This window comes from Thalia democratica, chromosome 4, assembly GCF_965202585.1.
Source record: "Thalia democratica chromosome 4, ktThaDemo2.hap1.1, whole genome shotgun sequence".
Lineage (NCBI taxonomy): Eukaryota > Metazoa > Chordata > Thaliacea > Salpida > Salpidae > Thalia > Thalia democratica.
The window spans coordinates 16,443,447-16,515,535 of NC_139168.1; the positions used below are offsets into that span (position 1 = coordinate 16,443,447).

Sequence of the window (72,089 nt, forward strand, 5' to 3'; positions counted from 1 at the left end):
TTAATATAACAAGGTTTTCTAAAGGTGTTTTATTACCAAAATAGTAGAAAAAATTCTTATGATATACTGATAAGCTAGCAAAAGTTTATACATATATTGCTTGAGCACTATTTACAATTGCATAATTGATCAAAGCTTGGTAAAACAACAATAAGTTTTTAATATTTATATAAATAAAAGTTTTAAAATTGTTACAATAGAATATAAAGATACAAAACAGGTTAATAAAAACATAATAATAATATTTTGTGAATTAAACTAGTAGATTATTTTACAATCACAATTACAAAATAAAGTACATTTATATAATTCAAACTCAAAAGAAATATTTTTTTTCTTTTTTTGTTAAGCTTATAACTTCTAAGATAAGATGTTTAAAAAAGTTGAACTTTTAATCACAATTGTTAAAGGTTGTTGTTACAAACTGTAAAAATAGACTTAAATATTTAAACAGCCAAAAATCAAAACTTTTATTGACTATAGTTGAAAAAGTGCAACTAGCTTCTTTTGCAAAGGAGATAAGTAGAACATTTTATGTTAACTACCTTAACTTAAGCACATGTTAATACTTTATATATACCTAGAAAACACAGATTTTTTACTTAGTAAACCGACTAAACATTATTTTTGCTTGTCTAAAAAAGTTTATTTTATTAAAATGAAGGAAAAGTTAATAATTTTTTTTTTCATTAGTATTCTATTTTCTCTATGTTTAAGTAAAAAACAATTTGTATAATGTTATTTATTGTTAAAATAACCTAAAGTAAACAGTATTTTGACTTATAATAACTTTCATAAACATTTAATTACAAACCATTTAAATCATAACATTAGCTAATTATAATGTTTGTAAATTTTATAAAACTTCAAACAAATAATATTTCAACATATTTTAAATGAAAGTTAGTTTAATCAAACAAATCCAAAGATAGCTGTTTTTAAATTTTCATTTATGACTACTTTTTCAACTATTTTCTAAGCATTAGCTCCAAAATAAAAATTTTTCAAACAACTTTAAAATCCCAAAACACTTACATAGAACAAACAAGCCACAAACTTTTACAAACACATTCCTGATTAATGAATGTTTAAATTTGGGTTGGGAACACAAACATACCTACTTTTAACTACACATGACTGCTGTTTTTCCATCAAAATACATGCAACAACCAGTTAAATGTCAGCACAGTTTTGGTTAAATATTCGTTTCAACAGCAAAAACGGTTTTGTCATGGTTGCCACTATTACATTTCTAATGCATCTACGTGCAATGAATAAACGTATTGTTTCAGTTGCTCCAAAAATACATGATGCGTTTAAAAAAAGGCCATACTATGGTCACATTGGGATAGAGTGATTGATAGAATTTCCAGTTTTTAATTTTCACACTGTCATAAAAGTTAGCTTGGGATTTAGAAAAATTAAACAAAATATTCAACAAGGCTTAGTTTATAAAAAAAAGTTCAAACTAGCCTGAGTTGTCTTGAGTTTTTTAAAAACTTGAAACTAGCTTATCATTAGTTAGTTATCATGACTAGCCTAAACAGGTGGCAAGGCAACCTTGTTTTTTTTAAGTAAGTTTAAGTTAAAGTATGTACTCTAACTCTAGGTTTAATAACCACCTTGAACTATAAAACCATATATAACATAAATAATAGTTGTTATATGATAAGTTGCATTATTGTTATTTTTTATTTTATGTAATACGCAGAACCTTTTTTAATAAAAGTAAAAAAAAGTATTTTTTTAGTGTTTATATATAGTACAATAAAAACCAAATAAGAAAAAAAAATATAATGCAGATTAATAAAGATTTGTTGTTGCATTTGCCACTTTATATTTTCAATTTAAATAGTTAATTAAATTATTTTCTATAGATGTTAAGTATTTTACCAAAATATGAAATAATAAAAGCAAGTGCATATGGTCATACTAAAAAAAAAATTAATACATACTTTATTTATTTTTTATCGACTAAAACGTTTTTTGTTTAACTCAATTAAATATTTAAGAGTTTTTAATTCAATAAAAAACTATTTTAAATTCAGATCTAATGTGTTTACAGACAATGTTAAGGTTGAACATCAATAAACTATAAAAATAATAACATACTTCCAAGCAAAGGACTCATCTTTTAATATCAGCTTAATATATATTTATTATTAAAAGTTGCCATTTGGGTACAATTAATAAGTTTAAAGAAAAATTGTATTCTTGTTTGTGTTTATCTAAACTAAAAACATTACAAGATTAAGAAACAACCTGATGCAAGAAATGATTGTTTATAGAGTTTAAATAAAAAGCCATAATTTCCAGCCTCTGCCTTGTCACAGGACTCATTTATGAACACTGTTTAGAATAAAGCGTACGATTCAAGTTTTTTTTTACGGTTTTTGAAAACTTAAACAGTACAAATAAGTCATCAATACAGCAGCAACATCAAGTTTCCTACCCACAACTTAAACCATTTAAGTATTTAAAAAGCAGTACTTTTAAATAATGTATGACAAATATAACTTAAATTTTAGTTTATTAATAAGCAGTGCTAAAAAATAATCAATGTTTTTTTCATAGTATCTGCTCTAAAATTTCCAAATAGAAACTACTGGATATATTAGCCCTGTTAATACAACAATCAAAAAAAGTTCTAAATGCTTTTATTTTTTCAACAAAAAAAAATGTCAAGAGTTTGTTCAAAAAACATCACAAATGTGAGTAGTGCATAGCTTGTAATTTATAATAAACAATAGTGTCACATGGGAAGTTAATTATTAAAATTTGTGTATTTTTAAAGATTCTTTGTTTTTTACAAAAATCATTCTAAAATAGAGGGAAATTTGAGTAATCTTTTTGACTGAAAATATTCAAAACAAAATAGTTTCTTTGTTCTTTGGTTTTAAAGTTTATTTTGTACAGAATTTAATAGCTAAATGATAGAGCTAAAACAAGACATGTTTTTTATTGGATTTAGGTTTATTGGGTTTGTGCTAGAGTCCATATAAAAAGTTGGACAATTTAGATTTTTTTTAAATCTCGAATCATATCTTGAAATACATATTTTTTTTAATTAACTGTTTTTAATATTCTTAAACAAATAAATGCTCTTGTTCAGATAATATTCTAAGATTTTTCATTTAAAAAATGAAACTTTTGTTCAAAATTAGCCAATCAAAAGTATTTTTTAAAAACTATTTTTAAATAATATAACAACTCAAAGGGTTTAATTTTTTAAATAAAAATGTTTTGACCAGAATAGATATTGTTTTTAATTTTGAAACATTAGAAAAACCGCAGCTTTACAGTTTTTTTATTAGGTTGTAAAATAATTTTTACGTCTACTATTAGTTTGTTTTTAATTTACAATTTATTTTTAGCTAGATTATCTTGACTGGAACTGTTTAATTAAATAACTTATTTGTGTATCATTTATTATGTTTTTCAATCATGAAGGTAAGTTTATTACTTATTTTTATTAGTAATTTGTTTTTAGTTTCTTGAATATAAAAGTTATTGTTTTACATGTAACAAAATTCTCACATTTTCAATAATAACAGGACTTAGGTTTGTATTTAAATGATTTCACTTTATAAAGTACTGGATTGCATATTGAAATTTTTCATAGTTTTACTGGTATTTTCAAAATTTTTAAAGTTTAAACCTTTTTTGTAACTAAAAAATTTAAATGTTTATGTTTTTAGTTTCTTGAATATAAAAGTTATTGTTTTACATGTAACAAAATTCTCACATTTTCAATAATAACAGGACTTAGGTATGTATTTAAATGATTTCACATTATAAAGTACTGGATTGCATATTGAAATTTTCATAGTTTTACTGGTATTTTCAAAATTTTTAAAGTTTAAACCTTTTTTGTAACTAAAAAATTTAAATATTTATGTAATTTTCCGAAGTGTGTTATTAAATGGTACTACAGAATATGTTCAAGTATATTATATTTTAAAATGTCTTGTTAAACTTGAAATTGATCTACTTTGTACCAGGGGCGTGTCTAGACATTTTTCAAAGGGGGTTCACAATTATTTTTTGTTCTTAATTTGCCGCTTAAGTACGCATTTCTCAGGTATCAACTGTCAGTTAAGTACGCATTGTGCGTACTACGCAAAATTTAGCCGAAAAACTCTGTGTTTGAAATGCTTTTTTCAGATTAGAATTAAAAAAATAATAAGTAGTAATATAAAAAGGTTATATTTTTTATTTGTTATACTGCATTAAATTTAGATAAACTAAAACTTAAAGAACCAGAAAAAAATGATAAACTTACAAATTGTATATCAAAATTTATTATTTTATTTCTTCAACTGTTAAAGACATAACTAACTTAATCTATGAAAAATTAACCTTTTTATCACGAAACAGTGTTATAAAATAAGTATACTAGAAAAATTTTTTATAAAGAGAATTAAAATTTTGATTTGAATGTTAGTATAAATGGAGTTCTTACAAATTTTTCTTTTAAAATTTAGAATTTTTACATTTATATATGTATTTATAACAAAAATTTTTTTTAAGTAATTTAATCTCTAAAATTTTAAACTTCACTATATATACAATAACATATACAAAAATAAAACAACCTAAATAAAAATTGAAACTTAACTTAAAAAAAACGTTTAGACTTATACAATTAAATTAAAATATATTTAGATTATAATCAAATGTTTGCCTGGTGGTGCAGGGATTCTAATTATGGTTTTGAAATCTCTCTGAGTTGAAAATTTCAAAAAATCAAGAATCAACTTGATGACCAACAGATATACAAAAATAAAATAACTTAAATAAACATGTTAAAACAAAATAAAATAAACTTAAATAAATTGCCAGGTGGTGTAAAGGCTAAAGAAGATTTTTAAAACTCTCTGAATTGAACTTTTCAAGGTTTAATAGCTTCATACAACATTGTTATATACAACCAAATAAGTAAAATAAAACTTTAGTAATTATATTGGACATTTTTTAAGTAAAATTGTACTTACAAGTTGAAAAAACAATACTTAATCAAAAGTTTTACAGAAAAAAATGCTACTTTATAACTTTTACCTATTATTACGTCAAATTTAAAATTTTATTTGAAATATATTTCAGCTGGGCAAAAACGAGCATTTCTTGTTAAGGAAACTTATAATCTTTCAGTGTTATAAATTCAACATTCATTATTTAAGGTTTATCAAATAACCAAAACAAAGTCAATAAACAACATTTTTAGTGATATTCTAAGAATATTTTTTTTCAGGGGGTTCACAGGAAACAGGAAACCAGTCAAACACGCCCCTGTTTTGTACACTCAGAAATATAAAAACATGTAAGTGTAGAAAAACAATTTTTTTTGTTTTTGTTTCTACTTAAACTAGCAAAACATACAGTTTGATGAAGTATTCAAGGTTAAATGTGCGTACTAATGTTTTCATAATAAAGTGCTTCAGCTCCTGGTCGAAAACCACTGAAGTATAAAAAGCTTCACAAATTTCTACGCGATCAAAAAATCACCTTTAATGACGTATAACCTGTTTTTGATAGCAACTCAACTATGACAGTACCTTATATCGATCATGTTAGGCATTGACGACCATCTATTGTACAAATGCATCAACAGTGTTTGTGAAGTTCTTCCTATTTCGTCCACCTGCAACTAAAGTTCCTTCAAAAACTGACAAGCTGCGCCTCATCTCGATCATTGTTGATATTTCCTTCCGACTTTCAGAATTTTCCACGTTTTCTCCTTTTTTCATAGTTATTTTTCACCCGACTAACAGCAGCATTTAACCCTTCTAGTTCTCATTCAATTCGTTATTCAGAACTAGAAATAAAATTTTTAACAAGAGTAAAATCTAGCTTTAAAAAGTTATTAGTGTCGCAAAGTGATGTGAAAAAGCGTTTAATATGTTTAAAAGTTTTCACACAAGTAGTTTTTGAATTGAAATGGTTTGCTACTCTATGAAATGTAGCCACCTTTTGACAAATAACTTTGTTTTTGAGTGTATTCAGAATATCAACACCGGAATCATCATATACGAAATCATATAGGCTTTTTATCATGAAGTCTTTTTTATCTTTTTTTTCTTCCTTTGGTTGTTTATAGATACAATAACTAAAAAGTATCAACTTTTAGTTCAAGGAATCATACAGATTTGACTAAAACAATTTTATTTTATTTTGAGAAATACGTTATTAACAAAATGGTAACATAGCTTACTTTAAATAAAAATTAAAATTTCAGAAACTGAAACTATATATTTTTTCATTTAAAGCTATAAAAAATGTCCAACCTATATATACAAAAAAGGACAAAATCCCTTACATTCACACTTAATTTATATTAATGTATTTACGATAAGATACAGTTTAGATGACTTTAAATTTTAATTGTTTCTATCAAACGAGAAAGTAAAAATAGAAGTATTTTTCAAAAAAAAAAAAGACTATCAACTAGAAATATTTAACGGTTGTAAACTTTACATACATTGATATCTACGACTGAAGCTACATCAACTCATTCGTTGGCTAAAAAAACTAAAATAATTTTTTCGAAATTTATATACATATGCACTTTGCTGTACTATGTAATATAAAACATAAGCAACTTATAAAGTTCTTGTTATTTTATATATGACAAGTTAAATAAAAAAAACAATAAACTTTGTTTAAATTTGTTTGTTTTATTATTGTAAAAATAAGAATCTGTTTCGTAATGGTACTTTAAATTTTGTTAAAGATTTAAGTTAAAGTTAAAAAAACAAACCTTGAAAATTGAGGAGGAGAGAGACTTTTCGATAATTTTTATTCTACCAACATAAAACTGAACATAAGGATTTTAATGAACTCTTTAAATTTAATTGGTTGTTTCGCAAAAATTTTTTTTTCAATGTGATAAAAAAGGTAATAAATTTAAAATTCCAAACTTACACTAGTCATTCTGGAGTTTGTATGGAACAGCATAAAAGTTTCAGCCGCAATTTACGGGAGCACAAGATGTTTTGGGATTTCTGATAGGTTGGGGCGATTTTTTTTATAAAAAAAAGGGCGGTTTGTGAAAATGAGTTTGGGAAGCCCTGGTTTAAAAAGTAACATTTTCAGTTAAGCTTTTACTTTAAAACACGGTGAAATGAAAAAAAAAAGAGTATTTTTGTAATAAATTTCAGTAAAATTATTTGTTTTTCTATTTGACTTTACTTTTGAGCTTATAATAAAAAAATTAATTTACAAGCATTCTTCAGCAAAATACTATTAATCGTTAGTTGCTCTTTCAGTAAAAAGTTTTAAAACTTATAGGAATTTATTTATTGCATAAAGTTACTGTTACTTTTGATAAATCAATCTGAAATTTTAGGTTTTAACTAGTTTTTGTTGCAATTATATATCAATAAGTTTGTATGATTCGGAAAACTTTAAAGCCATTTTATTCTAGTAGAAATATTAATTGAAGGAATTTAGTAAAGTTTAAAATTTAGTTCTACAGTAAAATCCATATTTGGGCGTGTAAGAGTATTAGACAGCGTTTTTAAAATAATTAAGGAATACCTACCAAAGTTGAAAATAAAAGTAAAAAATGTTGAGCATATTTTTTTCAAGTTCAGATGAAAAAAAAGTGAGATTAAGTCAACTGCTTTAATTTTACTAAGCTATTGCGTTAAGGAATTGTTTGTTTCATAATAAACTTGTATGACATAAATCATTGGCGACCAAAAGTTTGAAGTGTTTTGGTGTTATCTGAATAATCATTTTAAACATTTTTGTTGCTTTAATATTCCAGTTGATGATTGTACGTAAACTTTGATAAGTAAAAAAAAAGTTTTATTACCAAAAAAATTCAACTGCTGTGGTTAGTGATATATATAGAACTAATAATTTGTTTCGGGACTTAAATGAGAACCAACCATTTTTTTGTAAAGATGCATGATGAAATAATCAAACAATTTTGCATAACTAGGTTTGTGAAACTTATTTATTTGCTTTATAACAAAACAAATCACGAAGAGGTAGTAAACCAATAGAGCACTGTGATTGGAAAACTGTGCTTGGAAAACTTTCAATTTAATTTAATTTCAATAACATATACAAAAATAAAACAACTTAAATAAAAATTGAAACTTAACTTAATAAAAAACGTTTAGACTTATACAATTAAACTAAAATAACTTTTAATTATAATCAAATGTTTGCCTGATGGTGCAGGGATTCTAATTATGGTTCTGAAATTTCTCTGTATTAAAAATTTCAAAAAATCAAGAATCAACTTGATGACCAACAGATATACAAAAATAAAATAACTTAAATAAAAATGTTAAAATACCATTAAATGATACAAGAATGAATTGCCAGGTGGTGTAGTGGTCTAAAGATGATTTTTAAAATTCTCTGAATTGAACTTTTCAAGGTTTAATAGCTTCACACAACATTGTTATATACAATCAAATAAGTTATATAAAACTTTAGTTATTATGTTGGTCATTTTTTAAGTAAAATTGTACTTAAAAATTGAAAAACAATACTTTAAAAATACAAAAAGTTTTAAAACTTATAGAAGTTTATTTGTGGCTTAAATTACTGTTATTTTTAATAAATCAATCTGAAATTTTAGGTTTTAACTAGTTTTTGTTGCAATTATGTATCAATAAGTTTGTATGATTCGGAAAACTTTAAGAGTAGAGCTATTTGATTCTAGTAGAAATATTAATTAAAGGAATTTAGTATAGTTTAAAATTTAATTCTACTATGAAATCAATATTTGTGGTGTGTAAGAGTATTAGAAAGCGTTTTGAAAATAATTAAGGAATACCTACCAAAGTTGAAAAAACAGTAAAAAATGTTGAGCATGTTTTTTTTAAGTTCAGATGAAAAAAAAAAGAGATTAAGTCAACTGCTTTAGTTTTACTAAGCTATTGCATTAAGGAATTGTTTATTTCATAATAAACTTGTACGCCATAAATTATTGGCGACCAAAAGTTTGAAGTGTTTTGGTGTTATCTGAATAATCCGCATAAAACATTTTTGTTGCTCTAATATTCCAGTTGATGATTGTACGTAAACTTAGATAAAAAAAAAAGTTTTATTACCAAAAAAATTCAACTGCTGTGGTTAGTCATATATATAGAAATTTTTATTTGTTCCGGAACTTAAATAAGAACCAACCATTTTTTAAATAAATATGCATTATAAAATGGCCTATCAATTTTGCACAACTAGGTTTGTGAAACTTATTTATTTGTTTAATAACAAAACAAATCACGAACAGGTAGTAAACCAATAGAGCACTGTGATTGGAAAACTGTAATCATAGGTTTATTTTTAAAAACTTCAAGTCAATATCATCGTGTAAGAAGATTTAAATAACTCAATACTGTGAAATTAAAAAATAAAGATTTTAATCAGTATTTATCTGCAAAACAACACATAAATTTTACAAAAAACATACGAAAACTTTATTTAAAAAATACTATAAAAAACCTAGAATTTTTTTAAATTTTCAATCGCCTTTATTATTTTAAATACTGTCCTTAATTTTCAAATTAAGAGTCAAAATAGAAAATAACAGTTTTAAAGATAGTAAAAACTTACATGAAAAAAATTCAAATGCACTCAATTTAATTTTATTTCACGATAAACCTTATGAGATGTCAAATCATAATATTTATTAAACGTAATATAAAAGTCGTAACATGGAGTTTTTTGAGGATACCCGGTATGAGGCGTAAATTAGAATAGCAATTAAAGTTCTACTATTAAGAACAAAGCTCGATTTTGTTTTCCACCGATTTTTCATAGAAACGCCTCACATCGTCTGCGTGCTTGCACTTTCTGAACCGTTCCGCCTGCGGTTTCCAGTGGCAACCGAAGTGCTTCTCACACGCCGCCTGGCTCCTCTCCATTCTGCACGAAGACACGCCATGGAAGAACAACTTGTTGCCGGAAGTTGCCACGATGTGGGTGGGGTTTGACCCCGAAGGCACCGTCTTGAGGTTGTCCACTTGGCAGCTCGAGTTCTTCCTGCACCCCCTCAACGGAAGCTCCACCTCCTCGTGCGCCACGCCCTTCAGCTCGTCCGTCACGACGTAAATTCGCAAAATGCTGCCCTTGCTGCTGCCCACCATCACCTCCGCGCCGTTCGTTTTGCTGTAAGCGGCGATCGAAGTGAAGGTTTCGCCCTCGCTCGCCTGATAAAGCGGCTTGCTGGTCTTCAAGCTGCCGTACATGTTTCGCGCTTGGGGGTTGCCCTCGAAGAAGCGGTTCACTTCCGACGCAAACTTTCTTTTTTCTATCGCGCTTGCGAACTCCTGGCAGTTTCCAGGCCTGTTCGCTTTCAAATTCAAGGGCTCTAAATTGAACTTTTTACTTTCCCACCCGTGAGTTACGTGGTAGTTCTTCTTACTGCCTACAAAATCTTGCTTCATAAAATCACCGTTATCGAAATAATCTTCGACGTCCGAAAGTTTTATCATGGTGACGACGGACCCGGTCCTGTTCAGATAATTGTACGTGACTGCCATGGTGGCGAAAACCACGTCTTCCAGAGCGTCGCTGTCGGGACTCGTTTTTACTTTGACGGCATCCGAAACCGAAACGAGCTTTTTGAAGCGGATCTCGTTTTCTCCTTCCCCGATGCTACAGTGCAGCGGAAGAGCGAGGTAGCTGCGAAAAATGTCGCTTTTGCAAACTTGGGCCACTTTCGCGGTCGTCGTCGGCACCGACTCCCCCGTGGCATGGTCGAACTCGCTCAGCTCGTTGAAGAACAGCAAAACTTTTCCGCTTCCCGCCCGGTCCACGATCTTCTTGAAGTCCGTTTTGCTCCTCTTCTCAAACGTCTTCTTCTGGGTGTCCGTGTACCGGCGCTCGAGGTCGTTGGTGGCGTCGGGGTCCGAGGTGAAGCGGAGCGTCTCCTGGTGGCTCAGCTTCCTGGGAGCGCTGCGCTTTGCGACCTCGTCCATTTGGAACAAGTACACGCGGTCGTAGGTGGCAGCCAGCACCATGTCCCATCTGTCCAGAATATATAACGGACTCTTGTCCCACCTTGCCAACCATTTTATCTGGGTAATCTTAGTTCTGGTGGGAGTAATGAAAAATTTGGTTTGCTTATGTTTGCCTGATTTCGATTTGCACTGATTGTAGACTTTTCCCCTTGAGCAAGATACAAAAGCCAACAAAAAAAGCAATCTTAGTAGTAAAGTCTTTAACATGATAAAGTTGTTTTTAGTATCTAAATATCTGTATCATGATTGAAATATTTTAAATTTTTTCAATTAACTTTTTTTAATTAGTTTAGCAGTAGAAAACCATCAAAGAACACAAACTAATTTTTTTAAGTTTTTAGCTGATAACACAATTAATGTTTAAAAATTTCGCTATTTTAATTGAGAGTATATATTAATACGTCTATTTTTAACAAGGTTTAAGAGGCGGCCCTGTTTTGCACGAACTCACTTTCGCACAGAGTAATTTTTGCACGTAAGGCCGATTTAGCGCTAGTGACAGTTTGCACGAGTTATTAGGGTTAGGATCAGAGTTAGGGTCTTAGTTATTGATCGGTTTAGGGTGAATAAGTGCAAATAGACGCCGTACAAAACTGACGACGTGCAAAATAGTCAATCCGTGCTAAAGTGACGCCGTTGCAAAAGTGACCCTTCCTGCAAAAGTGACTCCGACCCAAACTAAGAAATTTTATTTTGAGAAAAATGTTTTTAAGTTTTTAAATCCATACCATATGCATTTTGTTTCTCTCCTTTAATGAATTATTACTAACTGTACAGTTTATTCAAAATTCTATGAAATTAAAAGAAAAATGCATACACATAACAAACCTGAATAATCTTTTGCTTCTGAATTTTTTCGTTACAAATTTTTTGTATAAAACTTGTTATAAAGTCTAAAGTACCTTAAAACGAACTTTCTAACGTATAAAATCAAGTTAACTCGTATCGGGGATCAAAATTCTAGTTATCAATTATTTCAGATATATAATTAAAAAGTCCTTTTAATCATTAAGTGTGTCAATAAATGATGAAAGCTTTATTATATTTAATTAGATTTATTTTTAGATTATACAAAATTTTTTGCCAAATTAGTATTAATTGAAAATAAAAACAATAACTAAATAAACCATGTGATTTACTTGAAAATTTATTTTAAGAAAATTTAATCAATAATTTCTTCACAATTTTCCAACACAAACTACCATGCAAATGTTAAAAACATGCTACCGGCTGGATTCGATCTTGGTTCACCTGAGTGTTAATTTTCGTTTTAACCACTCGACCATCAACGTTGTTTTGATCTGATCTTGTAACGTTTATATACTTAATTTTTATCATCATGTTATGAATATTTGTTGCTTTACTATCACATAACAAACAAAAAAAATCAGTATTTATCTGCAAAACAACACAAGAAATTGTACAAAAAACATACGAAAACTTTATTTAAAAAATACTATAAGAAACCTAGAATTTTTTTAAATTTTCAATCGCCTTAATTATTTTAAATACTGTCCTTAATTTTCAAATTAAGAGTCAAAATAGAAAATAACTTTTCGTTTGAAGTTGCCACGATGTGGGTGGGGTTCGACCCCGAAGGCACCGTCTTGAGGTTGTCCACTTGGCAGCTCGAGTTCTTCCTGCACCCCCTCAACGGAAGCTCCACCTCCTCGTGCGCCACGCCCTTCAGCTCGTCCGTCACGACGTAAATTCGCAAAATGTTGCCCTTGCTGCTGCCCACCATCACCTCCGCGCCGTTCGTTTTGCTGTAAGCGGCGATCGAAGTGAAGGTTTCGCCCTCGCTCGCTTAATAAAGCGGCTTGCTGGTCTTCAAGCTGCCGTACATGTTTCGCGCTTGGGGGTTGCCCTCAAAGAAGCGGTTCACTTCCGACGCAAACTTTCTTTTTTCTATCGCGCTTGCGAACTCCTGGCAGTTTCCAGGCCTGTTCGCTTTCAAATTCAAGGTCTTTAAGTTGAACTTTTTACTTTCCCAGCCGTGAGTTACGTGGTAGTTTTTCTTACTACCTACAAAGTCTTGCTTCATAAAATCCCCGTTGTCGAAATAATCTTCGACGTCCGAAAGTTTTATCATGGTGACGACGGACCCGGTCCTGTTCAGATAATTGTACGTGACTGCCATGGTGGCGAAAACCACGTCTTCCAGAGCGTCGCTGTCGGGACTCGTTTTTACTTTGACGGCATCCGAAACCGAAACGAGCTTATTGAAGCGGATCTCGTTTTCTCCTTCCCCGACGCTGCAGTGCAGCGGAAGAGCGAGGTAGCTGAGAAAATTGTCGCTGTCGTCGTTTTTGCAAACTTGGGCCACTTTCGCGGTCGTCGTCGGCACCGACTCCCCCGTGGCGTGGTCGAACTCGCTCAGCTCGTTGAAGAACAGCAAAACTTTTCCGCTTCCCGCCCGGTCCACGATCTTCTTGAAGTCCGTTTTGCTCCTCTTCTCAAACGTCTTCTTCTGGGTGTCCGTGTACCGGCGCTAGCACAAAAGCGCGCTCTGCGCGCGGTGTGCGATACTTTTAGCTACTTATTACAAACTATTTTCTTACTTATGTAGTTCTTTTTGTTTTATAGTTAAGTGAATAGATATATATATTTTTTCTTTTTACATTATCTGTTTCAAACTAACTTGTTCTAATCCATAGTTTAAACATAACTTTTCTAAAATTTTAAGAGTTTTTGATAGTATTTCAAAATTATCAAAAATTTGAAAAATTTCTAACTAATAATTTTAATTTACTTATTTTATTATTTATCTCCCTTATTCGGCTAGCACAAAAGCACGCTTTGCGCGCGGTGTGCGATGCTCTTGGCCATTTATTAAAATCTGTTTTCAATTTAAAGTACCTCTTAATTGTTTTATTGTTTACTTCATAGATATATTTAACCTGAAAACCACTCTAAGAAAGTAATTTACAGTAATCCATATATATTATAAAACTTATTTTTTTATTGTTTAAGTTAAACGACGCTGTTGCGTTCTGGCAAGGTTTTTATAACTTTAAAATTATTTACCAACTTTATTTGCATACTTTTTAAATAAAATCATACAAAACAGATTTTTTACCAAACATTATCCAAACACTGTCTTTAAACGAAACTTGATAAATTTACTTGCAAATGTCAAATAATTTGTAGTTAAATAAAAAAAATGTTTAGTGAATTGTTAGTAAATTGATATAAATTTGTCTTTATAAACTTTAACTATTTATATTTTTTCATCGTAACTAAATAACTCATAATGGTTTTTTTTTTCTTTTTAAGTAGAAAACAGTTCTAATTTAGTTCAATGAAACTATAAAATTCCTATTTAAGTTTTAAATACTACCATCTGACATGGGCAGTTTCTAGTAACATGTAAAGTTATAATAAAAATGCAAGTTTATTTTAATATCATTATGAACTAATCTTTGTTTGTCAATAAATTAAAAACAAATTAATTAGTAAAGTTGTCATATTGAAATATGTTTTACGATCAAAGTAACCACTTGATTTTTAAATCTTTTACTGGTAGTAAAGTGTTTTGTGTTGTAAAACTGCAAGTGTTTCGCAACAATTTCGAACAAGGAGAGCTTGCGAGAGTCTTTGAAGTTGGATTTTTTGAGTATGTCGAGAGCGGTGGTATAAGGACACTCGGATTGACGGAGCCAGTATTATAATTTTATTTACTTTATTATTAATTATTATTTATTAGTATTTGCTTTATTTGGCTAGCACAAAAGCGCGCTCTGCGCGCGGTGTGCGATACTTTTAGCTACTTATTACAAACTATTTTCTTACTTATGTAGTTCTTTTTGTTTTATAGTTAAGTGAATAGATATATATATATTTTCTTTATAAATTTCAAAAAAAGGGAGATTAAGCCAACTGTTTTAATTTTACTAAGCTATTGCGTTTAAGAATTGTTTGTTTCATAATAAACTTGTATGTCATAAATCATTGGCATAAAAGTTTGAAGTGTTTTGGTGTTATCTGAATAATCCGCATAAAACATTTTTGTTGCTCTAATATTCCAGTTGATGATTGTACGTAAACTTAGATAAGTAAAAAAAAAAGTTTTATTACCCAAAAAATCAACTGCTGTGGTTAGTCATATATATAGAACTAATAATTTGTTCCGGAACTTAAATGAGAACCAACCATTTTCTTATAAAGATGCATGATGAAATAACCAATCAATTTTGCATAACTAGGTTTGTGAAAGTTATTTATTTGTTCAATAACAAAACAAATCACGAACAGGTAGTAAACCAATAGAGAACTGTGATTGGAGAACTGTAATAACAGGTTTTTTTTTTTTAAACTTCAAGTCAATAACATCGTGTAAGAAGATTTAAATAAGTATAAATTAAAAAAAAAGAATATTTTCATCTGTATTTAATTGCAAAACAACACATAAATTTTACAAAAAACATACGAAAAGTTTATTTAAAAAATACTATAAAAGACCAAGAATTTTTTTTTAATTTTTCAATCGCCTTAATTATTTTCAATACTGTCCTCAAAGTTCATATTTAAAAGTCAAAATAGAAAAATAACAGTTTTAAAGATAGTAAAAACTTACATGAAAAAAATTCAAATGCACTCAATTTAATTCTAGTTCACGATAAACCTTATGAGATGTCAAATCATAATACTTATTAAACATAATATGAAAATCGTAACATGGAGTTTTTTGAGGATACCCGGTATGAGGTGTAAATCAGAATAGCAATTAAAGTTCCACTCTTAAGAACAAAGCTCGATTTTGTTTTCCACCGATTTTTCATAGAAACGCCTCACATCGTCTGCGTGCTTGCACTTTCTGAACCCTTCCGCCTGCGGTTTCCAGTGGCAACCGAAGTGCTTCTCACACGCCGCCTGGCTCCTCTCCGTTCTGCACGGAGACACGTCATGGAAGAACAACTTGTTGCCGGAAGTGGCCACGATGTGGGTGGGGTGCGACCCCGAAGGCACCGTCTTGAGGTTGTCCACTTGGCAGCTCGAGTTCTTCCTGCACCCTTTCAACGGAAGCTCCACCTCCTCGTGCGCCACGCCCTTCAGCTCGTCCGTCACGACGTAAATTCGCAAAATGTTGCCCTTGCTGCTGCCCACCATCACCTCCGCGCCGTTCGTTTTGCTGTAAGCGGCGATCGAAGTGAAGGTTTCGCCCTCGCTCGCCTGATAAAGCGGCTTGCTGCTCTTCAAGCTGCCGTACATGTTTCGCGCTTGGGGGTTGCCCTCAAAGAAGCGGTTCACTTCCGACGCAAACTTTCTTTTTTCTATCGCGCTTGCGAACTCCTGGCAGTTTCCAGGCCTGTTCGCTTTTAAATTCAAGGGCTCCAAGTTGAACTTTTTACTTTCCCACCCGTGAGTTACGTGGTAGTTTTTCTTACTGCCTACAAAATCTTGCTTCATACAATCCCCGTTGTCGAAATAACCTTCGACGTCCGAAAGTTTCAAATTCTCATTTTAAATGGAGTCAACTGGCAATGTTTGCAAGAAGCAGACCAGCAGAGTCAATACGCTCAACGATTTAAATTATAAAAAATTAATTTACTTTTTTGTAACTAAAAAATTATTCACTTAACTAGTCTAAACGGCAAGTGCAAAATAAATAAGTTGTGAAATTGCCTAGCTAATCAACTTTCAGTTATAAACGAAATAAAAAATAAGCAAGTCGAGTAAATTAATGTTACATCTTCTACTGATTCTAAAGAACTTTCTGTAGTAATTAAAAGGTTCTTTTTTTTATCAAAAATTTCTTCACAATTTTCCAACACAAACTACCATGCAAATGTTAAAAAACACACTACCGGCTGGATTCGATCTTGGTTCCCCTGAGTGTTAATATTCGTTTTAACCACTCGACCATCAACGTTGTTTTGATTTGATCTTGTAACGTTTATATACTTAATTTTTATCATCATGTTATGAATATTATGAATATTCTTAAATAAACAGATGCTTTTGATTTTTAATTTAGAAAATAAAACTTTTGCTCAAAATTAGCCAATCAAAAGTATTTTTTAAAAACTATTTTTAAATAATATTACAACTCAAAGGGTTTAATTTTTTAAATAAAAATATTTTGACCAGAATATATATTGTTTTTAATTTTGAAACACTAGAAAAACCGCAGCTTTACATTTTTTTTATTAGGTTGTAAAATAACTTTTACGTCTACTATTAGTTTGTTTTTGATTTACAATTGATTTTAAGTTAAATTATCTTGACTGGAACTGTTTAATTAAGTAATTTTTTTGTGTATCATTTATTATGTTTTTCAATCATGATGGTAAGTTTATTAATTATTTTGATTAGTAATTTGTTTTTAATTTCTTGTATATAAAAGTTATCGTTTTACATGTAACAAAATTTTCACATTTTCAATAATAACAGGACTTAGGTTTGTATTTAAATGATTTTACTTTATAAAGTACTGGATTGCATATTGAAATTTTACAAAGTTTTACTTGTATTTTCAAAATTTTTAAAGTTTAAACCTTTTTTGTAACTAAAAAAATTTAAACATTTATGTAATTTTCCGAAGTGTATTATTGAATTGTACTACAGAATATGTTCAAGTATTTTTTGTTTTAAAATGTCTTGTTAAACTTGAAATTGGTCTGCTTTGTACCAGGGGCCTGTCTAGACATTTTTCAAAGGGGGTTCACAATTATTTTTTGTTCTTAATTTGCCGCTTAAGTACGCATTTCTTAGGTATGCACTGTCAGTTAAGTACGCATTGTGCGTACTACGCAAAATTTAGCCGAAAAACTCTGTGTTTAAAATGTTTTTTTCTGCTTAGAATTAAAAAAAAAACATGTAAGTAGTAATAGAAAAAGATTATATTTTTTTTTTGTTATACTGCATTAAATTTAGATAAACTAAAACTTAAAGAACCAGAAAAAATTATTAACTTACAAATTGTATATCAAAATTTATTATTTTATTTCTTCATAACTAACTTAATCTATAAAAAATTAACTTTTTTATCAGGAAACAGTATTATAAAATAATTATACTAGAACAAATTTTTATAAAAAGAATTTTAATGTTGATTTAAATGTTAGTATAAATGTAGTTCTTACAATTTTTCTTTTAAAATTTAAACTCTTTACATTTATATATGTATTTATAACAAAAAACAATTTAAGTATTTTAATCTATAAAATTTTAAAATTCACTAAATATACAATAACATATACAAAAATAAAACAACTTAAATAAAAATTGAAACTTAACTTAAAAAAACGTTAAGACTTGTACACTTAAATTAAAATATCTTTAAATTATAATCAAATGTTTGCCTGATGGTGCAGGGATTCTAATTATGGTTTTGAAATCTCTCTGAGTTGAAAATTTCAAAAAATCAAGAATCAATTTTATGGCCAACAGATATACAAAAATAAAATAACTTAAATAAAAATGTTAAAATACCATTAAATGATAAAAGAATAAATTGCCAGGTGGTGTAGTGGTCTAAAGATGATTTTTAAAACTCTCTGAATTGAACTTTTCAAGGTTTAATAGCTTCACACAACATTGTTATATACAATCAAATAAGTAAAACAAAACGTTAGTGATTATATTGGTCATTTTTTAAGTAAAATTGTACTTACAAGTTGAAAAACAATACTTAATCGAAATATTCCCAGAAAAAAATGCTACTTTATAACTTTTACCTATTATTACGTCACATTTAAAATTTTATTTGAAATATATTTCAGCTGGGCAAAAACGAGCATTTTTGTTAAGGAAACTTATAATCTTTCAGTGTTATAAATTCAACATTCATTATTTAAGGTTTATTAAATAATCAAAACAAAGTCAATAAATAACGTTTTTAGTGATATTCTAAAAATCTTTTTTTTTTTTTTTCAGGGGGTTCACAGGAAACAGAAAACCAGTCAAACACGCCCCTGCTTTGTACACTCAGAAATATAAAAACATGTAAGTGTAGAAAAACATAATTTTTTTGTTTTTTTTTTTTCTTAAACTAGCAAAACATACAGTTTAATGAAGTATTCAAGGTTAAATGTGCGTACTAAGGTTTTCATGATAAAATGTTTCAGCTCCTGGTCGAAAACCACTGAACCATAAAAAACTTCACAAATTTCTACGCGATCGAAAAATCACCTTCAATGACGCATAACTTGTTTTCGATAGCAGCTCAACCATGACAGTACCTTATATCGATCATGTTAGGCATTGACGACCATCTATTGTACAAATGCATCAACAGTGTTTGTGAAGTTCTGCCTATTTCGTCCACCTGCAACTAAAGTTCCTTCAAAAACCGACAAGCTGCGCCTCATCTCGATCATTTTTGATATTTCCTTCCGACTTTCATAATTTTGCACGTTTTCTCCTTTTCTCATAGTTATTTTTCACCCGACTGACAGCTGCATTTAACCCTTCTAGTTCATTAACTTCATTATTCTGAACTAAAAATAAATTTTTTAAGAGGAGTAAAATCTAGCTTTAAAAAGTTATAAGTGTCGCAAAATGATGTTAAAAAGCTTTTGATATATTTAAAAGTTTTCACATAAGTAGTTTTTGAATTGAAATGGTACTTTATGATACTTAGCCACTTTTTGATAAGTAACTTTGTTTTTGAGTGTATTCAGAATATCAACACCAGAATCATCATATTCGAAATCATATTGACTTTTTATCATGAAGTCTTTTTTATCTTTTTTTTTCTTCCTGTGGTTATTTTTAGATACAATAATTAAAAAGTATCACCTTTTAGTTCAAGGAATCATACAGATTTGACTAAAACAATTTTATTTTATTTTGAGAAATAGGTTATTAACAAAATGGTAACATAACTTACTTAAAATTTAAATAAAAATTTCAGAAACTGAAACATTATTTTTTTGATTTAAAGCTATAAAAAATGTCCAACCTGTATATACAAAAAAGGACATAAACCCTTACACTCACACTTAATTTATATTAATGTAAGATAAGATACAGTTTAGATGACTTGAAACTTTAATTGTTTCTATAAAACGAGGAAGTAAAAAGAGAAGTATTTTTCAAAAAAAAAAAGACTATCAACTAGATATATTTAACGGTTGTAAACTTTACATACAATGATATCTACAACTGAAGCTACATCAACTCATTCGTTGGTTAAAAAAAACTAAAAAAATTTTTACAAAGTTTATATACATATGCACTTTGCTGTACTATGTAATATAAAACATAAGCAACTTATAAAGTTCTTGTTATTCTATATATGCAAGTTTAATATGAAAAAACAACAACCTTTGTTTAAATTTGTCGTTTTAATTTTGTAAAAATAAGTCTCTGTTTCGTAATGGTACTTTAAATTTTCTTAAAGGTTTAAGTTAAAGTTTAAAAAAAAAACTTAAAAATTGAGAAGAAGAGAGACTTCTAGATAAAATTGTTCTACCAATATAAAACTGTATAAAAGGATTTTAATGAACTCTTTAAATTTAATTGTTTGTTTCGCAAATTTTTTTTTTAAATGTGATAAAAAAGCTAAAAAATCATAAATTCCAAACTTACACTAGTCATTCTGGAGTTTGTATTGAACAGCATAAAAGTTTCAGCCGCAATTTACGATAGCACTAGATGTTTTGGGATTTCTAATAGGTTGGGGCGATTTTTTTTATAAAAAAGGGCCGTTTGTGAAAATGAGTTTGGGAAGCTCTGGTTTAAAAAGTAACATTTTCAGTTAAGCTCTTACTTTAAAGCACGGTGAAATGAAAAAAAAAAAGAGTATTTTTGTAATAAATTTTAGTAAATATATATGTTTTTCTATTTGACTTTACTTTTGAGCTTATAATAAAAAAATTAATTTACAAGCGTTCTTTAGCAAAATATTATCAAGCGTTAGTTGCTCTTTCAGTAAAAAGTTTTAAAACTTATAGAAATTTATTTATTGCTTAAATTACTGTTATTTTTAATAAATAAATCTGAAATTTTAGGTTTTAACTAGTTGTTGTTGGAATTATATATCAATAAATTTGTATGATTCGGAAAACTTTAAGAGTAGAGCTATTTGATTCTATTAGAAATATTAATTGAAGGAATTTAGTAAAGTTTAAAATTTAGTTCTACAGTAAAATCAATACTTGTAGCGTGTAAGAGTATTAGACAGCGCTTTGAAAATAATTTAGGAATACATACCAAAGTTGAAAATAACAGTGAAAATTTTGAGCATGTTTTTTTTAAGTTCAGATGAAAAAAAAAGTGAGATTAAGTCAACTGCTTTAGTTTTACTAAGCTATTGCGTTAAAGAATTGTTTGTTTCATAATAAACTTGTATGGCACAAATTATTGGCGACCAAAAGTTTGAAGTGATATGGTGTTATCTGAATAATCCGCATAAAACATTTATGTTGCTCTAATATTCCAGTTGATGATTGTACGTAAACTTAGATAAGTAAAAAAAAAAGTTTTATTACCAAAAAAATCAACTGCTGTGGTTAGTCATATATATAGAACTAATAATTTGTTCCGGAACTCAAATGAGAACCAACCATTTTTTTATAAAGATGCATGATGAAATAATCAAACAATTTTGCATAACTAGGTTTGTGAAACTTATTTATTTGTTTAATAACTAAACAAATCACGAACAGGTAGTAAACCAATAGAGCACTGTGATTGGAAAATTGTGCTTGGAAAACTTCAAGTCAATATCATCGTGTAAGAAGATTTAAATAACTCAATATTGTGAAATTAAAAAAAAAAAGTTAATCAGCATTTATCTGCAAAACAACACATAAATTTTACAAAAACATACAAAAAGTTTATTTGAAAAATACTATAAAATACCTAGAAATTTTTCAATTTTTCAATCACCTTAATTATTTTAAATACTGTCCTCAATGTTCATATTCAAAAGTCAAAACAGAAAAATAACAGTTTTAAAGATAGTAAAAACTTATATGAAAAAAATTCAAATGCACTCAATTTAATTTTAATTCACGATAAACCTTATGAGATGTCAATTCATAATACTTATTAAACATAACATTAAAATCGTAACATGGAGTTTTTTAAGGATACCCGGTATGAGGCGTAAATTAGAATGGCAATTAAAGTTCTACTCTTAAGAACAAAGCTCGATTTTGTTTTCCACCGATTTTTCATAGAAACGCCTCACATCGTCTGCGTGCTTGCACTTTCTGAACCCTTCCGCCTGCGGTTTCCAGTGGCAACCGAAGTGCTTCTCGCACGCCGCCTGGCTCCTCTCCGTTCTGCACGAAGACACGTCATGGAAGAACAACTTGTTGCCGGAAGTTGCCACGATGTGGGTGGGGTTCGACCCAGAAGGCACCGCCTTGAGGTTGTCCACTTGACAGCTCGAGTTCTTCCTGCACCCCCTCAACGGAAGCTCCACCTCCTCGTGCGCCACGCCCTTCAGCTCGTCCGTCACGACGTAAATTCGCAAAATGTTGCCCTTGCTGCTGCCCACCATCACCTCCGCGCCGTTCGTTTTGCTGTAAGCGGCGATCGAAGTGAAGGTTTCGCCCTCGCTCGCCTGATAAAGCGGCTTGCTGCTCTTCAAGCTGCCGTACATGTTTCGCGCTTGGGGGTTGCCCTCGAAGAAGCGGTTCACTTCCGACGCAAACTTTCTTTTTTCTATCGCGCTTGCGAACTCCTGGCAGTTTCCAGGCCTGTTCGCTTTCAAATTCAACGGCTTTAAGTTGAACTTTTTACTTTCCCAGCCGTGAGTTACGTGGTAGTTTTTCTTACTGCCTACAAAGTCTTGCTTCATAAAATCCCCGTTGTCGAAATAATCTTCCACGTCCGAAAGTTTTATCATGGTGACGACTGACCCGGTCCTGTTCAGGTGGCTGTACGTGACTGCCATGGTGGCGAAAACCACGTCTTCCAGAGCGTCGCTGTCGGGACTCGTTTTTACTTTGACGGCATCCGAAACCGAAACGAGCTTTTTGAAGCGGATCTCGTTTTCTCCTTCCCCGATGCTGCAGTGCAGCGGAAGAGCGAGGTAGCTGAGAAAATTGTCGCTGTCGTCGTTTTTGCAAACTTGGGCCACTTTCGCGGTCGTCGTCGGCACCAAATCCCCCGTGGCGTGGTCGAACTCGCTCAGCTCGTTGAAGAACAGCAAAACTTTTCCGCTTCCCGCCCGGTCCACGATCTTCTTGAAGTCCGTTTTGCTCCTCTTCTCAAACGTCTTCTTCTGGGTATCCGTGTACCGGCGCTCAAGATCGCTCCCGCCGACGTCCTTGTACAGAAGGTCGCTCTTGTGCCTCCAGCCGTGCATGGCGACGAATGTCTCGTTGTTTCCGATCTTCTCCGACTCCAGCCACTGGTAGCCTTCGTGCCTCGGGTTCAGCGCGTACTCGCTGCTCCCGTACTTCACCTCCGAAAGGAACTGCGAGTCCCGGTGCTTTTTGCTGTCGAACATGCCGCGGATGTAAAACCTGTGCAATGAAACTGCTGTATTTTGGTTGTTGTTTCGTTTGAATTTAGTATAGCTATAGTTAGTAAACAAAATAACGATATATGGAGTTATCTGTTAAATAACCACTTATTGAAGTTTAAGCCTGATTTGCAGACAAGTGTAATATTAAATTATTCTTTTTAGTTACATTTATTATTGAGGTTGTTGTTAATAAGACCTTGAGACTGAGAGTAAGAAATTTTTAGAATATATATTTACTAAAACTGTCTGCCTAACTTATATAAAGTAGACTAAAACAACATCTAGTATTTATTAGACAATAACTAAATAAGGTAGTATTTAATAATGACTAGTAGTCCCTACAATCTACCAACATCTATAAGTAATACCTGCACACCGGCCGGCCGCAGTTCGACCCGCAAACTTCCAGCTGCGCGTCCTCGGGCTTCAACGTGATCCTGAACGGCGGGATGAGGGTGCGGTGGAGCGTGATCCTGCCGAACACGTTCTTCGGGCAGAAACCCAGCATGGAGTTGGTGGCGTCGGGGTCCGAGGTGAAGCGCAGCGTCTCCTGGTGGCTCAGCTTCCTGGGAGCGCTGCGCTTTGCGATCTCGTCCATTTGGAACAAGTACACGCGGTCGTAGGTGGCGGCCAGCACCATGTCCCATCTGTCCAGAATGAGTAATGGACTCTTGTCCCACCTTGCCAACCATTTTATCTGGGTAATCCTAGTTCTGGTGGGAGTTATGAAAAATTTGGTTTGCTTGTGTTTACCCGATTTCGATTTGCACTGGTTGTAGACTTTTCCCCTTGAGCAAGAGATAAAAGCCAACAAAAAAAGCAACTTTAGTAATGAAGTCTTTAACATGATAAAGTTGTTTTTAGTATTTGAATATCTGTATTATGATTGTAGTATTTTATATTTTTTTCAATTCAATTTTTTTAATTTAGTTTAGCAGTAGAAAACCATCAAAGAACACAAATCAAATTTTTAAAGTTTATAGCTGTTTACACATTTAATGTTTAAAAGTTTAGCTATGTTTGATTAAGAGCAGTGGCGTCGCGTGGTATTTTCGTTAGGGGGTGCTGGATTAACTACAGCAGGATCAGAGTAGATTTTATTTGATAAAAAGTAGTTAAATTTTTTATGAAACTGTAATTTTATCCATTATATAATTACTTATTTTGGTAGTAACTTTAAATTATTTAACAAACAAAAGTTTTTTTTACATTCACAAATTGATGTAGTTGTATTTAGAAAGTCCTGAACTAGTTTAAAATAAAAGCTTTAACTACTTTTTATCAAATAAAATCTACTCTGATCCTGCTGTAGTTGTCCCTGCTCGACTTGCCTATTTTCGAAGTTGCCCCTGCTCGAATTTTTTCTGCTCAAGTTTCCCCTGCTCTAGTTTTCCCTTCTCGAGTTATTTCTGCTCGAAGTTTCCCTGCTTTAGTTTCCCCTGCTCGAGTTGCCTCTGTTCGATTTCACCTGCTAGATTTACTCCTGCTCGAGTTGTCTCTGTTTGAGTTGTTTCTACTCAAGTTTCCCCTGCTCTAGTTGCTCCTGCTCGTTGTTTCCCTCCTCGAGTTTGCCCCTGCTCGAGTTAACCCTGCTTAAGTTTTACCTGGTTGAGTTGCCCCTGCTTGAAGTTTCCCTGCTCGAGTTTCTTCTGCTTGAGTTCAACTTGTCTTATTGTTCTCGCTTATTTTTTGTATTGAAAACTTGTAAACATTTAAGATGCAGCTAACACAGATTGAGCTTGCAGCTCTAACTTTACGAACATTTTGAAAACCAAATAAAGAATTAAAAAAAAAAAACAAATATAGCAGGGAAATTAACGATGGTCATGTATACATTTGGCTGTGATTTTTGTACAACTTCATAATAACTTAACTTTCTTGTTTTTTAAGCTACTATAAACATTTTTAAATCATTTTACATTTTAAAGCTCAATTTCTAAGCTTTAACATAAAGTCATTTTGACGTAGTTTGGGGTCGTACAGCTGAAGCAGGGCCCCATTTAAAGCTGCGTGTTTAAAGCTTAAACTGTAAAAATTAAACTTTTTGTACCATTTATTTTTCATTTTTTAGGTGAAGCAGCAGTTCCAAAGTTCCTCAATTTAAGAGTAGACTATTAATACGTCTTTTTTCTAACAAGGTTCAAGGGGCAGCCCTGTTTTGCACGAACTCACTTTTGCACGAGTAGTCAGTTTCGCACAGAGTAATTTTTGCACGTAAAGTCAATATAGCGCTAGTGACAGTTTGCACGAGTTATTAGGGTTAGGATCAGAGTTAGAATTCGGTAAAGATCAGTGTCAGAGTTAGGGCTAGAATTAGATTTAGGGTTTTTCAAGGGCTAGTGTCTGAGTTAGCGTTAGAGTCAGGGTTAGATTTGAGTATAGAGTTAAGTTTAGATTCAGTGTTAGAATATGGGTCAGGGTCTGAGTTATGGATCGGTTTAAGGTGAACACGTGCAAAGAGACATCGTAAAAAAGTGACGACGTGCAAAAGTGACACCAGTGCCAAGTTGACCCTTTCTGCAAAAGTGACTCCGGCCCAAACTAAAAAAATGATTGAAATTTAATTTTGAAAAAAAAAATTAAGGTTTTAACTCTTTACCATATACATTTTTTTTCCTCTTTAATGAATTATTACTAACTGTATAGTTTATTCAAAACTATATGAAATTAAAATAAAAAGTTATACACATAGCAAACCTGAATAATCTTTTACTTCAGTTTGCGTTTTAAATTTTTTGCATATAAACTTATTAAAAAGTCTAATGTAATCACCTTAAAAAGAACTTTCTAACGTATAAAATCAAATTAACTTGTATACGGGATCAAAGCAAACTCTAGTTATCAATTATTTCAGATATAAAATTAAAAAGCCCTTTTAATCATTAAATATGTTAGTAAATGATGAAAGATTTAAACGTTAGTTTGGTTTTTTATTTTAGTGGACAGTTTTGTATTAAGCTATGAAGCATTACTGAATTGAATTATAAATTATACAAAAGTCTGAAATAATTGCTTAAAAAGATAACTGAAACTTGTTTTGAAATCGGATACGGCTTAACTAGACGTTATACATTAAAAAGTTTATAGTAATAAAAACTCTTTAAAATAAATTTCCCAAGGACTTCTTTTCAAACTTAGCAAAATATATTATTGCAAAATTTGTTTGACATACTGCAGAAATATTTGTAAAAGTTCCTTAAAAGTTGTTTGCGACTAAAATCATGAATTTAAGAAGTCTAATATCAGTAAATGTTTAGTCACCATAACACTTTAAGTCTAAAAATAAACCCACTTTCAACTCTACTAAAACACAAAGAAAAATGATTGATTAAAGGCTATTTAGTAAAGCTTTCATATGTACATGTCAGAAAACAAGTTTTTGTTAGTGTTAAAACATTTAATTGAACGTTTAAAACAACCAGCAAAAAAAAAAACTAAACTAGTTTTCTACCAAGGTTTTAAAAGTATTTCATTATAGAGTTATCTAGTTTTTGTTATGAATTTTAATTTACCAGATTTTATCAAAAAATAAAGTTTAATTTATTAATAAAATAGTTGTACTTTGTTTTTGAGTAGAACAATAAACTTGTAAATATTTGAAATAAAATAATTTTACCTCACTGTTCGTTTAGTTTTGTAAATAAAATTTCAAAATTAAATTTTATTTCTTACTAAGTTGTTGTAGAAATATAAAAAAAAAACATTCAATTTTATTAATAATGTAATAACACAGAGATAATAAAATCCTTTTATTTCTATATTTATTTTACTCCTATGAAGTTATGCAACCAATAGAAACACCATTTTTTTCTTTATTTCATTTTAAAATTTGACTATTAACTGCTGTTTCTATCTTTTCCACTTTGATTTTTAGCTGTTCCATTTGAGTAGCTTTTATAATATCAACAAAGTGTTTTAAATCTGTTAGATTAAACGATTTTAATATCATAAACTTAATTTTATAATGAAAAAAGATAAACTCAAAACTATAATGCAATAGACTGAAAAAATTAATTGCTTTTTATAAGCAAACTAAACTAAGAACAACTGTCTAAATCACATGAATACTTAGTAATTGTAAAAGAATAAAAAAATTAAAGATAATTAAACTTAAGATACTAGAGTAGAATTTTTAATCTTAACGTTGTTTTAAAATTATGTCAGTATAAATTTTGTAAAAAACTTTGAATTTTTAACAAACATTTTTATAGTTATGTAATCATTTTTTTATGTACATTTTTTACAGTTTGTTATATAAAAGTATTTAAATAAATCAACGGGTTTTACAAACTTAATTTATCAAAAAAAATTATTAATAAATAAATCTTAAAATACAGGTAAAAAGTTTTTTTTTTGTTATTAGGTACTTTAATAAACTTAATTTGGAATAATTGTACAACTTAGTTTTCAAACATTTAAAATATACAAATTTACTTATATTTTTTTTTACATAAAATCCAAACACTCAATTTATGACAGTTAGTTAAAATAGTTTTAACTTGATATGTATACCTAATTTTTTTAGAAGTTTTACATTTTAGTGTCTTAAGTTTAAATAACTAACTTTTTAGTATTACTAATATTATCATAACAACCTTAGTTTTCGTTGCTTGCCTCTTTATTTTCTATTTAAGATGCTAATTTGTACCATTATATTTATATAAACATAATATAAGTGTATTAATTTGTTTCAAGTTAGACTATTTTTTTAATAAAACGCACAAATTGCGACTATGTCCCAATGGATACCAAAAGTCTGACTTTTACTCAGGCGGCCCGGGTTCGATTCCAAGTAAATTTATTTTTTCTAGTACACTGGGCCCTTGGATATTTATTTTGTAAGCCTTTTTATGTCGTTCAACAAATTATTGGCCATCAAATATTAAATTAGTAAAGTTTATAAAGTAAAATTATAAATGTTTTTGATGTTTCCGAACATCTTTTTTTTCCTTGTTATTTAGCTTTTTATACAACTTAAACTTTAACGTTATACTTAAATTGTGCAGCATCATTTTAATTTAGAAAACTCTGATACATTTCTAATGAAAGAGCAAATAGTTTTTTTTAGACTTTTTGCTAGACACTACTTTAATAAATGCAGGAAATAATGTTTTAGATGAGTTAAAATAATGTTTTGTATCACTACTTACTTTATTTTTGTTATCTGTACCGATGACTATTTTATTTTAAGTATTAAATAACACTTATTTTTGCTAATATTGTTAAATTATAAAAAAAATACTAAACATTTTGTATTCATAAAACGCTGACATATACATACGCTATATTTTACAGGATAAATTTAACATTTACAATGTTTTACAAAGGTCATTTTCATACAAAACTTGATTTTGGTTATTTTGAATGATGAAAAATTATAGAAGTTAAAATAAAGTTTATTACCAAAAAACAAATATGAGTAAGAAAATTCATGCTGTAAAAAAAGATTTTGATGTAAAGCTTACAGCATAAAGTTCACAGTGTTTTATGAAAAAAAAAAGTAAAAAGATAATCAACAAACATAAGAAACATTAATAAGAAAAGACTCCTCGTTTCGGTTGGCTTCATCGTTTATATAAACGAAAACCGGAGCTTTTTTAATTGAACCAAATCCCGGTTGAAACCTCAATCCTATGTTTGTTTTTTGACAAGCGTCCATCTAAAAATTATCATCAATAAATTTCAATAAAACAAATCTAAATTTCTAATACCAAAACAAACTGTAAAACTTTAAGTAAAATACTACAAATCAGCTTAAAAAATAAAGACGTAGTTGGTTTTTTTTAATTTAACAAAAGTTATTAAAAACTTCTAGTTGTAAAAATAAACAATCAACATTTAATTCAACTACTACTTAAAAAAAATAACATCATGTAGCTATGTGACGCGTTTAAAACAAATGTAAGCTGCTTGGTCAGGAACAATTACTTATATGTTCACTAAAACTTACCTTCAAAGTATCTTCCCTGAACTTGAGCAGATCGGGCCTGCTTGTTTCCAGCTTGAATATTTTCAGCTCTTTGTAAGGGTTGGTGTAGCTGACCATTTTGTTCACTGAGGTTTTGCTGTCGCTCGGTATGTCCAGGTTGAACTCCTTGGAAAATAAGAAAATTAAAGTTTTTGACAAAATGTTCCAGCTTGCTATTTTGTTAATTAATTGAAAATGTCAGATATTTTCTCACCGAAACCGGTCATGAACAGAATAGTTAGTTAGCGCGTTTACTATGATTTAAAAATTATTTCAAAAATATTTCTTTCAATGAAATTTAATACCTTGTAGTTATATTAAATAGTTTTAGATCACATTAAAAAAGACGGCTAACTTTCGTGATGATGGGTTGTTCGGTTTTCGTGAAAACGATCAAACTTTTGTGCAATTTGTGAAACTCAACGTCCAGCACGTTGACGCGGATGAATTTCTTGTCGGAACTTTTTATGACCAGCTCCACCTCCGCCTTGTTGCCCGCCGACAGCACGAACGCTTCGCACGGGTTCACCTGTGGAAATGGAATATATCAGTGCTTCTGAAATGGGGTTCCGCGGAACCCTAGGGTTCCGCGACGCCTCCCAGGGGTTCCGCGAAGCCTTTCAAAATTTCAAAATTTATGTAAAAATTATTTAAATTTTATGTAAAATTAAAATTAGGGGTTCCGCGGAAAAGTTGAACTTTGGAAAAGGGTTCCGCCACTAGAAAAAGGTTCAGAAGCACTGGAATACATCAACCGTGACGTGTTTGTATAAAACGTGATCAGAATTTGACATTAGGTAGCCCTGCTGCTGCAACAAGTACAAGCTGGTTGTCTGGTGGACCCAGTATCCGCGTCCGGATCCGACCTGGTACTAGTTGTACGGATTTGGTAGATCCGTAGCATAAACACGATCTGTGCTGAGCACGGCGCATACGGATCGGTCTTATTTTTAAAAGCTATGGTCGTCGGTAAATTTTGTAGGAAATATTTTTGTCAATAAAGTCCTACTTGTTTATATTGAGTTTTTTTTCATCAACCATAAACCAAGTGGAAATTTAACAACCAGTTAAGAGCTCAGCTTTGTGTTTGTGACCATATATACATATGTTTATATAACAAAAATATACAATTTTAATTTACTTTAATAAGTAATTATGCAGACAATTTTTAATCCTGTTATAAGCAATATTAGTTGAATAAAACGACTTTTTAATAAGTTAGATATCAAAGTAAAATTTTTTTTAAGTTGAATACTTTACTTGTAAGCAACTATTTCTTCAAACCTGTAAACTTTCACATTTAAAACAAACTTTTAAATTAAAAAAAAATCCACATCTAAAATAAACTTTTATATATAAAACTTTCACATTCTAAACGAACTTTTATACTTTCTTCTTCACTGAAGCACTGGAGGAGCAGATCACACTGGGGATTTCCCCTGATAACAACCGGTAGAGTCGTCTGATTGGAAGCGGTCACTGTGACGTCATAACGAAACACCGGTTCGACGACGACCAGCCACGATTGGTGCACGACTGCCGAGTATTTGTCGCTGTGAAAATATTTAAACATTTTAAAACCATTTTTAACTTTATGTATTATTATGGTCGACAGGCAGTTGGTGCTCGCGGGCCAAATTTAAAGTATCAAAAGTCTTCGGGGGCCGCAGTTATAGTTTTATTGACATTCGAATAACCTTTTAATTTTAGTCACACAAGATAAAGTATTACTTTTATTCACTTTACTAATTTAAATGACTTTTAGCTACACATAGAATGCCCATCTAAATTATCAAAATTTATTAGAATAAAATATACAGTGACTTATATACTTAAGTGTTTATAAACTAATAATAGAAAATATTGAAAAATATTATAATTATTCAAAAATTGTTAAATTGTATTTAATTTTATGTATTATGATAATAAAATATATAAAAAAAGTTGAATAAAAAGTACGGTCGAAAGTAAAAAAAAAAGAGAAACTTTTATAATTTGTAGAAGAAACTGAACAAACAATCTGGTGATGAATTTATAGTTTGCAAATAAAAAATGTTTGTTAATTTGGAGTAAATTAAATATTTTAAATTTTTTTGAAAGGAGGAACTTCAGCATGAGATGTAATAAAAAATCACATTTGTTTGAAAACATGGAAAAAAAAGTTATTTTTGAACTATGATATTATATTGTTCTAATATTTAAAAAATAAAATAAATAACTATAAAACGACTTTTAAAAGAAGTACAGTACACTACCGCTTAAGTACGCAAATTGAACCCGACCAAAAAGTGCGTACTTAGCACGGGTAGTGCGTACTTTTTGACGACATAGTATAATATGAAATTTAGTTGTTTGTTTTCTTTCTTACAATTAGCCACCAAATAATTAAGCCAAACAAACAAGTTTTTTCATTTTAAATAACATTTAATACATAATTCTAATTTGTAAAATTTTTTTATAAATTTTAAAATTATTTATTTTTTTTATAAAAAGTTTCTACATAATTAATACATACATTTAATATAGAAAGTCAATGTCAGTCAATGATTAAAAAAAAAATATTAAGCTACATTTTGTTTTGTTAGAGGAAAAGTACCAAACTACATTGTGTTTACCGAACATTTTCAAAACATCAATGTATGTACATTTAAATTAATTTATGACTTAACTATTTTATATTTGTAGGTTTTTTTTAACTTCGTCATCTATATTTATTTATTTTATAGCATTACAGCTCAAATATCATTATTCTTTTTACTTTTCTGCAACCACTACATAAGTATTTAGTTTATTAACATTTAATAACAGGACTGTCACAATCTCAGGTTACTTTAGACTACTCAGGATTACTCACCCTAGTTTAAAAGTTGTGAAAGTCTCAGGCTAACTCAGCAGGTTGGCCATTCTACCTAGAAACATAAAATAATCTGGAAAAACTTGATGATTGAAAATTTAGGCAAAAAAACTGGAATTTCTTATAAGTTCTAGTATAACATCCTCTACTTTGTCTTTCTGGATAAGTGCGTACTTAAGGCGTGATGCGTACCAAAAAAAGTGCGTACTTAAGCGGTAGTATACTGTATAGTGTTGTATTCTGATAATTTGTACGTTTAAATGTCCTTATTTCAGTACTAAGTACAAAATAATTGTTGGTAACGATTTAATTTTTTTCGTAATTTAAGTCGGTTAATCAAAATATTTGTAAAATTTTATTTGATATCTATTAAGAAAGTGTTTAACACTTTAACAAGTTATTAAATTAAAGTTATACACAACATTATGTTTAGAGAGATTTAATACTAACTGAAAATTTTCTCAAGTTTTAAGAAAAGAATTTGAATTTTATACAGACTAAAGTAATACAACATAAATTTTTAATCTATATCAAATATATTAAAATAAAACAACAAAATTACAAAAACTAGAAAATAAATAAAAATAACACAGGCTAAAGCAAATCATTAAACTTGAGCTAAAAATGATTTCATTATAACTAAAACTAGCTATTTTTAAAAGATATTGAACACTTTTAACCTAATTTTAAAAATAGTAGTTTAAACAAGTTGAACATCTCAAAATCTAAAACTAAAGTAAGATTCGTGAACTCCTATTTTAATAATGTTTTTATAACAACTGAAGATCTTATCAATTTTTAATATTAGTTGAGTGAAACATTGTAAACAAATTTACAAATCTATAATTTTATTAATCCCCTCCTTGGATGCAAGGCGAGAACTTTGATTGTTTCTCTTGAAATAAACTAAATGAATACTAAAGTAAAAATTGTAAGCTTATGTTTTTAGGAACAAAAAATTAGGCAGAACTCACAATTTAACTTTACTTGCATACTGTTTATGTATATTAATATAAACTGATACTAACCAAAACACGTAGAGACGGAACTTTCTTGCTGCGTTGTAGTTTTTAGCGTTGTATTTAAGAAATATTTCGCACAAATGGCTGTTGCTTCTGGAGTGACAAACCACTTCGTTATCATCGCACACTACCATCAATTTATTTGTATCTGTATGTAAGTGTTAGTTTGTATTAGCGTTTTCGATATTCTTTAAATGTATTTTTTTTAACTAATCATAGTATAAACATTGAAGCGTTGCTTGTTTTTCCGAGGCAAAATAGACGAACTATTCTTGCGAGTATCTAACTTGTTAAAGTTCAAAATCTTTTTAAAAAACTTTTATTTTTAAACCATACTTAATACTGCATTGGCGTTTCAGTAAATGATAAAAAGGTTTAATTTTAATTAAGGTGGTAACAACAACATAGATGCTACAACTTTTTAATTCTTAAACGAAAAAAGTAGTTTATCAAGTACAAATATTCAGCAGCTCATTTAGATCGCATAAATTTACTTTGATTTCAGTCAACTTGTAACTTTAGGTTAAAATAAATCAACTAGTAAACAAATATTTTCAACAGGTACCAACCGTGCTTGGGCTGAAGCCTTATGCATTTTTTCATGGAAACGTTTTGCGATGCAGCGAAGCGGAACGTGCTGTTCACTGTTGCGGGCATCAGCACGACTTCCAGCTTCAGTATTGATATCGGCCTGTCGTCTGCCTTTCTCTTCACTACGACCTGTGGTTGTTTTAAAAAATAAACTAGATTTTAAAAAAAACGTGAATTAACTGATGTAGTACATTTTGTGAACTACAACTGGTTTTAATGCTGGAACTATATTTTGAATTAGATTTTTTGTAACTAGTTTGACTATCCACAGCAGAGTTTCCCAAAGTGGGCCATGAGCAGTAAAGGAGCCACAAGGGGGCCATAAGGCGTAATAAGTGAAAAATCGTAAAGATACGAGAGGTACCAAATGTACTTAATACAATGGCTGTTTTTTTATATTGCTTCTATTTAAAAGCAGACTGGGGACTTTCTAACTTTTAACAATTGTCTACTTTATTTATAAATATGAAAACAAAAGATAAAACTACACATAAAAAAAAGATTTGAATTTAAATAAAATAATAATATTTGTAGAAAAATTTTACTTATTTTAACAATAAGTAGATTTTTTCTTTATCTTTAATTACATGTGACTTATTTAATACTTTACATTTATATTCTATTCTATATAGAAAATTCAATTTATAATTAAGCACTTGTTTACAATTAAGAAATGGTGTGTTGTCTATATTTAAATTTGTTTCTATAGCCTTTTACAAAAATATGCTTTTGGTGCTGTAATGGATTTCTTCTTTTAAACAAATATAAATAAAATATATGAAATTTTTTTAATTAAAATTATTTATGTTACTACAACATTTTTCTAACCTAATCTCTTATTGTTAACAAAATTTCCGATAAAATGAAGTATAAATGTTTATCAATTAGTCAAGGAACATAAGTTTACTAAGTCTAAAATTATAGAGAGGTGAGTTAGCATTAAAAACCATATATTAAGTTAAAAATATACAATAAACCTAATTTGTGCAATATTAGAACCTTAGAGAATTTAGAAATTTTTTTTTTGAATTTTTTAGAAACTAAAATGCGTAATTAAACGAGAGTGCGTAACGTCACGAGTGCGTAAAGATGCATGAGGTTACTGTACTAGATATTCTGGAGTTGATGATAAAAAGCCAAAAATAAAAGGTCTTAGGTGTTTTTTATGGTGGATTTTGAGTAATCTTGGAACAAGAAGGCACAGTTTTTGTAATTTCTTTAAAGGGAGCCATTTGAAAAAAAGTTTGGATAATTCTGATCTACAGTTTGTGTGCGAAACTTCAAAAAATAACTTACAGAGTACTTTTTCTAGGCTGCTTTTGTGAGAATAATGTTTTTAAACAAATAAAACTTAGATACTTACTGATAATGAAAACATTTCTTGATTACTTTGAACTTTAATTTGTTTTTCTTATTTAATTGCTACTTGTAAATTTGACTAATTATAAAAACTACACACTAAATATGTTTTTACCAAAAAACAATGTCAAAAAGTACTTGGATACTAGATAGCTATAACTTTTACTACTAACTATTTAAACTTTAATTAAATAACGCATTTTTTTATCTGAAAGTTTTCAACAGTTTAAAATCACAATAATTTTACTTTTGCCAAGGTATAGTTCTTAAGTTAACAACAAAAAACTTTTTTTGGTAAACAGTGAATATATAAAAATTAATTATCAAGAAAATAAAACTTGCTTAGATCGAAACAATAGTTCGATAAAAATAAAACAAACACAGTAAGTGTTTAAAACTTAAACTTTAATATATGTACTATAAAAACTCGCATACAAATTATAAAGATTATATTTTGAAAACAACATAACAAACTCTGGCAGTTTTGTGGAGAAAAGAGTCGTTCAAATTCGACATGTTTCTCACCACTCGGCAGGTGGAGGGCTGTGTTACGTCATAATTACTGTTTGATGACGTCACGTTGAAGTGCTGATATCGAAATGGGAGAATGGTTGACTGACACGGTTTCAGTTTGAACTAAAAAAATAAAAAATAAGCGTTTTGAAAGTATTGGAATGTTGTTTACGACAAATCTAAAACACCTAACGTCTGTTTTGTAACATACTTAAATTTTAGAGACCGAAAAAAACTAAGAACAACAACAAAAGTTCTTGTGTGTTCTTTTATAATATTTTAGCATCCTTTATTCAAATAACTTGTTATAATAAACAGCTTTTTATGCAACATTTAAAAAAAGTATATACATTTTTTATGTTTAAAACAAAGAAGAAAAACTTTTAAGAATTTTACAACTCGATCATAAGACTTGCATTTAGTACAACTATACCTTTACAATATAATTTATCACAAATATTATCGACTAATAGTACGGAAGTTGACCTTAACTTTTTAGATAAAGCATTAATAAATAGTTAGAGCTAAGTGAAAACCATACCGTAAAAAAGTTGTTAAAATGTTAAAACTTTTTAGTTTAAAGTCAAAAGCTTCACAGCCTTTTTTTAATTAAACACAAGTGAACTTTATGCACTAAATTATGAATTATATTATAACATTGAAACAACTCACAAGAAAGTTTCCGGTCACTTCGTCGGTAGTGTATATTTTTTCATCAATCAAACTGGTCAAATTCTGAATCTTTTTAAAATACTTCCATTCACTCACATCAGTTATGAGCCTATTTTTTTAATTATTTGAGAAACAAAGTCAGATTTCAGTAGAGTAGAAGAAGTAAATAAAAAGTACTCCTAAGGTCTACTATGATGCTTATACGTTTAAAGTAAGACGAAAAATAAAAGTATAACTAACTATGAAAACTTTTAATTTTACAGCAGTGAAGTCAAAAAAGAAATAAAATTCAATTAGCCCTGAAAAGTTAAGGTATAAATAAATTTTAAAGTACCTTAAGATCTACTTTGATGCTTAAACATTAAAAATTCAAACTGCCCGAATTATTTATCATTTTAAAATACTTCCATTTATTCACATCAGTTATAAGACTATTTTTTTTAACTATTTTAAAAACAAACCAACTTTTAACAGATTAAAAGGAAAAAACCTTAAAAAATAAGATACAAGTAAAGTACTCGAAAGACCTGGTTTGAAGCTAAAACATTAAAAATAAAAAATCCAACGAACGTGAGGTCAGAATCTTCAATTTCGACGGAAAACCACTGAGGCGTGTCGTGGGGGTTGGACATTTTGTACTCGACGCAGTGCGCGGTCGCCATGGCAACGTGCACGCGACACGTGGTCGTTATGGAGTGCATGAGCAGCTGGCAGATGTCGCTGTCTCGGTTGTCATCGCGACGCTTCATCACCTTCTTGAGATCGCCACCTACCGGTTTGAACTGGGCGTCCCGCAGCTGAAATATTTCATGGACAATTTTTTGAAGATCAAAGTTTATATTTTTCTGTTGATTTGACTTTGTTTGATTTATATATAACGAAAAAAACATCACAGTAAGTTATCGGGTAATAAAGGAATTGTAATTTTTAGTAAATAGAAACTTATTGGAAAGTTGTACAGCTCATTTTGTTGTACTCCATTATCTCTCATCAAAACAGATCATTCATCAGTTGAATAAACAAAATGAACTAATTAAACAGGTAGTTATTTTTGGCTAGCATTAAGATAACTAACAATGGCACGTTGGGCGGGCGAATCTTCGTAATTCAACTCCAGTTTTCTCACAGCTTCCATTCTCTTCACCTTCCTCAGATAATCTTCATCTTTCTCGTTTCTTTCTTTGCTGTTTTCCTCGCTGCAAAAACACACTTGGTTTATTCTTTATGAAAAATAAAACTGATAAAGTTAATCTACTTAATCAAACATGTAAAAATTGTTTAAAATTTCTGGTTTTTCCATAATTCCTGGTTTTTTGGCAACCCTGTACATTATAATCAACTTTGACTAACCATCATTTAAATTATTACAAAAGTAATTCTTATAAAAGTTTGTAAAGTAACTAGAGTTTTAATGTAACACCCTGTTTATAATTAAGCAGTAAAAAATGCAACCAATTTGAAACAAAAACTCACTTTTCGTGTGAAATTGAGTTAAAGAGTCTAACTTTTTCAGGTTTGACTTTCCTTCTACATTTTTGACCACTGAATTCTGAAAAAAAGAAATCAAATTGGTACTATTTAGTAATTATGTAAAGCAGTGTTTCCCAAGGTGTGCTCTGAAATTTCAGTGTGCATGTGCATAAAAATTATTTAAGATTTTATTTGTTAAGTAGTAATGATAAAAGTTAGTCGTACAAAAGACTAATAAAAAACAACGTTTACATATTTAAACCTATAATAATGTCCAATACTAAACAAGTATAAAACGAAAACTGTGCCAGTAACCAAACTTTATTGATTAAAAAAATTAGCTCAATATCAAAAAGTCTGTTTTTAAACCATAAACATATAAGCACAAATAACAAAATTTCAAAAAAATCAAAAAACAAACGCGTACTGAGTAAGCAAGCTAAATTTTCTTGGACACAGTAATTCTGTCCATAGGCTTCTAGAAGGTGACAATAAACACGATATCACAATTCATCTGAACTAGTAATTGAAGTGAGGGTACCACGGTGAAAAAATAATAACAATAATTCACCTGAACTAGTAATTGTAGTGGGGGTAACACCGTGAAAAATAATAACAACAATTTACCTGAACTAGTAATTGTAGTGAGGGGTGCCACCGTGAAAAAATAATAACAACAATTCACCTGAACTAGTAATTGAAGTGAGTGTGCCAACGTGAAAAAATAATAACAACAATTCACCTGAACTAGTAATTGAAGTGAGGGTACCACCGTGAAAAAATAATAACAACAATTCACCTGATCTAGTAATTGAAGTGAGGGTACCACCGTGGAAAAATAATAACAACAATTCACCTGAACTAGTAATTGAAGTGAGGGTACCACCGTGAAAAAATAGTAACAACAATTCACCTGAACTATTAATTGAAGTGAGGGTACCACCGTGAAAAAATAATAACAACAATTCACCTGAACTAGTAATTGAAGTGAGGGTACCACCGTGAAAAAATAATAACAACAATTCACCTGAACTAGTAATTGAAGTGAGGGTGCCACCGTGAAAAAATAATAACAACAATTCACCTGAACTAGTAATTGAAGTGGGGTGCCACCGTGAAAAATAATAACAACAATTCACCTGAACTAGTAATTGAAGTGAGGGTTGCCACCGTGAAAAAATAGTAACAACAATTCACCTGAACTAGTAATTGAAGTGAGGGTACCACCGTGAAAAAATAATAACAACAATTCACCTGAACTAGTAATTGAATTGAGGGTGCCACCGTGAAAAAATAATAACAACAATTCACCAGAACTAGTAATTGAAGTGGGTACCACCGTGAAAAATAATAACAACAATTCACCTGAACTAGTAATTGAAGTGTGGGTACCACCGTGAAAAAATAATAACAACAATTCACCAGAACTAGTAATTGAAGTGGGTACCACCGTGAAAAATAATAACAACAATTCACCTGAACTAGTAATTGAAGTGTGGGTACCACCGTGAAAAAATAATAACAACAATTCACCTGAACTAGTAATTAAAGTCAGGGTACCACCGTGGAAAAATAATAACAAAAATTCACCTGAACTAGTAATTGAAGTGAGGGTACCACCGTGAAATAATAATAACAACAATTCACCTGAACTAGTAATTGAAGTGAGGGTACCACCGTGAAATAATAATAACAATTCACCTGAACTAGTAATTGAAGTGGGGATGCCACCGTGAAAAAATAATAACAACAATTCACCTGAACTAGTAATTGAAGTCAGGGTACCACCGTGGAAAAATAATAACAAAAATTCACCTGAACTAGTAATTGAAGTGAGGGTACCACCGTGAAATAATAATAACAACAATTCACCTGAACTAGTAATTGAAGTGGGGATGCCACCGTGAAAAAATAAAAACAATTCACCTGAACTAGTAATTGAAGTGGGGATGCCACCGTGAAAAAATAACAACAATTCACCTAAACTAGTAATTGAAGTGAGGGTTCCACCGTGAAAAAATAATAACAACAATTCACCTGAACTAGTAATTGAAGTGAGGGTACCACCGTGAAAAAATAATAACAACAATTCACCTGAACTAGTAATTGAAGTGGGGTGCCACCGTGAAAAATAATAACAACAATTCACCTGAACTAGTAATTGAAGTCAGGGTACCACCGTGGAAAAATAATAACAAAAATTCACCTGAACTAGTAATTGAAGTCAGGGTACCACCGTGAAATAATAATAACAACAATTCACCTGAACTAGTAATTGAAGTGGGGATGCCACCGTGAAAAAATAAAAACAATAATTCACTTGAACTAGTAATTGAAGTGGGGGTTCCACCGTGAAAAAATAATAACAACAATTCACCTGAACTAGTAATTGAAGTGAGGGTACCACCGTGAAATAATAATAACAACAATTCACCTGAACTAGTAATTGAAGTGAGGGTGCCACCGTGAAAAAATAATAACAACAATTCACCTGAAATAGTAATTGAAGTGAGGGTTGTCACCGTGAAAAAATAATAACAACAATTCACCTGAACTAGTAATTGAAGTGAGGGTGCCACCGTGGAAAAATAATAACAACAATTCACCTGAACTAGTAATTGAAGTGAGGGTTGTCACCGTGAAAAAATAATAACAACAATTCACCTGAACTAGTAATTGGAGTGAGGGTACCACCGTGAAAAAATAATAACAACAATTTACCTGAACTACTAATTGAAGTGAGGGTACCACCGTGAAAAAATAATAACAACAATTCACCTGAACTAGTAATTGAAGTGAGGGTGCCACCGTGGAAAAATAATAACAACAATTCACCTGAACTAGTAACTGAAATGAGGGTGCCACCGTGAAAAAATAATAACAACAATTAACCTGAACTAGTAATTGAAGTGAGGGTACCACCGTGAAAAAATATCAACAACAATTCACCTGAACTAGTAATTGTAGTGATGGTACCACCGTGAAAAAATAATAACAACAATTCACCTGAGCTAGTAATTGAAGTTGGGGTACCACCGTGAAAAAATAATAACAACAATTCACCTGAACTAGTAATTGAAGTGGGGGTACCACCGTGAAATAATAATAACAACAATTCACCTGAACTAGTAATTGAAGTGAGGGTGCCACCGTGAAAAAATAATAACCACAATTCACCTGAACTAGTAATTGAAGTGAGGGTGCCACCGTGGAAAAATAATAACAACAATTTACCTGAACTAGCAATTGAAGTGAGGGTTGCCACCGTGAAAAAATAATAACAACAATTCACCTGAACTGGTAATTGAAGTGAGGGTACCACCTTGAAAAAATAATAACATCAATTCACCTGAACTAGTAATCGAAGTGAGGGTACCACCGTGAAAAAATAATAACAACAATTCACCTGAACTACTAATTGAAGTGAGGGTTGCCACCGTGAAAAATAATAACAACAATTTACCTGAACTAGTAATTGAAGTGGGGTGCCACCGTGAAAAAATAATAACAACAATTCACCTGAACTAGTAATTGAAGTGGGGTGCCACCGTGAAAAAATAATAACAACAATTCACCTGAACTAGTAATCGAAGTGAGGGTACCACCGTGAAAAAATAATAACAACAATTCACCTGAACTACTAATTGAAGTGAGGGTTGCCACCGTGAAAAATAATAACAACAATTTACCTGAACTAGTAATTGAAGTGAGGGTACCACCGTGAAAAAATAATAACAACAATTCACCTGAACTACTAATTGAAGTGAGGGTTGCCACCGTGAAAAATAATAACAACAACTTACCTGAACTAGTAATTGAAGTGAGGGTACCACCGTGAAAAAATAATAACAACAATTCACCTGAACTAGTAATTGAAGTAAGGGTACCACCGTGAAAAAATAATAACAACAATTCACCTGAACTAGTAATTGAAGTGAGGGTACCACCGTGAAAACTCTTCCTGGCAATATCCGCCTCAATGAGGGTGCTTTTCAGCTGGGATGCGGTTGAAACCGGTTTCTTACTCGCGCGTCCTACGTGGGCGACTCTGTGATTAAAATATAACGATAAATACTTCTAGTTTAAAACAAAAGAGCACAGCTTTATTAAAGGTTTGTGTAAATTTTGATTTACTTATTGAACAACAAAACATATTAACACTGAAACATTTTGTTTAAAATTTTTGTGCTTACGGATTTAAAAAGTATGCAAGTTTTAGAAAAAAAATTGTATCAGCTAATTGTACATATGTATCGTACTTACAAAGCTACGAAACTTATATTTTTCAAAAACTTAAAGAAATACGTGAATTTATTGAATATCTAACTTGACGTAAAGTTTTCCTCTCGTGGATTGCGCGGCATTGTTTATTATTACGTCATCACAATCAGTGACGTGAGCGGACAGTATTTTTTCTTGGGAATATTCAGTGTGAACTATGTCTACGTCATAATCAACTGCAACCGATGGCCTGTTTTGTCGCACTAAATCCTGAAATATTTAAACTTTGTAAGTTTTAAACTATTTAAAAGTTTTTTGTTGTTCATAATTTTTATTTTCATTTTTTACAAAAATTTGAAACATAACTAAATGTTTAATTGAGCTATTTTTTTTTTTTGAATGTAAAAAAGAACTTTATTTATATTAGAAATTACTAAGCTAACTAGTTTACTGTGCAATACAGCTATCTAAAAATAATATTAATTATTATTATTGCATTTTTGTGCAACTTTGGATCAAGACATAAAAACCTGAGCTTTTCAAACTGAATACAAATGAAGAAAAAAGTTTAATAACAAGATAAATCCTGTTCAATTTATAAAACATATGCTGTTTTGCATTTGTACAAAATAAAAAATTATCATACAAAAGAGCACGACATTTTTAAATAGCTATCGTTTTATAAAAAGCTTAACTAAAAACCTAACAAACTTATGTAAGTCGTGTTAACTAGTCAAATACAATTGTAAAAAAAACAAGATCAGGTAGAAGCTACAAGTATAAAACTAGTAAATTTGTACAAAATTTACAAACAGTTATTTATTTTAGGGGGAAGGTGTTGTATAGAAAATGCTATTATTAAAACGAAGTAAACATTAGTGAGTTGTGGCAAAAAACTCTGACAGCAATATAAAAATAAATACAGCCAGAAGAAAAAATACACATCTCAACAACCTTGAGTGGCAAGTGGGCAGTTCCGACGAGCATGAAGTTGTCCCCGTTCCAAACGTCAATTTGCAGCTGGTCGTTGCACAAGTACCTGTGAAAATTGTTCAGCTCTTCAACGCTGACAGTGGTAAGGTCCAACCTGAAACTCGCCTCTATGCCCGCTTGCCTGTCTGTTTATGTTGGTAAAGGTTTCAGTTAAACCAGGGGTCGGCAGGTCAACAAGGAACGTTTTTTATGTGCTTTTAAAAACACATTTAAACATAATTTTTTTGAACAAAAAAAATTTAGGCGATAGAATATCCTTTAAATATGACTAAAGTTTTATTTTTGTGTTTTCGAAAATATTAGTATATTAAACTAGTTGAATAAAAATTTTAATGTGGCCCGCGGGCCGCAGTTTGCCGACTCCCGAGTTAAACAATAGTTTTGTATGCCGTTATATACCTTTGTGTGCAAACAAGTTTAAGACTTTGAACGGCTACTGTGAAAGTTATTAATCAGCATGCAACATAAAATATAAAACATTTTTGTACTAAGATTTTAAGAAAAGTTAAAAAAACACTGTTATTTAACTGGTGCACATCATAAAATATTTTTTAACGATGTAGTTATTTTCGGCGTGGACAAGTCTACATTATTCAGTTGAGTTAAGAAAACTAAGTAACCATATTGATAAAAATAAGAAAATAGCATTTAAAAAACTAAATTTCAAATGCAATATAGAAACTTTCTACAACACTCTTCCGAGCTAACAAAGTTTTCTATCTGTGCAAAGACTTTCTAAGCATATTATAATCAACTTTTTATAACAGTTTTTTTTTCACTGCAACGAACCGTTAACTTGGGCGTCGGTGGTTTTTATGGGGTGCAGGACCCTGAACTTTTCCTGGGTTCCCTCGTTGTACTGAACCACCCCCAGCGAGGCCCTCCCGGTGGCGACTTTGTCGAACCTGTAGAAGTTTGTTGTGAAGAAAACGGTGGCGAAGTTGAAGTCGTCGCGTGACGTCACAATCGCTTGAAACTGAAGTGTCACCTCGGACGCCTGGAAGTGTTGGAAAGTATAGTAAGCGAGAACTTGTGGAAGAGATGTTTGGACAGGTAAAAACAGCTTTGAGTTTTGACATAAACTGTGTAAGTCATAATTCATGTGGACAAATAAAACTTATTTCTACTGTCGGAAGAGATTTTGTTGTAATTAAAAGTGGAAGCATAACTTTATTGAAATTTTATTAGATTCCGTTTTTAATTTTTACTTTGACTAGTTGGTTTTTCTTGGATGATTGTGTAACAGTCAATTGAAATTTTAATAAATCTTCTAAACAGTTTTACTTGAACTTTACTTTTGATAAGGAATTAAGTACGAGAAGCTTTTACAAAGTTAAATATATCAAATACAAAAATATAATATTATAACAAGTTTATTTAAAAGTTTAAAAAGTGTAGTGATTTAAGGTGCAAATGGTTTTTGAATTTAATTTATGTGCTTTCCGAATTTCCTTATTTTCGAAACAACATAGAAAAATAAAACTTGCAGGTCTAAACTTGGAACTTTAACAAGTTCTATAGTAAGCTAATTTGAAATAAATAACTAGATGCCAACCATAAGTTTGTGTTTTAAGTTGAGTGGCAAGTTAGAATTTACATCTTCATTGACGATTTTTCTGAAAGTAGTTCCGTAAAACGACACACTGTGTTGGCTTTTCCTGGGACTTTGTCGTCTGTAAAAATCATGTTTTAAACAAAACTTGAATGTTGTAATATGCTTTATAATATGGAACATATCGATATTTACTACTTAAAATAAAAAACTAATTATTATTATTTTTAGTGTTTTGTTAATTTTGGTTCAACTGTTTACTAATTTATCAAATTAAACGCAAAAAGTAGTAACTATTAAGCAACAAAAAACATAGCTTAATATCAATATGCATACTTTAAGTATGGCATTGTCGTTGTATCATTCAGCTAAATTTTACACAAGTTCAGAAATTGAAAATATTTCAAATACAGTTCTTAATCAATATGAACTTAATTAAAACTAAACCACACTTAAAACTGTAAACTTACTTTATATAATGAAAGGTAAAACTTAAAATCACAACATTTTTAAACTTACTTAAAAAGATGAGAAAAATTTTTATTATAAATAAAGGTTTTAAACTTACTTAAAAAGATGAGAAAAGTTTTTATTATAAACAATATTTAAACTTACTTTATGAGGAGACTTTTCATTATAAACAAAAAACTACAACTTACTTCAAAAGATGAGGAGATTTTTTGTTATAAATTTCCGGAGAATGTGCGGGAGTTACTGCAGTGCTCTGAATAAAAAAGTGATATAAAAAAATAAATTTAATATTCATTCTAAAATATCAAGCAAGCCGTAAAATACAGCTTTTCATTCTATTAAAAATTTAAATAATTCGTTTTTTCATTGAAAATGTCAATCAATGACGAAAGCTTTGAATAATAGTTTGGTACACTTAAATTCGACAGTATGTTTCAAAGTTCTAGAGCAGTAAAAAAAAACATTCAATTTCTTATAATCTATCAGCTCACATCGAATCTATCTGAAGAGTCGTAGAAGCTGTTGAAGAGCGAAACTTCTTCTTCCACTGATTTTTCCTTGTTGATCTTTTCATGTTGCAATGAAGCTTCGCTTGGAACTTGCTTCGTCGCGATTGGCTGGTTCGTCGTCGTGAAATTGAAACTAAGGTTTTGATTGGTTGTTTAAAAATTGCGCAAAATATTTTGTTTTTGTTTTAAACACCTTCACAGGATTTCATTAACCTTGTGGTAAGCTGAGTGAACTATGAAGGTTTTACAAAGAAAATAGAAGAAAATTCATTATAGTTTTTAATCTTTATAAATTATTTGATCATTATAAATTTTTATTCATTGTAAAATATTTTGTGGACGGCTTAAAAAAGAATTTGAAATATATCAAACAGAAATCTAAACCTCAACTTTTCAATACACGCGCCATCTTTGGAAGAAATCTTGTAGAAAAGTTGTCTGTACGGGTTTTCTGAAGATCCTCCCTAGAAAAAATAAACTTGTTTTAAAAAAGTAAATACAAATAGTATTAATTGCTAAAAGTAAATAGTAGCAAACATTTTTAAGTGACAGTGAACTATTAAATATTAGAATTTAATTAAGTTGATAGCAATTAATTTCTAAAATTATTATAGAAGGATTTAGACATTTTATATCAATGTTTATAACTTTTTCTAGCAGTTTCAAAGCATTGTGTGAATTTTTGCGTCGAAATAATTAATCTTAATAGTTAAATTTTACTCTGTAAATTAAGCAAATTACTCTGTCATCAATTGTGTAGTTTATAATTTTAAGTCAGAAACTTTATGACTGTATAAATGTCTGAAAGCTTCTATAAATTAAAATTTTTGAGATTTTTGTCTACTTACATTTTAAGCTAAAACAATTTTCAAAAGCTAAAAAAAATAATACATTTGCATAAAAAGACTTTGCTTGAAGAATAAAAAAAAACAACTACTTTTAATTTCAAAAGAAATTTATTAGCATAAATAAATAATATTTTGTTTAAAACTGCCACACAATATTGAGTAAAACTGATTCAAACTGACATACAAAACGAGATCAATATTTTCCATGTTTCTATTCCCATTGTTAAATGGGCACCAAGCAGTCCAGGCAACCATAACAGGGTAGGTACTTGCTGTAAATAGAAAAAAATGTTGTTCAATCTAGCTCTTATGTTAATTTTACAGTAAGCTGATAGTAACAAAATTTTTTTAAATCTTTAAACTAAAGAAACAAAGATAGTATTTTAGTATAAAATTTATGTTTCTCTGCTTTATTTTAAAGTTTAGAGCAATGGAAATAAATTTTAAGCAACACAATATATGGCCTAAAAGCTGGCTGTACATAAAAAGAATATAGACCTAAATTTACATTTTCAAAGTAGTAACAAAAAAATTTAAAATCTTTAAACTAAAGAAACAAAGATAGTATTTTAGTATAAAATTTATGTTTCTCTGCTTTATTTTAAAGTTTAGAGCAATGGAAATTAATTTTAAGCAACACAATATACGGTCTAAAAAGCTGGCTGTACATAAAAAGAATATAGACCTAAATTTACATTTTCAATTACCTTTAGGTGAAACTAGATCTTGTTCGGAGTTAGGAATCATGAGTAGGTAATGTAGCTTGAATACAATTGCAATATTCGAATCTATCGGAAATTCATCCAATTGCAGTCGACTTCGAAGAATGAGACTTTTTCTGTGGGAGCATTTTAATTAAATAAAAGATTTCAAAGCTTAGAAATCAGGATCTATTAGTTTTAGTATGTCGGTTATAAGCAGTAGTGAAACATGTTTTTAATATTAAAGAATAGCTGACACTTATTTTAAAAAGGAAAGTTTACCTATCAGTAAAAAACTAAAGAAGTAATGTATAATGAAAAAAAATTTCAAATAAAAAATTCTTTTACCAAAAATCGGATGTGATAACACAAAAAGTCACTTGATTTAGAAAAAAATAATTTCAAAAGTAAACTTCTAAAAATATACTATAAATAATAATATATAAATAATTTCATAGATTTAAAGCAGTTTTATTTTCATCTAAAACTAAAATCATCCAAATACCAAAATTTTAAAAAAAGTAAATCAAACTTATTGACAAAAATATCGAAAGTATTTCAAAACACTCTTGTCAAAACTACAACTAACCCGGTAGTATCAAATTTTTGCTTTCCTTTCCCAAAGCTGGTGTTTTTGGTGATGTTCATTTTGCTTTCCGGCTCGAGATAGTTGTATTGGGGCGACTGAATGAAGCAGTGACCGTTGTGTGCACAAATCTTTGAAAAACATAAAGGTTGCATTTAAGTTGCATAAACACAAATCTTTTTTAGATCAATTAAGTAATGGCGATTTAGCATAAAAAGCTGCTGCATGAATATGCCTACATAAGTTTTTACAACATAACTTTTAGGTTACAGAGAATATTAACTTTTTAATTATTTCGATGGCTTTTATTGAAATGAAATATCCTGAACAACTTGAACAAGAATGCATTGGCCTGTTGTAAAGTTATGCATTTACATTTTAAAAAACAAAAAATGGTGTTGTACCTTGATATATTTATTTTTTAGAGTACTAATTTTGTAATTTTGTATAAAAAACAGTATAAGACTTTAGTTTTGATCTTTATAACTACTTTTTTAAAATACTTTTTTTAGTGTTGTACAAATTAATTTTATTACACAACAGATTAAAATTAAAACTTAAGACTTTGAAATTTTACTACAGTTTCAATGATACATATTTTAATAGTAAAAATAAAAGTATGTATATAGAATACTTTATTATGCAGGAAAACAAGTTTAATTAAATAGTTATTATAAAAAGCTTGTGCTTTATATTAAAATTACGGTTTCTAAAACATAAATTAACTGTTTATGAACGTTAATAAACACTACTGTATTATAATGTTTTAACTTACTCAAAAACTTTAAATGCAGTCTTATATTCTTGTTAATAAAAAAGATATAGGTGTTAAACAAATAAATAAACTTTTTGTAATGAAGTAGAATAATCTTTTTTTTTTTTTATGTTTTTCACATTTGTTTTAAACATTAAAATTTTTACTATAGCTTTATAAAATTAGTTTCTAAAGCTTAAACTAGTCAAATTATAAAACTACCAAAAAATTGTGGTTACAACTAACAGTTTAATGAAAAACATAAAATGTAGAAAGATAAAAGTAATTCATATAAAGCTAGATTTTATAACAAACAGTGGCAAAATGTAAAAAGTAAAAATATAGATCTACAGTCTAGTAATAAGAAAACGCAAAAATAAACATTTTAAAATAAAAAATCAATATAAATCAATATAAATACCTGTAAATTCGAAAATACTTAGGTAGAGTTTTTATACAAAAAGGTAGGAAAAAAATTACAAATAGACTATTTTATTACCCTTTTATAGTTCAGTTAAAGAACCAGAACATTTTTTTATAATTTAAACGTTTCTATTAAATATTTTAAAAACTCTTTTACAATGAGATTTATAAAAATATTAAACAAATAAATTATTTTTATAAGTATCGAAAATACCTCCAACCGGCGCTCAGCCACGTAAGCGTTCAAATTTTCCCTGAAGCGATCCGCGTCGACCTGATCCTCCTCCGCGGGAGAGTGCCTGTTGTCACAATTATTGTAAAATCTATTCACTTTTTTCAACTTATATGTTACAATTATACTGCATTTAAACTTTTTCAATACTCGAATAACGTTATGTGATGTTATGAAGCAACCGCATAAAAAGTTAAGAAAAGCTCATCTCATTAAACGCGGTGTTGTAAACTTGTTTTAACAGTTGAGTGGAACGTTTCTGATAGCTTATAAATAATTTTGCGTCTTATTATGATACAATTTTTTATTTTTTGAACGCACTAACAATTTTTAGCTAGTTTCAAAAGCTCACCTGCTAAGCACGGTCAGGCACAGTTTCTTCTCGAAGCTCTGTATGCTTGTTGGGAAGTGGAACTTGATGTTCTCGATGTAAACGGTGGACGTTTGCGCGGTGGCCGGCTCCAAGTACAAGTCGTAGTCTTCAGTGCCTGTGCATTGTTTGGTGGTAAGTATGACTGCAAGAAAGTTGTTGCTCAGACGGTATAAAATACATAGAGTCGCCACTGGTTTTTGGAAATTTTTCTCCAGGTTTACAAAATTACACTTTTTAGGGTCTATTTTTAGTCCAAAACTACGTTTAAGGTAAAAAACTGTGTTAAATAGTATAACATTATTAAAAATATACTGTAAAGCTACTTTAAATGTGTAGTTTGATGAAAATGTAAAAATTGTTTGACATTCCAGGTTTTTTAGCCTAAATTTTCAATTTCTAGGTTTTCCAGGATTCCAGGTTTTGTGGCAACCCTGTATACACAGCATGACAATCAAGAAAAGATGCTTTTTTTAAAGATTAACTTCTAACTAAATTTATTTTTTAAATAATAACTTGTAAACCTCAAATTTATAAATGTATTTTTATGAAAACACAGAATTAAAAAACTTAAAAAAAACCATACATATTATATACTTAAATAATTTCTTTATATAATTTCTTACAAATTCTTACATTAAAGTTAGTATATAATTAAATTTTGAAAAACTAAAAATTATACAATAAGATTGTGTACATTAATATTAAGGCGTTCTATGATGAACTAGACCACGCAAAGACTTTAAAACTTTAATTAAATTTACAAACTCTCATACATGAATCTGCATACATGGCACCAATACCAAGTATTTAAAAGCAAAGTTAAAGGACACAGATAGTCAAGAACAATAATACACTGCTAGCATTTACTTCACTACTTAAAAACATATTTAACCTACCAGGTATCCGCACAGCTTCATTTTTCAAACCGGGTATTTTGTCGGAGTGCGCGTAGAAGTGGTTTTCAACCATGAGGTGGGAAACGGTGAATAATGCCGAATGTTTGAACATGCTCAACTCTACATGGGCTCCTGTGGCGCTTCTCCTGACAATCTCGTTTCCTGAAACAAGTTTTACTTTGTATAAGAAAGACTTCAATTATACAATATTTTATAAATAAAGTTTAAACCCTGTCTAAACTCTGATATAAATTATATATATTTCAAATATCTTAGCAACTAGGCCAAATATTTTTCTATACTGTATTCATAAATAGTAATTTAGTATAAAAACACATAAAAAGTTAAAAGATAATGACTTACTAATTTTTTTACAGTCAAAACTTTTATAATCTTTTATGTTTTTTTTTATATTTTAACTGAGTTAGAACAGTCAAAAAAACATAGCATTTAACAACAAGTTCACTATAATAAACAAGTTTTTTATTCTAGATAGTAATTTTTAATTGGTTACAAACCCTCAAATCCTTCATATGAATCTTCTATATACAACAAAGCTTTTGGACTTCCTCGATATATTTGTATCCTACAATAATATAAAACAAATAGGTTTATTAAGAAATAAAAACAAACAACTGCTTTGAAATATAGCTGAAAAATAAATAAATATGAAGTGGTTAGTGTTAAGTTATAGTAAAAGCAAAAATAAAGTAAACATTAAGTAAATTAACTTTTACTTGAGCAGTATTTTAAAATATTGTAAAGTAAATTTTAGATAAATGTATGTCATACTCATAGTCATTAGTGAAAAGTTTAATCAATAACTTTCTTTCAATTGACAGAATAAAACTAATTAAGACAATAAATCTTGATAAATAATTTACAATTTTCAAAACACAAATTTTAATTGCGAATGTTTTATTTATAGAGTTGACAGTTTGCCTTTGTAAAAGCTTCATATTATTTACATTGCTTACTACTGTTGTTTGATACAGGTTGATTATGACAATCAGGTGCAAATTTCAATGAATAAAGCTAATAACTTCAAACATTATATTGGGAGGTCAAAACTAAAACTATTACAAAAGAAGAAAACAAGTTGAAAATGTTTACTTTTTAATTGTAGAACTTATCTCTTCTGACACATCATACAGTTTATCGTTATATTGGAACAACTGACATGATCCCCACCCAATAGAACTTATTTTTGCCTCAACTGAGCTTTCTGGTAGCGGATTTTTGGGTAAACTTTTTGAAACTACTTCAACAATTAGCACTAGACTTGCGTCCGCAATTGTTGAATGAAAGTATATTGGCTGTTTATAAAAATATATATTTTAATTATATCTAAAACTGTGACACCTTTCTGAAGAATTTTTTCTTTTAAATTTAACCACTTCAATAAAAACTATTTTGTCTGTGTTGAGGTAGTTCAAAATGCATATAAAAGTTTTAAGTAAAAATATAAAAATTGTGGTGTAAGTTGAGCACAGAAAACGTAATGTAACTGACTAAAATAAAATTGGTCATTAATCTAATTACACAAAAAAGATAAATTATAGATCTTATAGTTATTTTGGAAATTAAAAATGTGAAGGAAAAATAAAATAAAATAAACTTTACCATGTTTAGAACTACTTCTTGGTCAATTTGTTTGTAAAACTTGCTTGAATATGTTTTTCCAATAAACTTTTTGTGAACAACATCAAAGAACGAAAGACAAAGTTGGTACTCATTGTCCATCGCATTTGTTACTGAATTATGCTAGAGAATATACAAATCAGCTTGAATATTTATACTTTACTATTAACTTTACAAAAAAATACTTAATAAGTATGGAAAGTAAACCAAAAATTGAAACATATGTTGTAACTTGAAGCATCTTGATAAAGATAAATAGATATTTTCTTTTACCAAGATGGTCTTGGATTTAACATTTGTCTATTAGAAGTCTCTTGTTTGAAATTTCTTAAATTTATATTGTAAAGACTAAAACATAAATGGTTTGATAGGTTATGTATTAAGGCAACAGGAGGGGAAAGAAAACAACTTTTTGTATGTATTTTTATTTGTGAGTAACAGTTAAAAACACCTTAAAGAAGAAACCAATGAAACTATCAAACTGCTTATAAATTCAAAGCTACTATTCAATTACAAGCAATCAAAGTTTGATACTTTCATGGATTTCTTATTAAAAGCACAAATTAAAAAGGAGAAAAAATATATATTATACTAAAAATCTATCTTCTCTAAAGTTTTTTGAGTAATTAGTTGCAAATTATCTCAGTTTAACTTTTATAAAGTTTTAAATGTATCTTGAAGAGATATTTTTAACTAACAACATAGACAAAAAAATATCATTTTTATTTTTAACCATAACCTATAAAATTAACTTTTTTATTTATTTTTATAACATTTTTAAAACCTATAAATTTTTAACCATAACCTATATGTTTAATGTTTTCCAATTTTTAAAATACTGCTAGAAAAAATTAGTATAAATTTAGTGTGTTTAGCTAAAAAAACAAAAAAATGGCAAGATATTTTGTGAACTTTTAAATTTCTGAGAAAATTTAGGAAAAATATTGCAGTCCATAACTACTCCACATCAAAATAAAACTAAAAAATGTTGGTTTTCTAACAAAACTAACTTACAGTTTATAATTTAGGGTTTTATTTACACGGTAATATTTTTTTAAGAAAAGTTTTTCAACCCCCAAAGGTCTTAATAGCATAGTGAGTACAAAAAAAAGCTATTTTTGTATGCATTTTTCTGAACGTTTTAAACAACTCTCTAAAAACTTTTACATTTTTTTGTAGAAAAATATTATTTTACTTTTAAAAAACTGTTTGTATAATTTTTATGTATATTTTAAGTTAGTTCACTCTAACTTAAACTTAGTTTTTCAAAAAATTGGCCCAGGTTTACACTTGTACTCAAATAAAAGTTATAGTTAGATCATTTTTTAAACAGAAACTCATGGTGTATAAAATTTTTAAGTTATATTTTATTTATACTTATTTACAAACTAACCAGAGCTCTAAAGGAAGTCACTTTGTCAAAATGCAGCTGATATCCCATGCTGTAAGGTAAAGAGGAGGATTCAGTCGAGGCCTCAATGCCAACGTTCGATTTTAAAAGCTTCAACCATTCTTGGCTGACTTGATTCAGTTTTTCTTTCATGATTAAGTAATGACTTTTTACATTTGGTATTTTTAATTTAAAAGTAGCTGAGTTTTATCAAATAATTTGTTCAACTAGTAGTAAAAAGTATCAGTTTTAATATAAAAATGTTTTTATATATTCTTTAATAAAATTTTATTTACAAAAAACAAATTTTATTGTTCAAAAGAAATACATTTTTAACAGCAAAATAAATTTGCAAAGTAATAATACTACCAGTAACTAAATAAACCATATTTTAATATACATATTTTGATTTAAAAGCAAAAATCAGGGTGGTCACTGCATTATTTTTTTTTAGAAATTCCTTCCGAGCTTTTTTTCTTCCAGCTTTTTTTAGTAGAAGTTTTATTGTTTCTTTTCAGTAAAAATAAAAAGGTTAAATTGTTTTCAATATAATTAATTACTATAAGGAATAAAAAACAACTTTTACTGTTAATAAACTGAATACCATATATACTTAATTATATTCAATAGTTATTTCTTATTGAATCTAATTTGCATTATTTTAACAAAGAATTAGTTCAAAGCCTTAAGTTTTTGAATAGTGTAAGTTAAAAATCAAGGTTTTTTTAATTACAAATTCCAGGTATTTTCAAGTAAAACTTTTACCCTGCTAAATTTTATGAAACATATAAAACTTTCCTTATAGTAGGAAGATTAATGTTATCAGTCACAACTATAACTGATTTAGTCAATGTAGAAACTAAACAACACATTTAGTTCTACATATTTTAGATAATGTACTAGATAACATTCAAAGCCTTTATAAACTAAAAAGCTAAAAGTTTTAAAAGCAGAAACTCAACAGCAACTAAAATACACTATCCGATTGTTCAATTTTTTCTACCAAAAGAGTGACATAAATAAATCTTTTAGTAGTTTAAATCAAATAATTTTATAATGTTTATTAGTTTTTGTTATTATTGCTTTTAATAAAACATCAGACTCACTCTTCTATTTACAGCGATAAGCATTTTTTGAAGATCAAGCAAGTAATTTTTCATCACCTGTAATTCTACCTCCCCCTTTAAAACTGACACTAAACTAACCAAAAAAAACTATTTATTTGGCTGAAAAAAATCCCTTGGTGACACGCCATTTGGTAAACACTCACAAAGTTGAAGTTTCAACACTAAAAACCAAAAAGATCATGGAAAATCATGAAGCTCAAATCCCCAAGCAAGTATTTATCCATGCTGCAATGAAAAACACAACAACAGTCCAATCATGTGATCACTGCCACCAGTTTTTGTTAGTATTGACTTGACATAAAACTAAAAAAATAAAGATATAAGAATAATAACAAAAAAATTATATTTTTTTTAACTTTTACTTTTACCTCTAACTTGTATTGAAGAAAACAAAAGGAACTGTATTTTTTTTCCAAGGAGAAGTATTTAATATTTAATCTAACACAATAACAAAAAGATAACAAACAAAATATACACACAATTAACATAATTTATTTCAGTAATGTATAACATTGACTTTTTCATTAACAAGACAATCATTTAAAAGACTAATCATGATCTACTGCACATATAACTTGATAAATTTTCAATACAAATATAGCATACATATAGAAGCACTTTAGGTCTACTCAGTGTACTTTTTAAACAAAATGTTTTTATAACTATATTCTAATAGTTTTTATAAGTTTTAGGGACATTCGACCAAAACTTTGGACTCAAATACCTAAAGCAGTTTAGGGAAAGTCTTGTTCTAGGTCTTTTAGTAATAAAATTCATTTTATTAGAAAACCTTGTGTTGTATTAGTGAATTAGCAAGGGAAAATCCATTGTACTCTACATCATATACTTTCATACTACAATACATAAAATAATTTTAAGTGAGGCCTGATGAAAACTTTCAAATTTTCAAATCCATTGGTCACACATAAAATATTTTATCATTATATTATTTGACTGAAAAGTTTTATGTTTGTATTAAAAGCTTGAATTAAAGATGTATTAACCACTGTTAATGCAAGAGAGCTTGCTTTGCAAATAGTGGTTTTAACATAATATTTTAACAAATAATAAAAAATCCACTGTATGAAGCAAAGCAGCCTAAATATCAACCAAGTTACTAATTTTATATAAACAGCAATTCAAATACATAAAATATTATTTAAAAAAACTATCACAAAAATTATAACGTTTGAAATTAAGATATCTTGTTGTTTTTAGTTGTTCCTAAGATAACAAATTTTTAAATTTTATTTTCTTTTATAAAATATATGATATAATAAAATATAAAAATTTAGAGGTTCAAAATTACTAAGAAAATTAAAAATAATTTTATCTATATTTGCTTTTTAAAGTAAAAAATATATCATTTTATTTTTTGGTGTAATAATAGTAAGAAAAAAATTCGAAAAACGACAAAAATGTTTTTTATTAGAAACTCACTTTGTATTCAACTAACTTTAAATTTTATTAAAATGTTGACCTTTGACATAAGTTTTAATCAAAGTTCAAGAAATTTGTCAGTTTTTAAGAAATATAAAAAAACATGTTAAATTTTAATCTTGCCTTGTACATTTTTTTTTTTTTTTTTTTTATGGTAAAAAAACATCAGTCTCAAAATGAAAATGTAATGTAATATAATTTATGTAAATATAAGTACGAGTTGTTTTTATGTAATTAAAATATTTTAAAATTTTATATATAAATATATAAAAATAAAGCAGCGAATGATTTAGTAACTAAAGTACAATTTTTATTTTTAGTATAACTGGGCACAAGTTATCACATTTTAAAATGGTTATGAGCACTTTTAAGTTATTTACATTTGTAAGTGTGTGGGCTGTGCATTTGATATATTTTTCAATGTCTAAATCCTAAATTCTCAAGTAAAAAGTCGTATTAAGCCAAACTAAAAATAAAATTAAACACGTTTATTATCAAATTGGTTGTAAAATCCATAGTAATGTGATTTAATTCTATGAATGTACATGTTTAATATTTTTTTATATTTTTAGAAAATGGTAGTTTGATGATTTTTTAATTAATGAAATAAATTAGTTCAAAATCGATGTGAAATGTTTCAATTAATGCAAAATTTCCTAGAGACTATAAAAGAAAAAATGTTTTAGATTTAAGTCTTGAACCTGAAGAAAAAAATGGATGTAGTTTACCACAGTGTTTACTTTTTGTTTTTGGTAGGATAAGACAGTTTTATTGCTTTTTTAGTATCATTTTTTAAATACCAACCAGCTTAAAAGGTTTTTCTAATTTGTCGTTTCTTTAAATAGTTCTAGTAAATGAACCAGTAAGGATATTATTGTTTTAAGTATCTCAAATCTTCTATTGGTTGTGTGTTTTTCTTCGTGATTTTTTTGTCTTTATCAAAATCGTTTTAAATAAAAAAGTTTTTTTATTTAACAAAAAAATCTACAAATATACAAAAGATGGTGCTCTCACAGACACATCTGGAAGAGAACAATCACAGATGATGTTAGTGATAGAGCAAGCAGCACTTAAAATACATTACGCCAAAAAACATAAAACATCAAAAAAAGATTTAAAAGAAGCTTTTTCAATTACCTTTGTAGACACCACTAAAAATTATTCAGACTTAGATTTTTTAGAAAGAAAATGGATCAATAAACTCGAAGCAACAATAGATATAAACAAAACTATATTACCACTTTACAGATAATTGAATAGGTTACTACTATTTAACATGTATTAATTTTTATAAAGTTTTTTTGATTATACATTTCTAAATATCTTAGCAAGTTAAGGTAATACGCTTTACTACTTTTATCGACTTACTTATTATAATTATTTACTCTATTTATTTTTGATTTTTTAACTTCAACCAACAATAAGCTCGATTACTATTTTTATTACTATTTTTATTTTATTTTTACATCTTAAAGTATTATAAAACATTAAATCAAACACATCAAAGTTTAACAATTTAATTTTATTTATTTCTTTGATTTTATTTTATTTCATGTTTTTTTTATTTAGTTTTTGGTAGTTTAAACTACAGATACTAATAAGATTAACTATTTGAAAAACTTTTCAAGACAGACGTTTTAAAAAATAGTTTACTTTAAAACTTGATTTATAGTTACGCCATAATATCTTTTTTTTTAATTTTTTTATGCAAGAAAATTTTGAATTAATCAGTTCTAATTGCCTACTGAAGAAGAATTTGAAAGTACTTTAGGCAATATAACGAATACTAATAAATTTGTAGATTTTTTATTTAAAACGATAGTAAATGAATCAAAATAATTTCAAACTTTTTGCAACTTTTTAAAGAAATTTATTTTAAAGTATCAAAACTTGTTGTGATTAAACTAAGTATAAACTTGATAACACATTTTTTACTCCTTTCCCAGTGTATTATACTCAGCTTGAAAACATTCTAGATAAGTACAAAATATATGGTTGGTAGGCTAAAGCGTTTGAATTACATTTCTTTCGCCAAAATTTCTTCTGTTTTTTTAGAGTCTCGATTTTTTTAGTAGTAATAGAATTTCCTACGAACAAAAGTTAATATGCAAAAACTTTGTTATTGCGTAAGCAATGAGGTTTAGTTTTGATAATTTAGGGAAAAAAAAAGACTTTTAAGTTCACTAAGTTTAATGATGCTTCATTAAAAAACAAATATGCTTTTAAAAAATGTTAAGAGTAAATTCATGAACAAATTTAGATTAAATTTATCCGGCGATGAGATTTTTGTCAGATAGTTATATTACTAAAAAATAGTTTAGACAAATAATTTTGTTATAGAAAAAAAAACTTTATCTACTAATAATGAAGCTTAGAATCAACATTTTCTGATTAAAACATTTATTAGTAAAAATAAAAACAGACTTTAAACTTTTTATATACTTTTTAAACTTAACTAAAAATAGTTGGTGATTATAATATAAATTTTGTCTTTTATTTATTTTTATTCTAGTTATACTTTAATAAGAACATAAAAAATATTGTTTTTCTCCTACTTCACAGTTTGATAATTTGAAAATAGTTTAATGAATTCTAATCTAAAAATAAAATTAACGTGCTTTTTAGAAGAGATAAACATAGAGGGAATTTACAAAAAAGAAACGAAAGACTGCAAAAAGGTTTTTGGTACGAAAAGTTAGTATATACAGTCTTTACACGATACGTACAAAATGTTCATCTTAAATTAAGTAAACTTAGCTAACTGAAAAAAAGACTATCTTAAATGACAAAACTATTTTTGTAGTTAGACAATTTGTTTAGCTATACAATGTTTTATGTAGTATATATTTAAAAACAGATTAATTGATAAAAAACTATAAAGGCTAATAATAAAACAAACAAAACATTTTTATTTAAAAAACTTATTCAAAAACCTCCGTTTTTCGCACAATCAAAGCACGATATTTTATGTTGATAATTTTTCTTGTATTTTCCGAATTTCTTCAAACTGCATTGCTCTAAGCATTTCACGAATTTTTCTATGGCGGCGGAATCACCTTCGCCGTGTTCACCAGTTGACTTCTCCACGATTTCCATCTAGTTTATCTTGTTTTGTTCGTCAAAAATGATGTTGTCCTTGAAAGTTGATATTGCTAGATATCATCCTACTTCATCTTTTCGTAAAAAGTTTTTCCGGCACAAGAATTAAACGAGTGGTACGTTTGTTCAAAAAGCCTTGTCATTCTCGTAAAATATCAAAAATTTAGCCAAGCCAACTATCCGAGCGAGTCGAGTTGATTGTAAATCAAATGCAGCAAGTTTCCTTTTACACGGTTGACAACATCTTGCATAATTGGTCCTCTTTTTCGTGGCGGCAATACTCAAAGCTGGTCGCCAACAAGTTAGGGTTAGAAAGGTTGCATCGAACCTGTTTTGCATGTGGTAACTGATACCCAGTCGCAAGGTTTTCCAGATGTTTTGCTCCATAATGAGCGAGTTCGGGTTTCCAGTATTCCTCGTTCCATGCTTTCAGGTCGCATTCTTCCATTTACTGCTCAAATCGTTCCTCCGTACATCTTTTGATAGTAGGTTCAGAATGGTTGGTGGAAATTCCTTTTTTTCTTCAGATTTATTTGAAACTGAAAGTCTTAAGTTGCTGTTCTGTTGAGAACTCATGGCTTTATATACGATAACTTTCTGTAAGAAAATATTTTAAAATTTTTATGTGTTTAAGTCTACAAGTTAAATTGTATTTTCATAAACACATAGAACATATTCATGTTATAGGTTATAACTTTGATTATAGTTGATTCGAACTTAATGCTTTATGTTCGCATCAGAGTAGCGTTTATAGGCGCAAATGTTAAGTAATACAGTAAAAACTGTTAGTCGAGTTAGGTACTTCACTGTACTTTACTTTATTCTCTAGTTTTAGAACAAATACTTATTTTTCACACCACTGAAAATTACTCATATAAAAACTTGATGCGTAAAGAATCAAGTTTGATAAAGTTGCAAAATTGTGTCTGCTTTCTATATTGTGCACTTTGTTCTACTTTGTTTTTAAAGTATAAAGCACTAAATACAAAACTAAAAACAAAACTTATCATCTGAATCACATGTTTTTTGTATTTTCGTTTAAATACTTCATTTTAAAATTTATTTACTATTTCAATTTAAAAAATACATCGTCACCATTTAAAAAATATTTAGGTAAGTGACTAATATGTATTCCTTACAAAACCTTGTAACTACGTATTTGCAAGAAGTAAAAGTTTTTGTGATTTAAGTAAACAGTTATAAGATTAAACTAAATGGTTCAAACCAACGAAAAACAAACCTTATAGGTACAAAGCTATACTTAAAAACAATGGAATGTCTTTACAAAAAATAATTAAAACAAACAATAAAAACTAAACTTAAAACCTTTTAAAGTAGAGTAGAAAGAATAATTCAAACAGTAGCTGTAAGCATGTAGTTCAACAGTACAGGGCATGGTATAAATTTTTAACATTTTAGAAGTGTTTAACTAAATTTAATAATATTGTCTTTTCAACGATAAAAAGGCGCTAAAAATGTTAGATCCTAAAACCTAGTGTACGAAAAAACCTTGCGATTATCGAGTCGTACACCACTTAGATAAACTTTAAAGTCTTGCGCAGGACTCTTTTAATTAATCTTAATTTAGTTTAATAAATTTTAATAGAGTTGAGTATTAGCACCAATTAAATTGGTTTTCACTAGTTTAATTATAAACTAAATAGTTTCAAGCTTAAAAAGTAAATAAAGAATTGAAATATATAATAACGTCAATCTTTGTATTCTTTAGACATTTTTCAGTAAAAGGGGTGGCTTAAGACTTTTTAAGTAGATACATCCTACACTTGAAAAGAAGAAAATCATTTAGTAACTTTTAACAAATTACTTTACAAAACTAACAAGGTACTTTTTTTATTATGTTTGAAACATAATCATGTATTGTAACAATTATTAACATACTGTAATTATAAAATAAATAAAACCAAAAACGAGTAACGAAAATTTTGATTGTTGTTAGATTTAAAGTTTTCATTCGTCGATGTTGTATTATGAACTGAACACCTCATTTTAGGTAATAAAAAACTGCCTCATTTTAAATTGAAAAAGTTAGCCCGTACCATGATAAATTTGAAAAGTTAGTAGTAACAGCAAACTTAAAAAAGAAAAAGGTAGAATACTTTTAAAATGGTAGTAAAAAAAAATTACCTAATATATAGAAAATAACAGAAGTTTTCATCATTAAATATTTTCAAGTCATGAAAACAAGCTAGATATTTTATAAAAAACCAAACTAACCTGAGTTCTGCGAAAAAAAGCAAATTTGTCTAAGTAAGCCTGTGTTTTACTAAAGCTTTAAATTGTTAAGTGATTTACAAAATAAACGAATCCAGTTTGGCAACGGTTCAAAATTGCATGAGCTTACTAAATTGCACGAAGGGACATAATTGAAAAATAATAAAATCGCACGAGGGCACAAAATTGCACGAAGACAATTTTGCACCAAAGGTCAATTTTGCACAGAGGGTAATTTCTGCACGAGAATAAAAATTAACAAAAATAATATATATAAAAACAAAAAAACTAAAAGGTAAACTAATAAAAAAACTAAAAGAAAAAAAAACTGACCGAGGGTAAGGGTTAGTGGTAACAGTGATAGTAAATACAAATACTAAAAAAAGAATTAATAAAATTTATTATAAAGAAAAAAAATATATTAAAAACAAAAAAAAGCTCCGAGGGTAAGGGTTAGAGGTGACAGTGATACTAAAAAATAACAATTTGTTAAAATATAACATTAATAGTAGTAAGAGAAAAAAAAATAAAAAAAAAAAACAAGTTACCGATCGAGGGTAAGGGTTAAGGGTAATAGTGCTAGTAAAAAAAAAATATTAAAAAACTTGTAAAAAAAAATATTAACCCGTACAAAAACGTCTCCGTGCAAAATTGTCTGCTCATGCAACTTTCTCCCTTGTGCAATTTTGTGAGCTCGTGCAAATTCGACAGCTACCCATATAGTTTATATACCAAACATGAACTAAAAAAATAAATATTCAAGCTTTTTAAACTACCAAGAAAAACGTTTTTTTAAATCATAAAATGAAATGTATAAATAACTTATTGAACTAAAAAAAAGTACTCAAAAGGTTTGGTCCTACGACCTAGTGCACAAAAAACCTTTCGGTTATAGAGTCGCACACCACGGATGCCTTTTAACATCTTGTCCAAGACAAGCTAATGATGTAAATAATCTTTTGATATTTTTGTTCCTGAATTTATATTTTTGTGTGAATGCGAAAGAAAAGTTAAATGTGGTATAATTTAAAATGTTGTAATACTAAAGTTGTCAATGCAGTATAGCAACTAAATTAGTAAACTACTATTAGTGTTCTGTATGGTTGTCGTAACTTAAAAACTCAAAACACTGATGTTGAAACCATCAAAATAACTTTATAAGAAAACTTATTCATATCTGATTTGTATAATTTTCATTTTGTTTTAGATCCTATTCCAAAGCCATTACTCTTAGCCACAGTAGGTTGAATAAAACGTCATTTGATATAGTAGTGTTTAACATTCAAAATACTTCTAAAACCTATTCATTCCATTTATTGAATAATCAAAAACACTCAATAATACTTAGTGTTTGAAAAATTTTTATTATGCTTCATTAACGTTACCATTATAAACAGAAATACAAGCCTGATGTTTTCAATATTTTAGTAAGTGCCGAAAAAAAAACATAATACTGTTAACAAAGCTTCAATACTTCTATTTTTTGACATTTGTTTGATAATACTACTCGCCTGACGTATTTAGAAATGGTAGATTTATGACATTCTAATATTCTGGCCACTATGATTCAAATTTTCTTTTATTTTTTAAAACAACTCATTTACCAACCTTGAAGTAGCTTTTGTAACACTAGTTAAGTAAGTTAATAATTTAACAAACTTTAATTGTAAGCTAGTTCAGTTTTTTATTACGCATGGTAAAGAAAATATTTTACTGTGAGTAGAATGTTAGATAGACCTTCGAAATAAACGTGTATCTTAAATATTCTCCATCCTAAAATTATCTAAAAAATATCTCAATAAAATTCAAAATAGTTCTGGTCAACCTTTGGTTTTAATTTTGGTTTTTTATACCTTCAAGTATAACAGCGTATATAATTAAAACTAATGAAAAGTGACTTACTTTCCTTGGGTGGCGTCGTTCTATTTTGTGTCTGTTACAATAAATGTTTTATAAGCTAACTCATACTACATAACAATATATCAATACTTAACTTAGTTTTAAACTTTAAAACTATAAACGTATGTCTGTATTTATTTAGTTATATAAAAAACACAGTTTTTTACGTATGTTTCATATCTGCAGCAGTATAACATGAAATATATTTAAGACTCTGTGTTTTATTATTTTACTTAATAAATATTTAGCTCAAGTTTTTAATCAAGTACTGTTGACCAATACTTCACGGTAGAACTAGATATGTATGTCAGTTTTAATTTATTTGATAAACTTTAAGCTTACTTAAAATTACTGTTAACAGGTTAGAAGTTGACTATAATATAGAACTGGTTGGTATAGCAACATTTCTAAAAACAGTCTTTTTAGTACTGATTTTTGCAAGCTTATTTTATATAAAGTTTTCAAGCTTGAATGATTGTGTTGTAACAAGATATCAAGTTGCACTCGATTACTGTTTAGATTTGATGGAAATTTTTGAGCTTAAATCATTGTTCATTCAAGCGGTTAAGAGAAAGCTCGCAAGGTCAAGTTTCATACTGATGCAAGTTAAACACAGTTAACAAAAGGAGAAAATAAAATGCAGATAAGAAATTACTGATGCAATGTTGCAAAAAGTTAAGAACGCTGCTATACAAACCAGCCACAGAAAGTAGTGAGAGATCCTAGCTACAGCCTGCTGCAGTAAACATGCTGTTCATGTTGAATAGACACTAATATTGTTTTCTTGTGTTATTTAAAGTTTTTTGTTTAACAGTGTTACTTTTTGTATTAATTCTTATTTAAATCCTAAGTAGAGGAATCTTTTTTTTTTATACATTTTAAAAATATATTCCTGTTAGATTGATTCGTGTGTAAAGTTTTGACTACATTTAAAGTAGTTTCTAAAGTATGATGGTATTTATACATTTGTTAGTGTTTGCAATCGTTCTTTAACACAACATGGTCATTCATTGTCATGCCTAGTTTTATATATTATTTAATTTGACAATTTTAGCCTAATTATTATTGAGTAACACTATTTAAAAATTAGTTAAGCTGAAATTATAAGTTAAGTTTATTACTAAAGGTACCTATATCCATAGGCTACAGTGTGAATTTTGGCAACTACTAAATTGTCGTTCAGAAAACATAATACAATTTTTAATTTAGGGTAAAACGGATAACTTAATATTATTCGCAATTGTGTAAACTAAATATCTATTTGACTAAATGTACAAGTTATTTGTTTTTTAATTCTTTTATGATCAAAAGTTATTTTTAGTTTAATTTTATTGGTGTTAGTTCTTAGAAAAAAATAAAGTTACAATAAAACAACTTTTAATTTATCATCAAATACGTAATTTTTTTCCTTTGAATACCCTTTTAAGTGATAGTAATAATTGTTTTCAAGTTTAATTGTGTTAGTGTTATAGTTTTCTAGGTGCTTATAAAAACACAAGTTGTAAATTTTTTGCTTTAAAGACAAAGTGTTCACTCGGCGATGTATCTAAGTTTTGATAAGTTTTATTTAGATGTTAATGATTGGTATATAGTAATGAATAAGGTAATTACTTGTCATTTAGCTAATACATTTACCGCAAGCCATGTTTAAAATTCAAAAATACGTGGTTAGATCACAAACTTTCTTCTTGCTATCTGAAAGTGTTGTAGCTTCCAGGGCAATTAAATTGTACAGGGTTGCAACATATATAAAATTTTCAAAAAGGATAACTTAGGCTATAATAATTTATTTAAAAACTTTGAACTTTTTTAAACTCTTGCCAGTTTGATTATATAAAAAAATATCAGGTCGGTATTGTGACTTTTAAATTAAAAAAAAAAATTTGAGTTTTTTTATTAAAACTTACTTAAAAGTGACTTTTTAGTTTTTGGCCAACAAAAATTAGTTTTATATGCTTCTTGTAAAACAGAGGTTATTAAATATTTAGTAGCAGAATATGAAAAAAAAGCAATAAAGATTAAAACACAGTTGAAAAATATGTTTTAAATGAGTTTCTATTTTACAACCAAAATTTATGTCATTTTAGTTTTAATTTTATTCTTGTGATTAAATGAGTCATTCCATTAACGCATGACCGACTTTGAAATTTATCTTTTCCACCAAAATGTAACATTTAGCCAAATTGTAAGTTAAAATGACCACTACTTCATTTTTGGTGGAGACGTCATGTTGTTAAAAAGTATTGCACTGGTTAAAATGGAGGAAGGTTTCTGGACAAGAGCATTCTAATCACAGTTGAGCCTATTATTTGCTTTTAAGTATTGTTAAGAGCTTTGTAGACTGTTTTGTCACTACTATGTTTAAAAGTAGTGTTTTTAAAATTTCAAATTTATGACAATTGTAATTGCGTTGCTGATAATCTTATAAACCATATAATATTTATAGGTTTATATGTAGAAAATATTTTGGATGTCAGTATTGTTAAGTTAAAATCTTGTTTTGAGTTTAAAAGTTTCTGTATTAATTTTATTAAAGACACTGATTACATAAAAGCAGGTTCCTGATATCATTTTAGCTTCATAATTTAGAATAATGTTAAATACTTTATTTTTGAAATATTTTTATAGTTTCATTCCAAGTTCTTATGGCTTAAATTGCGATATTCTTATAATTTTATAAAGTTACTACTATACTTACTAACTAATTAGATTCGCGTGTTCTAATTATATAAAAACTTCTTATTTAAGCCAAGTTAAGTAGTGTTAGTGAATTTTTTTTTGAATTTTCTAATTAATTATCACACAAGTTTTTTGTACTCATATTTTTAATAGATCTAAATAATCACTTTTCTGTCTTAAAAAAATTAAAAAAGCTCTATATATATATATATTGATTAATTTCAATGCTGACCATCAATCTAATGAATCTAAAGCATGTCCAGCCAGCCATCAGAGTACCTGAATAGCAAGTACGTAACTAGATTGAATACTTTGTTGCTAACTAAAAGTGCTGTAGCTACTAGGGCAATTATATTGTACATGTTGCCCCACGCTCAAGACATCTAGACAGGCTACAATAAAATATTAAAAAATATTAAACTTTTTTGCATTTTTATTTGCAAAACTCAGGCTAGTTTGGATATTTTTCCTAAACATTAAAGTGGTTGTTTTGACTATAATACTTTTAAAATTTTAAAGTTGGTCTTATTGATAAATTTTGTGTCATTATGTTTTTAAAGTTATCTTGCAAATTATTATTTTTTTATTTTTTGCCTTATACCAGTTAACTCTACAGTTTTCTTGTAATGTAAATATACTTAGGTACCAAGTATTACAATATTTACTAAACTATCAATAAACAATAGAACATAATATATAAAAAAAAAATTCTTGAGAAATTCCTAGTTTACAATCAAAATTTGTGACATTAAAGTTTTAGTTTTATTTAAACCATTAAAAGTACATCATTCAACATTCAGCCAAATGTTATGTTAAAAAGACCAAAAAAACTGTTTTAAAAATGTTGCACAGTTGATTATGAAGGATTATTTCTGGACAACCAGTCCAATCACAGTTAAGCCTGGTATTTGCATTTAAATAACTTTTTTAAATGAAAAAAAAAATATGTTGTATTTAAAACTAAAGGTCTTTAAGTATCAAATCTATACCAAAAAGTAACTGTTTTGATGATAAACTTTGTTAAAACTTCAGTATTTATTGGATTAAATTTAAAAGTTTTGAGTATTTTCATACTTTTAAATTAAAATCTTGTTTTAAGTTAAGTTGTGTCAGTATTAATTTAAAAAACGTTTTTGGCTATATTGAAGCAGGTGTTGAAATATTTTTAGCACCATACTACAAAAGGAAATTAAACGTTTAATTTTTTATACACTTTTGTAGTTCACTAAAATTATTTAATTTTTCAATTTTTTTTCCCTTAATCAGTAAGACTTTTATTATTTTTAGAACTTCAGGTTTATAAACTATTACTATTGTAAATAATTTAGCCTACTCTAATTGTATAATTTTTTCTAATTAAAACTAAACTAAATATAAGTTAGTATAGATTTTTTAAGAGGTCAGATTACTGTTAACAGAGTTGCAAAAAAACTTGATTACTATAAAAACTTGGAATTTAACAATTTAGGCTAAAAAACCCTGGAATTTTAGAAATTTTGAAAAAAATCCTGAAATTTATAACAAAAACCACTAAAAGAAACCTGGAAAAACCTGGAAATTCAAACAATTTTTACATATTAAGTAGTAAATTTTTAATTTGACACGAAAAATATACCACTTAAATTAAAAAAAAAATTTATCATCAATTTTTTTTTAATAAAGAACACATTTAAAGTAGATTGACAATACTTTTTCAATGTTGTTATACTACTTGCACGGTTTTAAACTTTAAACTTAGCTTTAAACTAAAATTAGACCCAAAAAAGTGCAGTTTTAAAAACCTGTTAGAAATTTCTGTAAAAAATTTGGCAACCCTGTCTTATTAAAAGGTTTTTATGTACTTATACAAGTAATAACTCGGTAGTCTTTCATGTTTTCAATAATTTTTTTTATAATTGAAATGACTTTTGTCAATGCTAGCCATTAGTATAAATTCAGTATCAGTTAACTGAGTCCGATTTTAAAGCAAAGGTGTTTCCCCTAATATTTGCTGAATCATCAATTTAAGTTTTTATAATTTTTTTAAATATTTATACCCTTAAACCTAACCCACCTTATCCAAAATATTTTCAATTTTTTTATTTATACCCTTAACCCTAACCCACCTTACCCAAACATATCAAAAATTAATTATAACATGAAATTTTTATAATTTTTGTATGCTGACTAAGCAAACATTGGGAGATTTCCGTCAGATCAACAAAAGGACTTCAGTTAATACTAACGAATTTAAACAAATACGTTGTTAGATCTAAAAGCTTATAATATCACCATCTAAAACTAGTTACTCTTGACAATTTAAATAAAACACAGCAACATGTGACAACATTTATAAGTTTGTCACATAAGCTTACTTAATGTTTGTGTTTTAAGCTTGAATATTCATCACCTTTTAAAATCACCAAAAGCTATAGACAAAATGATATCTTAATACCAGGTAAAAAGAATCAAATACTTGTATTATACATGAAATATGATATTTTAAAGTTTATTTATAATAAGCTTGACTAATAAAGAATTTAAAAAAATTGTAGGTTTTAAAGCTTAAAAAGTTGCATCAGTGAGCTTAGAGATAAGTTAAAAAATAATAAAGGAAATTAGATTTATTTGTGAGTTTAAAATATACTGACATGTAAAAGCAGAACAAGCTATTAGCATTAAACCTTTAATTTATAACTATAATGCTGTACAAACGCTTGTTTCACAATAATCTTTTTTAATCAATAACTCAAGCTTATTAAACAGTTCTAATAAACTCTTTAACTTCAGGAATAAATTGCTTTTTAGATTAAGTAAGCAGTTTAATTTTTTTTTCAAAGTTTGTTAAACAGGTTCCCTCACATTTTATCAAAATATCTTTCTTTTTAATTTAAAGTCAAAAAATCCTAATTAGAACTTTTAAATTGAAAAACAACTAAATCGCGTTGACAATATTAAGCTTAAACATATGCGATATCTTGTTTAATTTAAACAAATAAATTTGTAAAATTTTCTTGTGTATACCATCATTTTGTATCTGAGAAGGTTTTTATACAGTTTTTTATAAATATAGATTAATTTTTATTTTCTGTAAAATTTGAGCACTTGTTGTATTCGAAGTTATTTAACTATATTTATTTTTACTTTTTACTTTTATTAATATTTTTCTGTCTACAAATTATTTTAGTTTCAATTAATTTTACTTTTTTTAAGTCTATTTTTATTAAGTTCATAGTTGACTGCCAAATTATTATATATACGGCTTTATTTTGAAAGCTAAACTAAAAAACAGCCTCAAAATAACAGTTTAGTGTTTTATTTAAGGTAAATTTATAATAAATTTAAAGTAGAAAAAGTTCAGTTAAAAGTTGTTTACGTATTGCTAAATCTTTTAATAAAATGTGTTTCAAAAGTTTGAGAGTTTTCTATGAAAGACTAAAGAAAAAACAACTGCTGATGAAATGTTGATTAAAACATATGCTGAATTTATTTAATTTTATGTTACTTATCATTAAGCACAGTTCCAATACATAAAACTATATTAGTAGCATTTAATGGACAAATTTGGAGTAGATTGTGAACAAAATTAAATTAATGAAGTCTATTTTGCTCCAAACTAACTATTGTTAAGCATAATAATCAAAGTGCATTGATGTTTGTGTAAAAAGATTCAAATTATATTTTCGTAGTTTAATACAAGAATTTTTTTTTAATGAGTATAAACTATTTTTTTTTCAACTTTAAAATATTAAAATATACTGTACATTGTACATTAATGGTGTTTAGCATAAACAAAACTGCAAATAGAACATGCTATTTTCATAGAGTATTTAATTTGTTAAAATTAGATTACCAATTATAAAATATTCAATTAGATTAGAAGAATGTTTTTTAGAACATAGGAACGACCCTAATTGATTGTTTTATGTATTTTATGTCATTCTGTTTTTAAGTTTGCTGCTACATTTTAACAACGTTAACATTTTTACAAACAGTCTGTTTTAGTGTTAAAAATGAATAGTGAGATGAATTCGAGAGAAGAGAGAGGTTATCCTGAAGTTTGCACTTACACAATGAAAAGTGAGGACAACTATGGGGATTACCAAGAAGGTAGTGGTTTGTACATCTGCTCAAAACTAAAGTTTTATTTTTATTTATAAATAAAACATTTTGGTCAGCTTGATTCAGAATATAACGAACATTAAGGTCACTATCAAAGGTTGCGTTAACATTAAAAATAAGTTTTTTAAGAGAAACTTCTAAGTTAGTATGTGTTACCAGAAACTTTAAACATACAGATATGGTCCATGGAAGTAGGATGGGTCAGGAAATGAGCGCCCGTGGAAACAGTTGTCATGGTGACCTGGAAGGAAGTTACTACGGAGATCAATATGAAGATAGAAGGATGAAAGTGTTGAATATGCGTGCAAACGTAGAAGAAGCTATTCAGAAGGTAGCGGAAGAAAAAGCGTTGGAAGAATGGGAAAAAGAAGAGCAAAAACGAGTTGCTAAAGGTATAAATTAAATATAATCATTACTTCTAAAACAATTAAGGAAAAACAAAGTTCTGTTTCAGTTTTTGTTGACTTATATTTACAGAGTCTAAAAGAAAAAAAGGGTAACCTGGAATTTTCTTGCTGATCAAATTATTTCCTATAGTATACTTTTTTTTAATGATACAAAATTTAAACTTTAACAGAAACGTTGAAAAAGCATATTTTGAAGCAAGATGAAGGCTTTACAGAGCTTGAATATGCATTGAAGAAGCTTAAAATGAATGCAGCTCAGGAAGAACCTATGAGTTTTGAAAACTTCCAGGTTAGTTGGTTTCACTGTAATGTAGTTGGCTTAATTGGGATCTAGTTTTCCTTAGCTTGAAATAAAACATTTATGCAGTTTAACAGTTTACGTAGGTGTTTAACGAATCAAATTTTCTCAACAATATAACTCTAAATTAATTTAAATTTTATTTAAAATTGACTAAAACAAAGTTTTTCAATAAGGGAACTTATTGTGAAGGAAATGATTGTGATAAAGATGAAATCTACCAGGTAAAGAAAAACAAAGAATTTGGTGGATCTTACTCTAAAATGGTGAGTAAAGAATTTGTGATTAATTATAAATTAAAAAAAAAACGATTTTGCAACTTTTTCATAAATAAAAAAATACACGTCTTAAGTAGTTTTATCTTATACTTTAAAACTATATAATGAGGTTTTTAAGCTTAGGTAGTCTTCAAATGTGCTGTTTTAAAATAAACTGGACTTTATCGAAACCAAAATGCATAATATAAACGTATATAGGTAAATTTATCAAAAAAATTTAACTTTTTTTTTATAGCACAACAACTATAATGATGATAAAGAATCAAAAAGAATTAGTATTCAAATGCTTAATGAAAGAAGACGTTCAATGTCTAAAGATTATCTAAGGTTTGCTGGTTAAATAGTAAGAGTATTATCCTCGTAAACTATTCTAATTAATACTTATCTACTTCTTTAACAAATAAAATAAAAAATTTGACATAAGAAAAAAATTATAATGCCAATTTGTAATAACTAAATCAAATTTTCTTCAACTGTTTTCTACTAAAAGTAAAAGACAAGTATTTGATTTGGTTTGCCAGTAAACTTTTAAAGGGAAGTATAACATTTTTAGGTTGAACTAATTTTTGTAAGTTATGAATTTGTAGTTTATAGCATTTCAAACCACAAATTCTAGAAGAAGAAAACCTTAAAAACTTTCAAAATGTTTTCTTTGTTATCTATAACTTGTTTTTTAGTAAATTATGTTAGTTTATACTATATAGGTTAAATTCTTATTTGTCTTTAAAACTGAATATTTTGATATTGTATTCAGCTTATGTTAACGTGTACAACTTTGAACTTGTTTAAGATTTAAAATTAGATTTATAACAAACATAACAAATAATGTTATGTAAAGCACCTTATGATATCGCTTATACTAGATGTAAAAAAATATGTGTTTATTGAAGGGTGTCGGAACAATTTCAACAGACGATGAAAACCTTGAAAGAGCAACTTGATGATGGATTACCGGAAAATGCATACCACAAGTAATTTTCTATTTTGATATCTGATGTACTTCTAAATGATAGTCACAATCGGTATAACTTTTAGCTGTTAGATAAAAACTATATAGAAAACAAGTAAAAACTTAATAACA

At 28.6% G+C, this 72,089-nt stretch overlaps 1 protein-coding gene across 1 annotated transcript; it reads right to left on the bottom strand.

Annotated features, from left to right (window-relative positions):
• Positions 1-22,068: 22,068 nt before the first annotated feature.
• On the bottom strand, positions 22,069-53,639 carry LOC145833078 (nephrocystin-4-like). The gene is made up of 31 exons (XM_082940277.1): positions 53,452-53,639; positions 52,041-52,181; positions 51,531-51,733; positions 50,936-51,003; positions 50,418-50,579; positions 49,501-49,636; positions 49,131-49,215; positions 47,743-47,870; positions 47,160-47,290; positions 46,633-46,724; positions 45,989-46,068; positions 45,587-45,737; positions 45,284-45,348; positions 44,628-44,745; positions 43,862-44,069; positions 43,034-43,197; positions 42,186-42,349; positions 41,776-41,906; positions 37,862-37,937; positions 37,464-37,584; positions 36,959-37,185; positions 36,389-36,497; positions 35,678-35,839; positions 33,823-33,973; positions 33,260-33,401; positions 30,759-30,930; positions 29,733-29,906; positions 29,360-29,503; positions 28,931-29,068; positions 23,778-24,247; positions 22,069-23,407 (listed from the first exon to the last, which is right to left on the bottom strand). The coding sequence occupies exons 1-31, from the start codon at positions 53,599-53,601 to the stop codon at positions 22,069-22,071; spliced, it is 5,802 nt and encodes a 1,933-aa protein (XP_082796403.1). The 5' UTR covers positions 53,602-53,639.
• Between the last annotated feature and the right edge of the window lie 18,450 nt (positions 53,640-72,089).

Coding starts and splice junctions, on each gene's coding strand:
- LOC145833078 (XM_082940277.1), bottom strand. CDS start 53,601: ATGAAAGAAAAACTGAATCAAGTCAGCCAAGAATGGTTGAAGCTTTTA. Junction 52,182..53,451: donor TGACTTCCTTTAGAGCTCTG/GTTAGTTTGTAA, acceptor TATATTCTCTAG/CATAATTCAGTAACAAATGC. Junction 50,580..50,935: donor TTCATATGAAGGATTTGAGG/GTTTGTAACCAA, acceptor AACTTGTTTCAG/GAAACGAGATTGTCAGGAGA.